Source organism: Saccoglossus kowalevskii, chromosome 15 (assembly GCF_978046115.1).
Source record: "Saccoglossus kowalevskii chromosome 15, keSacKowa6.1, whole genome shotgun sequence".
In the NCBI taxonomy this organism is placed as follows: domain Eukaryota; kingdom Metazoa; phylum Hemichordata; class Enteropneusta; family Harrimaniidae; genus Saccoglossus; species Saccoglossus kowalevskii.
The window spans coordinates 26,764,985-26,837,073 of record NC_140655.1 but is presented as its reverse complement, the minus strand read 5'-3'; the positions used below and the strand labels follow the sequence as shown (position 1 = coordinate 26,837,073).

General features: G+C 37.2%; 2 protein-coding genes across 3 annotated transcripts; one reads left to right on the top strand and one right to left on the bottom strand.

The window, feature by feature from the left end:
• Positions 1–22,328: 22,328 nt before the first annotated feature.
• LOC100372336 (bifunctional peptidase and arginyl-hydroxylase JMJD5-like) lies at positions 22,329–39,646 on the bottom strand. 2 transcript variants are annotated; one of them, XM_085490641.1, is made up of 9 exons: positions 39,494–39,646; positions 36,861–37,159; positions 35,575–35,782; positions 34,146–34,259; positions 32,860–33,014; positions 31,513–31,677; positions 28,843–28,915; positions 27,768–27,909; positions 22,329–25,195 (listed from the first exon to the last, which is right to left on the bottom strand). In XM_085490641.1, exons 2-9 carry the CDS (start codon positions 37,109–37,111, stop codon positions 24,960–24,962), a joined length of 1,344 nt encoding a protein of 447 aa, XP_085346767.1. In that variant the 5' UTR covers positions 37,112–37,159; positions 39,494–39,646; the 3' UTR covers positions 22,329–24,959. The 2 variants fall into 2 exon arrangements, with proteins under 2 accessions (XP_085346767.1, XP_085346768.1); XM_085490642.1 differs by having other exon boundaries at positions 39,518–39,646.
• Positions 39,647–39,672: 26 nt separating this feature from the next.
• LOC100372182 (ankyrin repeat domain-containing protein 49-like) lies at positions 39,673–43,212 on the top strand. The gene is made up of 2 exons (XM_085490643.1): positions 39,673–39,806; positions 41,562–43,212. The coding sequence occupies exon 2, from the start codon at positions 41,569–41,571 to the stop codon at positions 42,559–42,561; it is 993 nt and encodes a 330-aa protein (XP_085346769.1). The 5' UTR covers positions 39,673–39,806; positions 41,562–41,568; the 3' UTR covers positions 42,562–43,212.
• Positions 43,213–72,089: the final 28,877 nt, after the last annotated feature.

The window sequence follows — 72,089 nt, the reverse complement described above, 5'->3', positions numbered from 1 at the left end:
ATCACAGTGGAATACTGTGATATTAGGTATGTGTCAACACAGTGGAGTACTGTGATATAAAGTGTGTGTCAACACAGTGGAGTACTGTGATAGGAGGTATGTGTCAACACAGTGAAGTACTGTGATATGAGGAATATGTCAACACAGTGGAATACGGTCATATGAGGAATGTGTCAACACAGTGGAGTACGGTGATATGAGGTATGTGTCAACACAGTGAAGTACTGTGATATGAGGTATGTGTCAACACAGTGGAATACGGTCATGTGAGGTATGTGTCAACACTGGAGTACTGTGACATGAGGTATATGTCAACACAGCGGAGTACTGTGATATGAGGTATGTGTCAACACAGTGGAATACTGTAATATGAGGTATGTGTCATCACAGTGGAATACTGTGATATGAGGTATGTGTCAACACAGTGGAGTACTGTGATTTGAGGTATGTGTCATCGCAGTGGAATAGTGTGATATGAAGTATATGTCATCACAGTGAAGTACTGTGGTATAAGGTATGTGTCATCACAGTGGAGTACTGTGATATGAGGTATGTGTCAACACAGTGAAGTACTGTGATATGAGGTATGTGTCAACACAGTGGAATACTGTGATATGAGGTATGTATCAACACAGTGACGTACTGTGATATGAGGTATGTGTCAACACAGTGGAGTACTGTGATATGAGATATGTGTCATAACAGTAGAGTACTGTGATATGAGGTATGTGTCATCACAGTAGAGTACTGCGATAAGAGGTATGTGTCAACACAATGGAATACTGTGATATGATGTATGTGTCATCTCAGTGGAGTACTGCGATATGAAGTATGTGTCAACACAGTGACGTACTGTGACATGAGGTATGTGTCAACACAGTGGAGTACTGTGATATGAGGTATGTGTCATCACAGTGGAATACTGTGATATGAAGTATATGTCAGCACAGTGAAGTACTGTGATAGGAGGTATGTGTCAACACAGTGGAGTACTGTGATATAAGGTATGTGTCAACACAGTGGAGTACTGTTATATGAGGTATGTGTCAACACAGTCGAGTACTGTGATATGACGTATGTGTCATCACAATGGAGTACTGTGGTGTGAGGTATGTGTCAACACAATGAAGTACTGTGATATAAGGTATGTGTCATCACAGTGGAGTACTGTGATTTGAGGTATGTGTCAACACAGTGGAATACTGTGATATGAGGTATGTGTCATCACGGTGGAATACTGTGATATGGGGAATATGTCAACACAATGGAGTGCTGTGATACGAGGTATGTGTCAACACAATGGAGTACTGTGATATGGGGTATGTGTCAACACAGTGGCGTACTGTGATATTAGGTATATGTCAACACAGTGGAATACGGTCATATGAGGTATGTGTCAACACAGTGGAGCACTGTGATATGAGATATGTGTCAACACAGTGAAGTACTGTGATATGAGGTATGTGTCAACACAGCGGAATACTGTGATATGAGGTATGTGTCACCACAGTGGAGTACTGTGATATGAGGTATGTGTCAACACAGTGGAGTACTGTGATATGAGGTATGTGTTATAACAGTGAAGTACTGTGATATGAGGTATGTGTCAACACAGCGGAATACTGTGATATGAGGTATGTGTCACCACAGTGGAGTACTGTGATATGGGGTATGTGTCAACACAGTGGAGTACTGTGATATGAGATATGTGTCATAACAGTGGAGTGCTGTGATATGAGGTATGTGTCATCACAGTAGAGTACTGCGATAAGAGGTATGTGTCAACACAATGGAGTACTGTGATATGATGTATGTGTCATCTCAGTGGAGTACTGTGATATGAGGTATGTGTCAACACAGTGGAATACTTTGATATGAGGTATGTGTCAACACAGTGGAATACTGTGATATGAGGTATGTGTCAACACAGTGGAGTACTGTGATATGAGGTATATGTCAACACAGTGGAGCACTGTGATAGGAGGTATGTGTCAACACAGTGGAGTACTGTGATGTGAAGTATATGTTAACACAGTGGAGTACTGTGATATGAGGTATATGTCAACACAGTGGAGTTCTGTGATAGGAGGTATGTGTCAACACAGTGGATTACTGTGATATGAGGTATGTGTAAACACAGTGGAGTACTGTGATATGAGGTATGTGTCACCACAGTGGAATACTGTGATATGAGGTATGTGTCATCACAGTGGAATACTGTGATATGAGGTATGTGTCAACACAGTGGAGTACTGTGATTTGAGGTATGTGTCATCGCAGTGGAATAGTGTGATATGAAGTATATGTCATCACAGTGAAGTACTGTGATATAAGGTATGTGTCATCACAGTGGAGTACTGTGATATGAGGTATGTGTCAACACAGTGAAGTACTGTGATATGAGGTATGTGTCAACACAGTGGAATACTGTGATATGAGGTATGTATCAACACAGTGACGTACTGTGATATGAGGTATGTGTCAACACAGTGGAGTACTGTGATATGAGATATGTGTCATAACAGTAGAGTACTGTGATATGAGGTATGTGTCATCACAGTAGAGTACTGCGATAAGAGGTATGTGTCAACACAATGGAATACTGTGATATGATGTATGTGTTATCTCAGTGGAGTACTGCGATATGAAGTATGTGTCAACACAGTGACGTACTGTGACATGAGGTATGTGTCAACACAGTGGAGTACTGTGATATGAGGTATGTGTCATCACAGTGGAATACTGTGATATGAAGTATATGTCAGCACAGTGAAGTACTGTGATAGGAGGTATGTGTCAACACAGTGGAGTACTGTGATATAAGGTATGTGTCAACACAGTGGAGTACTGTTATATGAGGTATGTGTCAACACAGTCGAGTACTGTGATATGACGTATGTGTCATCACAATGGAGTACTGTGGTGTGAGGTATGTGTCAACACAATGAAGTACTGTGATATAAGGTATGTGTCATCACAGTGGAGTACTGTGATTTGAGGTATGTGTCAACACAGTGGAATACTGTGATATGAGGTATGTGTCATCACGGTGGAATACTGTGATATGGGGAATATGTCAACACAATGGAGTGCTGTGATACGAGGTATGTGTCAACACAATGGAGTACTGTGATATGGGGTATGTGTCAACACAGTGGCGTACTGTGATATTAGGTATATGTCAACCCAGTGGAATACGGTCATATGAGGTATGTGTCAACACAGTGGAGCACTGTGATATGAGATATGTGTCAACACAGTGAAGTACTGTGATATGAGGTATGTGTCAACACAGCGGAATACTGTGATATGAGGTATGTGTCACCACAGTGGAGTACTGTGATATGAGGTATGTGTCAACACAGTGGAGTACTGTGATATGAGGTATGTGTTATAACAGTGAAGTACTGTGATATGAGGTATGTGTCAACACAGCGGAATACTGTGATATGAGGTATGTGTCACCACAGTGGAGTACAGTGATATGAGGTATGTGTCAACACAGTGGAGTACTGTGATATGAGATATGTGTCATAACAGTGGAGTGCTGTGATATGAGGTATGTGTCATCACAGTAGAGTACTGCGATAAGAGGTATGTGTCAACACAATGGAGTACTGTGATATGATGTATGTGTCATCTCAGTGGAGTACTGTGATATGAGGTATGTGTCAACACAGTGGAATACTTTGATATGAGGTATGTGTCAACACAGTGGAATACTGTGATATGAGGTATGTGTCAACACAGTGGAGTACTGTGATATGAGGTATATGTCAACACAGTGGAGCACTGTGATAGGAGGTATGTGTCAACACAGTGGAGTACTGTGATGTGAAGTATATGTTAACACAGTGGAGTACTGTGATATGAGGTATATGTCAACACAGTGGAGTTCTGTGATAGGAGGTATGTGTCAACACAGTGGATTACTGTGATATGAGGTATGTGTAAACACAGTGGAGTACTGTGATATAAAGTATGTGTCAACACAGTGGAGTACCGTGATAGGAGCTATGTGTCAACACAGTGGAGTACTGTGATATGAGGTATATGTCAACACAGTGGAATACGGTCATATGAGGTATGTGTCAACACATTGGAGTACTGTGATATGAGGTATATGTCAACACAGCGGAGTACTGTGATAGGAGGTATGTGTCAACACAGTGGAGTACTGTGGTGTGAGGTATGTGTCAATACAGTGAAGTACTGTGATATAAGGTATGTGTCATCACAGTGGAGTACTGTAATATGAGGTATGTGTCAACACAGTGAAGTACTGTGATATAAGGTATGTATAGTCACAGTGGAGTACTGTGATATGAGGTATGTGTCATCACAGTGGAGTACTGTGATATGAAGTATGTGTCAACACAGTGGAGTACTGTGATATGATGTATGTGTCATCACAGTGGAATACTGTGATATGAGCTATATGTCAACACAGTGGAATACTGTGATATGAGGTATATGTCAACACAGTGAAGTACTGTGATAGGAGGTATGTGTCAACACAGTGGAGAACTGTGATATAAGGTATGTGTCAACACAGTGGAGTACTGTGATATGAGGTATGTGTCAACACAGTGGAGTACTGTGATATGTGGTATATGTCAACACAGTGGAGCACTGTGATAGGAGGTATATGTCAACACAGTGGGGTACTGTGATATGAGGTAGGTGTCAACACAGTGAAGTACTGTGATATGAGGAATATGTCAACACAGTGGAATACGGTCATATGATGTATGTGTCAACACAGTGGAGTACTGTGATTTAATGTATGTGTCAACACAGTGAAGTACTGTGATATGAGGTATGTGTCAACACAGTGGAGTACTGTGATATGATGTATGTGTCATCACAGTGGAATACTGCGATATGAGCTATATGTCAACACAGTGGAATACTGTGATATGAAGTATATGTCAACACAGTGAAGTACTGTGATAGGAGGTATGTGTCAACACAGTGGAGAACTGTGATATAAGGTATGAGTCAACACAGTGGAGTACTGTGATATGAGGTATGTGTCAACACAGTGGAATACTGTGATATGAGGTATGTGTCAACACAGTGGAGTACTGTGATATGATGTATGTGTCATCACAGTGGAATACTGTGATATGAGCTATATGTCAACACAGTGGAATACTGTGATATGAGGTATATGTCAACACAGTGAAGTACTGTGATAGGAGGTATGTGTCAACACAGTGGAGAACTGTGATATAAGGTATGAGTCAACACAGTGGAGTACTGTGATATGAGGTATGTGTCAACACAGTGGAGTACTGTGATATGAGGTATATGTCAACACAGTGGAGCACTGTAATAGGAGGTATATGTCAACACAGTGGGGTACTGTGATATAAGGTATGTGTCACCACAGTGGAATACTGTGATATGAGGTATGTGTCAACACAGTGGAATACTGTGATATGAGGTATGTGTCATCAAAGTGGAATACTGTGATATTAGGTATGTGTCAACACAGTGGAGTACTGTGATATAAAGTGTGTGTCAAAACAGTGGAGTACTGTGATAGGAGGTATGTGTCAACACAGTGAAGTACTGTGATATGAGGAATATGTCAACACAGTGGAATACGGTCATATGAGGAATGTGTCAACACAGTGGAGTACTGTGACATGAGGTATATGTCAACACAGCGGAGTACTGTGATATGAGGTATGTGTCAACACAGTGGAATACTGTGATATGAGGTATGTGTCATCACAGTGGAATACTGTGATATGTGGTATGTGTCAACACAGTGAAGTACTGTGATTTGAGGTATGTGTCATCGCAGTGGAATACTGTGATATGAAGTATATGTCATCACAGTGAAGTACTGTGATATAAGGTATGTGTCATCACAGTGGAGTACTGTGATATGAGGTATGTGTCAACACAGTGAAGTTCTGTGATATAAGGTATGTGTAGTCATAGTGGAGTACAGTGATATGTGGTATGTGTCATCACAGTGGAGTACTGTGATATGAGGTATGTGTGAACACAGTGGAATACTGTGATATGAGGTATGTGTCAACACAGTGGAATACTGTGATATGAGGTATGTGTCAACACAGTGGAGTACTGTGATATGATGTATGTGTCATCACAGTGGAATACTGTGATATGAGCTATATGTCAACACAGTGGAATACTGTGATATGAGGTATATGTCAACACAGTGAAGTACTGTGATAGGAGGTATGTGTCAACACAGGGGAAAACTGTGATATAAGGTATGAGTCAACACAGTGGAGTACTGTGTTATGAGGTATATGTCAACACAGTGGAGTACTGTGATATAAAGTATGTATCAACACAGTGGAGTACTGTGATAGGAGGTATGTGTCAACACAGTGGAGTACTGTGATATGAGGTATATGTCAACACAGTGGAATACGGTCATATGAGGTATGTGTCAACACAGTGGAGTACTGTGATATGAGGTATATGTCAACACAGCGGAGTACTGTGATATGAGGTATGTGTCATCACAGTGGAATATTGTGATATGAGGTATGTGTCAACACAGTGAAGTACTGTGATATGAGGTATATGTCAACACAGTGGAGTACTGTGATATGAGGTATGTGTCAACACAATGAAGTACTGTGATATGAGGTATATGTCAACACAGTGGAGTACTGTGATCTGAGGTATGTGTCAACACAGTGGAGTACTGTGATATGAGGTATGTGTCATCACAGTGGAATACTGTGATATGAGGTATGTGTCAACACAGTGGAGTACTGTGATATGATGTATGTGTCATCACAGTGGAATACTGTGATATGAGGTATATGTCAACACAGTGGAATAATGTGATATGAGGTATATGTCAACACAGTGAAGTACTGTGATAGGAGGTATGTGTCAACACAGTGGAGTACTGTGATATAAGGTATGTGTCAACACAGTGGAGTACTGTGATATGAGGTATGTGTCAACACAGTGATGTACTGTGATATGGGGTATATGTCAACACAGTGGAGTACTGTGATATGTGGTATATGTCAACACAGTGGAGTACTGTGATATGAGGTATGTGTCATCACAGTGGAATACTGTGATATAAGGTATGTGTCAACACAGTGAAGTACTGTGATATGAGGTATATGTCAACACAGCGGAGTACTGTGATATGAGGTATGTGTCAACACAGTGGAGTACTGTGATATGAGGTATATGTCAACACAGTGGAGCACTGTAATAGGAGGTATATGTCAACACAGTGGGGTACTGTGATATGAGGTATGTGTCATCACAGTGGAATACTGTGATATTAGGTATGTGTCAACACAGTGGAGTACTGTGATATAAAGTGTGTGTCAACACAGTGGAGTACTGTGATAGGAGGTATGTGTCAACACAGTGAAGTACTGTGATATGAGGAATATGTCAACACAGTGGAATATGGTCATATGAGGAATGTGTCAACACAGTGGAGTACTGTGATATGAGGTATGTGTCAACACAGTGGAATACGGTCATGTGAGGTATGTGTCAACACTGGAGTACTGTGACATGAGGTATATGTCAAAACAGCGGAGTACTGTGATACGAGGTATGTGTCAACACAGTGGAATACTGTGATATGAGGTATGTGTCATCGCAGTGGAATAGTGTGATATGAAGTATATGTCATCACAGTGAAGTACTGTGATATAAGGTATGTGTCATCACAGTGGAGTACTGTGATATGAGGTATGTGTCAACACAGTGAAGTACTGTGATATGAGGTATGTGTCAACACAGTGGAATACTGTGATATGAGGTATGTATCAACACAGTGACGTACTATGATATGAGGTACGTGTCAACACAGTGGAGTACTGTGATATGAGATATGTGTCATAACAGTAGAGTACTGTGATATGAGGTATGTGTCATCACAGTAGAGTACTGCGATAAGAGGTATGTGTCAACACAATGGAATACTGTGATATGATGTATGTGTCATCTCAGTGGAGTACTGCGATATGAAGTATGTGTCAACACAGTGACGTACTGTGACATGAGGTATGTGTCAACACAGTGGAGTACTGTGATATGAGGTATGTGTCATCACAGTGGAATACTGTGATATGAAGTATATGTCAGCACAGTGAAGTACTGTGATAGGAGGTATGTGTCAACACAGTGGAGTACTGTGATATAAGGTATGTGTCAACACAGTGGAGTACTGTTATATGAGGTATGTGTCAACACAGTCGAGTACTGTGATATGACGTATGTGTCATCACAATGGAGTACTGTGGTGTGAGGTATGTGTCAACACAATGAAGTACTGTGATATAAGGTATGTGTCATCACAGTGGAATACTGTGATTTGAGGTATGTGTCAACACAGTGGAATACTGTGATATGAGGTATGTGTCATCACGGTGGAATACTGTGATATGGGGAATATGTCAACACAATGGAGTGCTGTGATACGAGGTATGTGTCAACACAGTGGAGTACTGTGATATGAGGTATATGTCAACACAGTGGAGCACTGTAATAGGAGGTATATGTCAACACAGTGGGGTACTGTGATATGAGGTATGTGTCATCACAGTGGAATACTGTGATATTAGGTATGTGTCAACACAGTGGAGTACTGTGATATAAAGTGTGTGTCAACACAGTGGAGTACTGTGATAGGAGGTATGTGTCAACACAGTGAAGTACTGTGATATGAGGAATATGTCAACACAGTGGAATATGGTCATATGAGGAATGTGTCAACACAGTGGAGTACTGTGATATGAGGTATGTGTCAACACAGTGGAATACGGTCATGTGAGGTATGTGTCAACACTGGAGTACTGTGACATGAGGTATATGTCAAAACAGCGGAGTACTGTGATACGAGGTATGTGTCAACACAGTGGAATACTGTGATATGAGGTATGTGTCATCACAGTGGAATACTGTGATATGAGGTATGTGTCAACACAGTGGAGTACTGTGATTTGAGGTATGTGTCATCGCAGTGGAATAGTGTGATATGAAGTATATGTCATCACAGTGAAGTACTGTGATATAAGGTATGTGTCATCACAGTGGAGTACTGTGATATGAGGTATGTGTCAACACAGTGAAGTACTGTGATATGAGGTATGTGTCAACACAGTGGAATACTGTGATATGAGGTATGTATCAACACAGTGACGTACTGTGATATGAGGTACGTGTCAACACAGTGGAGTACTGTGATATGAGATATGTGTCATAACAGTAGAGTACTGTGATATGAGGTATGTGTCATCACAGTAGAGTACTGCGATAAGAGGTATGTGTCAACACAATGGAATACTGTGATATGATGTATGTGTCATCTCAGTGGAGTACTGCGATATGAAGTATGTGTCAACACAGTGACGTACTGTGACATGAGGTATGTGTCAACACAGTGGAGTACTGTGATATGAGGTATGTGTCATCACAGTGGAATACTGTGATATGAAGTATATGTCAGCACAGTGAAGTACTGTGATAGGAGGTATGTGTCAACACAGTGGAGTACTGTGATATAAGGTATGTGTCAACACAGTGGAGTACTGTTATATGAGGTATGTGTCAACACAGTCGAGTACTGTGATATGACGTATGTGTCATCACAATGGAGTACTGTGGTGTGAGGTATGTGTCAACACAATGAAGTACTGTGATATAAGGTATGTGTCATCACAGTGGAATACTGTGATTTGAGGTATGTGTCAACACAGTGGAATACTGTGATATGAGGTATGTGTCATCACGGTGGAATACTGTGATATGGGGAATATGTCAACACAATGGAGTGCTGTGATACGAGGTATGTGTCAACACAATGGAGTACTGTGATATGGGGTATGTGTCAACACAGTGGCGTACTGTGATATTAGGTATATGTCAACACAGTGGAATACGGTCATATGAGGTATGTGTCAACACAGTGGAGCACTGTGATATGAGATATGTGTCAACACAGTGAAGTACTGTGATATGAGGTATGTGTCAACACAGCGGAATACTGTGATATGAGGTATGTGTCACCACAGTGGAGTACTGTGATATGAGGTATGTGTCAACACAGTGGAGTACTGTGATATGAGGTATGTGTTATAACAGTGAAGTACTGTGATATGAGGTATGTGTCAACACAGCGGAATACTGTGATATGAGGTATGTGTCACCACAGTGGAGTACTGTGATATGAGGTATGTGTCAACACAGTGGAGTACTGTGATATGAGATATGTGTCATAACAGTGGAGTGCTGTGATATGAGGTATGTGTCATCACAGTAGAGTACTGCGATAAGAGGTATGTGTCAACACAATGGAGTACTGTGATATGATGTATGTGTCATCTCAGTGGAGTACTGTGATATGAGGTATGTGTCAACACAGTGAAGTACTGTGATATGAGGTATGTGTCAACACAGTCGAGAACTGTGATATAAGGTATGTGTCAACACAGTGGAATACTGTCATATGAGGTATGTGTCAACACAGTGAAGTACTGTGATATAAGGTATGTGTAGTCACAGTGGAGCACTGTGATATGAGGTATGTGTCATCACAGTGGAGTACTGTGACATGTGGTATGTGTCAACACAGTGGAATACTTTGATATGAGGTATGTGTCAACACAGTGGAATACTGTGATATGAGGTATGTGTCAACACAGTGGAGTACTGTGATATGAGGTATATGTCAACACAGTGGAGCACTGTGATAGGAGGTATGTGTCAACACAGTGGAGTACTGTGATGTGAAGTATATGTTAACACAGTGGAGTACTGTGATATGAGGTATATGTCAACACAGTGGAGTTCTGTGATAGGAGGTATGTGTCAACACAGTGGATTACTGTGATATTTGTTATGTGTAAACACAGTGGAGTACTGTGATATAAAGTATGTGTCAACACAGTGGAGTACCGTGATAGGAGGTATGTGTCAACACAGTGGAGTACTGTGATATGAGGTATATGTCAACACAGTGGAGTTCTGTGATAGGAGGTATGTGTCAACACAGTGGATTACTGTGATATGAGGTATGTGTCAACACATTGGAGTACTGTGATATGAGGTATATGTCAACACAGCGGAGTACTGTGATAGGAGGTATGTGTCAACACAGTGGAGTACTGTGGTGTGAGGTATGTGTCAATACAGTGAAGTACTGTGATATAAGGTATGTGTCATCACAGTGGAGTACTGTAATATGAGGTATGTGTCAACACAGTGAAGTACTGTGATATAAGGTATGTATAGTCACAGTGGAGTACTGTGATATGAGGTATGTGTCATCACAGTGGAGTACTGTGATATGAAGTATGTGTCAACACAGTGAAGTACTGTGATATGATGTATGTGTCATCACAGTGGAATACTGTGATATGAGCTATATGTCAACACAGTGGAATACTGTGATATGAGGTATATGTCAACACAGTGAAGTACTGTGATATGAGGTATGTGTCAACACAGTGGAGAACTGTGATATAAGGTATGTGTCAACACAGTGGAGTACTGTGATATGAGGTATGTGTCAACACAGTGGAGTACTGTGATATGTGGTATATGTCAACACAGTGGAGCACTGTGATAGGAGGTATATGTCAACACAGTGGGGTACTGTGATATGAGGTAGGTGTCAACACAGTGAAGTACTGTGATATGAGGAATATGTCAACACAGTGGAATACGGTCATATGATGCATGTGTCAACACAGTGGAGTACTGTGATTTAATGTATGTTTCAACACAGTGAAGTACTGTGATATGAGGTATGTGTCAACACAGTGGAGTACTGTGATATGATGTATGTGTCATCACAGTGGAATACTCCGATATGAGCTATATGTCAACACAGTGGAATACTGTGATATGAGGTATATGTCAACACAGTGAAGTACTGTGATAGGAGGTATGTGTCAACACAGTGGAGAACTGTGATATAAGGTATGAGTCAACACAGTGGAGTACTGTGATATGAGGTATGTGTCAACACAGTGGAATACTGTGATATGAGGTATGTGTCAACACAGTGGAGTACTGTGATATGATGTATGTGTCATCACAGTGGAATACTGTGATATGAGCTATATGTCAACACAGTGGAATACTGTGATATGAGGTATATGTCAACACAGTGAAGTACTGTGATAGGAGGTATGTGTCAACACAGTGGAGAACTGTGATATAAGGTTTGAGTCAACACAGTGGAGTACTGTGATATGAGGTATGTGTCAACACAGTGGAGTACTGTGATATGAGGTATATGTCAACACAGTGGAGCACTGTAATAGGAGGTATATGTCAACACAGTGGGGTACTGTGATATAAGGTATTTGTCACCACAGTGGAATACTGTGATATGAGGTATGTGTCAACACAGTGGAATACTGTGATATGAGGTATGTGTCATCAAAGTGGAATACTGTGATATTAGGTATGTGTCAACACAGTGGAGTACTGTGATATAAAGTGTGTGTCAACACAGTGGAGTACTGTGATAGGAGGTATGTGTCAACACAGTGAAGTACTGTGATATGAGGAATATGTCAACACAGTGGAATACGGTCATATGAGGAATGTGTCAACACAGTGGAGTACTGTGACATGAGGTATATGTCAACACAGCGGAGTACTGTGATATGAGGTATGTGTCAACACAGTGGAATACTGTGATATGAGGTATGTGTCATCACAGTGGAATACTGTGATATGTGGTATGTGTCAACACAGTGAAGTACTGTGATTTGAGGTATGTGTCATCGCAGTGGAATACTGTGATATGAAGTATATGTCATCACAGTGAAGTACTGTGATATAAGGTATGTGTCATCACAGTGGAGTACTGTGATATGAGGTATGTGTCAACACAGTGAAGTACTGTGATATAAGGTATGTGTAGTCATAGTGGAGTACAGTGATATGAGGTATGTGTCATCACAGTGGAGTACTGTGATATGAGGTATGTGTGAACACAGTGGAATACTGTGATATGAGTTATGTGTCAACACAGTGGAATACTGTGATATGAGGTATGTGTCAACACAGTGGAGTACTGTGATATGATGTATGTGTCATCACAGTGGAATACTGTGATATGAGCTATATGTCAACACAGTGGAATACTGTGATATGAGGTATATGTCAACACAGTGAAGTACTGTGATAGGAGGTATGTGTCAACACAGGGGAAAACTGTGATATAAGGTATGAGTCAACACAGTGGAGTACTGTGTTATGAGGTATATGTCAACACAGTGGAGTACTGTGATATAAAGTATGTGTCAACACAGTGGAGTACTGTGATAGGAGGTATGTGTCAACACAGTGGAGTACTGTGATCTGAGGTATGTGTCAACACAGTGGAGTACTGTGATATGAGGTATGTGTCATCACAGTGGAATACTGTGATATGAGGTATGTGTCAACACAGTGGAGTACTGTGATATGATGTATGTGTCATCACAGTGGAATACTGTGATATGAGGTATATGTCAACACAGTGGAATAATGTGATATGAGGTATATGTCAACACAGTGAAGTACTGTGATAGGAGGTATGTGTCAACACAGTGGAGTACTGTGATATAAGGTATGTGTCAACACAGTGGAGTACTGTGATATGAGGTATGTGTCAACACAGTGATGTACTGTGATATGGGGTATATGTCAACACAGTGGAGTACTGTGATATGTGGTATATGTCAACACAGTGGAGTACTGTGATATGAGGTATGTGTCATCACAGTGGAATACTGTGATATAAGGTATGTGTCAACACAGTGAAGTACTGTGATATGAGGTATATGTCAACACAGCGGAGTACTGTTATATGAGGTATGTGTCAACACAGTGGAGTACTGTGATATGAGGTATATGTCAACACAGTGGAGCACTGCTATAGGAGGTATGTGTCAACACAGTTGAGTACTGTGATATGAGGTGTATGTCAACACAGTGGAGTACTGTGATATGAGGTATATGTCAACACAGCGGAATACTGTGATATGAGGTATGTGTCACCACAGTGGAGTACTGTGATATGAGGCATGTGTCAACACAGTGGAGTACTGTGATATGAGGTATGTGTCAACACAGTGGAGTACTGTGATATGAGGTATGTGTCAACACAGTGTAGTACTGTGATATGAGTTATGTGTCAACACAGTGGAATACTGTGATATGAGGTATGTGTCATCACAGTGGAATACTGTGATATGAGGTATGTGTCAACACAGTGGAGTACTGTGATATGAGGTATGTGTCATCACAGTGGAATACTGTGATATGAAGTATATGTCAACACAGTGAAGTTCTGTGATAGGAGGTATGTGTCATCACAGTGGAATACTGTGATATGAAGTATGTGTCATCACTGTGGAGTACTGTGATATGAGGTATGTGTCAACACAGTGAAGTACTGTGATATGAGGTATGTGGCAACACAGTGGAGTACTGTGATATGAGGTATGTGTCAACAAAGTGGAGTACTGTGATATGAGGTCTATGTCAACATAGTGGAATACGGTCATATGAGGTATGTGTCAACACAGTGGAGTATGTGTCACTATATTTAAATACACGACAGTGACAAGGATATAGAGGTCAGGGTGTGGAAGATGACTTGACGACGAAAGGAAGTCGTAGTGATTTTTTTGGTGATGTAGATTTTTGTTGTGGACTAAGATGAGTGAACTTAGTATAGTGAGTTCTAGCTTATCAGATTTTTATAAATGCATAAACTCTTCACTTATTTTTGTTAAAGGTAAAACAGTAGCATGCGACTTATTTACCACTTCCGTGTCACTGAGAATGTTCTAGAACCGTACTGTGTCTGGGTGGAATATTCTAGATTTTTTTTAGAAACTGGTTGAATAGGTAATAGGACACTGTAGAAGGCAATAGAAGGTAATGGAACATTCTAGAAATTTGTAGTAAGTGCCAGATTCATTATGTATGCTGATGTAATGGTCTATTTATAGACAGTGTGGGTATATATAGGGGAGTTGTTCAGCACTGAGTTCAGATCGGAGATCTCGTTGTATTGTATTGGAGTTTAAGTATCTAGTTATTGGAGTAGTGGAGTTTTACAGCGTTATTGTACTTGATGTTTGCAGAGTAAAATAATACCAGTACCAGTTGAAACCTCATCTGTTGGCTCCGTGTTTGTATTTTATCATCGCCGCCAGGGAAGTCTTTCTGTTACTGTTGCCATTTTGGTATTTGAACCATCACACCTGTACTATACCATTTACGGTAATATTACGTTGCGTGTGACATCGCCTTTTAGTCAGAGTCTTGTCGATTACTTTTTCGTCGTGCAATACGTGTTGATCAACATAATTCATTTCAAAATTGAGAATAGGAAATATTATTACCACTTTCCGCTTGAATTTTATATTAAATTCAAAATTCCCATTAGCGTTGAATACATTAAACTTACGTGTGGATACTCTTGGGACTACGATCTATTTGTTGATAGATAACGATATGCAAATTTGTGCAGAGGAATTTAATCAATCCGTAAATTTAGCGGTCTCGACTCGGAAATTAAACCTATTATTCCGAAAATTGGCCAAAATATATTCCAATTCTATCAAGAGACATATTCCTGTAAATAATTGGTTTGACTAAAAGTGTAGATGGTATCGTGGAAATGTGAACACTTTACTGAATTCTCACCGTAAAACAAAACAAAACAAAACAGCAAGCTCTCAATAATCACAAAACCGGAAAATTAGCATGTAAACACATTCTGTTAAAACAAACTAAATTCAGAGTACAACCGAACGCCAGGGAATCTCAACAATTTCCGGATTATGTCAAGGCTTTTCTAATGCAAAATTTCAATAATGTTTGGTTCTCTATTTTAGTTCTCGATTCAACCCGCCTAAGAGAAACAACGTCAGTATATAATTAAGGAAGCCATTTCAAGCGCGGTGGTCGTCGTGCAGCGCGTGGTCGAATATCATGTAAATAAACAATGTACTTTACACGCGCTGTGTGCGTCGCGACGCGACGACCATCGCCCTTTAAACTTCACAATTCACACACGTTAATGGCCCTGAGTGACTATAAAAATATAAATTACGTTTGATTTTGTGATTAGACAGCACTACCTCAAGAGTCGGATTGCTTCCGTGTTCCAATATTTTAGAATTTGCCAAACCAACTGATTTTATAAATTGTATAAATTGGGACTACAGTACAATAAACAACGGGAAGTGTTCAGCATGTATTACATAGTGGGAGTTCCACCTTACCGAAAGCACAGTATCATAAGGGTTTTTAAACTCTGAACAAATGCTGTGTTTCTTATTGTCAACATATATTGATGATTACACACATACTACTGCGACCTCCCCACGCAGATTATTCTAACCTTTCTTGTGATGCTTTCACCAACATTGGCGACCCCTTGTTAGCCTTGTACTTTCTGTGCACTTCGTTCCTGACTCAGTTTTGGTGCACTGCCGAATAAATCACATTTACAACTGGCGCTAAATTGTTAATACATGTAACGAAAATAATATAAACAGATTATTTGATAAAAATGCAATCATTCTTCTCTAAATTGCTCATTCCTGCGGCAATTTCAATTATTAATTCCCTCCCTCCGAAGTGTTCGTGATTGTTCAAGTAATCGTCAGCTATCCATTCATTTCAATTGCAGTGTCAAATGTCGTCACCGACAAAATGAATTTATGTTAGCATTGCATGTCACTCCTGGGGACACTGTTACCTTTGATAGGGAAGATATTTCACACGCGTAGATATAATAAAGGGAAACAGCCTTATAAATACGACTCTCTTATCGGAACACATTTTCCGGCTGATGTCGGCGAGGCGGCTTTTAGAGTATTCTATTATCGCTAATTGAATACATACGAGGTGCAGGTGATACTAGTTGTTTCCATGACAACCTAATCCAAATGTACGCCAGTGAATCGGGTGGGGGTTGAGATGTAACCACTGTTTTTATTCGCTTTGGTGTAAGTGAGCACGTTCTAAATACAAACACAAAGAAAGCCGTTGAACGTGACGCCGTTAAAATAGTGATAAATTACATGTTTGACGTACCAGATGTATAGTAAATGATGTCACGTTACATGATCTGGGGCGAGGTCACCCCGCGATCATCGTTCTGGTAATCATCAACTAATCCTATACTAGCGGGGATAGCTGGTCTAATTTGACGGAAATGAATCTGTCATTTTCATAATTTCGAAAACGGTGGACGAGGAAACAATAATACACGACGGTTTGATTGAGATAGAAATAGCAGTCAAATAATTTTGTAATTTCCTTTGTGTCACATTAAAAAAGAAAATATTTTTTTTTTCTCATAAAAATGTAATGTTAAAATTTGTACACACCGTTGTGTTATTGGTTTCTAAATACTGAAAATGTCTTCGCTGGAAGCGAAGAATTGACATGAGGGATAAGACCTTTAGCTGTTTTCTTTTGAAAATGTCAACCCCATTTACACAACACAATTTCGCGAATTCTGCTGAAACAAAGAGATTCATGCACCATACATGTATTGACATGACTAAGTGTGGTTGGTTGATAAGCAGATTTATGCAAGTACGCTACTTCTGATTGGTTGATGGGTAGATATATAAAAATATGTATTGCCGTTGCTAAGCCTGGTTGGATAGGTAGAAGTATATGCAAATAAATATTGTACGAATACGTAATGACGTGACTAAGTCTGTTTGGTTGGTTGATAGTAGGTATATACTAATATGTATTGACGTGGCTACGTCTGGCTGGTTGATAGTAGGTATATACTAATATGTATTGACGTGGCTACGTCTGGCTGGTTGATAATAAGTATATACGAATACGTATTGATGTGACTAAGTCTGTTTGGTTGGTTGATAGTCGGCCTATACGAATACGTATTGACGTAGCTAAGTCTGGTTGGTAGTAGTTATATACGAATACGTATTGACGTGGCTAAGTCTGGCTGGTTGATAGTAGGTATATACGAATACGTATTGACGTGAATAAGTCTGGTTGGTAGTAGTTATATACGAATACGTATTGACGTGGCTAAGTCTGGTTGGTTGATAGTAGGTATATACGAATACGTATTGACGTAGCTAAGTCTGGTTGATAGTAGGCATATACGAATACGTATTGACGTGACCAAGTCTGGTTGGTTGATAGTAAGCATATACGAATACGTATTGACGTGACTAATTCTGGTTGTTTGATAGTAGGTATATACAAATACGTATTGACGTGGATAAGTCTGGTTGGTTGATAGTAGGTATATACGAATACGTATTGACGTAGCTAAGTCTGGTTGATAGTAGGTATATACGAATACGTATTGACGTGGCTAAGTCTGGATGGATGGATGGATGGTTGGTTGATAGTAGGTATATACGAATATGTATTGACGTAGCTAAGTCTGGTTGATAGTAGGCATATACGAATACGTATTGACGTGGCTAAGTCTGGTTGGTTGATAGTAGGTATATACGAATACGTATTGACGTAGCTAAGTCTGGTTGGTTGATAGTAGGTATATACGAATACGTATTGACGTAGCTAAGTCTGGTTGTTTGTTTGATAGTAGGCATATACAAATACGTATTGACGTAGCTAAGTCTGGTTGTTTGTTTGATAGTAGGCATATGAGAATACGTATTGACGTAGCTAAGTCTGGTTGGTTGATAGTAGGTATATACGAATGCGTATTGACGTAGCTAAGTCTGGTTGTTTGTTTGATAGTAGACATATGCGAATACGTATTGACGTGAATAAGTCCGGTTGGCTGATAGTAGGTATATACGAATACGTATTGACGTGACCAAGTCTGGTTGGTTGATAGTAGGTATATACGTATACGTATTGACGTAGCTAAGTCTGGTTGATAGTAGGCATATACGAATACGTATTGACGTAGCTAAGTCTGGTTGATAGTAGGTATATACGAATACGTATTTACGTAGCTAAGTCTGGTTGGTTGATAGTAGGCATATACGAATACGTATCGACGTGACTAAGTCTGGTTGGTTGATAGTAGGTATATACGAATACGTATTGACGTGACTAAGTCTGGTTGGTTTATAGTAGGTATATACGAATACGTATTGACGTGACCAAGTCTGGTTGGTTTATAGTAGGTATATATGAATACGTATTGACTGGCCAAGTCTGGTTAGTTACTACCTTATACTAAAATACGTTTGGATAATTAGATTACCAACAAAATCTCACTTCCGGTCTGGTTAGAGGTAAAATACACCACGAATATTCACTTTTGAGATAATTTTTTTGTATGTGTTGGTTCTTGGATATTTATGCTTTGTCGTCCTGTACTTCGTTTAGTAATTCGAACTTCCCAGTTTGCGTAAAAAGGGCGAGTTTTGCGATTTCGACATCGAAAATTCCTTTGCTTCATTATTTGCTGAGAGACGGCCGCTTTGGTATGTGCTCTGTAACTTGCAGCACATGGACCTAAAAACCTTAGGTAATCAAACAAAAATGACGTTGTAAAATGTCAAAAAAGTACGTTCAATGTCTGCATTTTTTTGTAGCATTAAAACGATTTACTCCCTTGCTTATTGTGACACCCTCAAATCAACTGATTTCCATTCCCCTCAAGAGTCAAAATGGTATGTGCCTCCATTTTACACAACGACTTGATGACAGCCAAAAACTGATTTTTGAATACTTTTGCCCCAAATCTGTTGAGAGACTGTGAATGAAGGCAGCATTTACAGTTCATTCAAAGTTGCTTAGGATTATGTTGATACAGTGTAACAACGCCGGCGTCGGTGATCTCTTACCAGTGCGCAACCACAGTCAGCCGGCGCACACGTGATAATAAAATAAATACGATATTTACTATATGGGGGCCGCCATCTTTAATGCAGCGAAAACTAAATAAGAGACAAGTTGTGAAACGCGTTTTTCAGATTCCTACAAATCAGGACAAAAATACCAATCTTTCACAAAAATACGGTCCGTTGGGGTTATATTAAGCCAACCGATAACAAAATTCGGCCTAATTCGTCGTTTTTGCGTGGAAAAATCCCTTGCATACGAACACCTAATTACGCGAAGAACATAGAACACTAAGCCGGGGTATTTGAAACTAAAAATTTGCATTCCAGCTCAGCAGCCAATCAGCGACGGCCTAACGCTTAGATGACAATTTCGGTTTCAAATACCCCGGCTTAGTATTTTTGTGAAAGATTGGTATTTTTGTCCTGATTTGTAGGAATCTGAAAAACGCGTTTCACAACTTGTCTCTTATTTAGTTTTCGCTGCATTCAAGATGGCGGCCCCCATATAGTAAATATCGTATTTATTTTATTATCACGTGTGCGCCAGCTGACTGTGTGCGCAACGTAGCCAAAATAAAAAGCATGATCATCTAAGCCAAAATAAAAAAGCATGATCATCTGAACACTGCTATTACAAAACTGGTAGGAGGTAATACATTTGGGGCGAAAGTATTCAAAAATCAGTTTTTGGCTGTTGCAATGGCAGTGGTGAGCCAGGAATTAGTGACGGTACGACCTACCTGTGAAGTATGAACAAAATCAGCCGAGCCAAAAAAATCACAGAGGAGTTAAAAGCCGTTGCTGGTGAAAAGTTACCCCAACTTTGGGGTCGAATTTCTTGGTAATGAAAAAAGATATCAAAAATTCAAATAGTAACTTTTTATCCACACTTAAGCTGAGTAGAATAAGCTATGTCTGAGGTGTTTTATCCCAAATTTGTAGAAGGAGATACATTTGGCACGAAGCTATAAAAAAAACACAGTTTTTGACTTCCCGTGTGCGAAGCACACAATGGGAGTCTTTGCAGTTAGTGTGTCTGTGTGTGTGTGTCCGTCTGTTCCACTGATATCTCAAGAAACATACATTGATTTTTAATGAAACTTGGTGCATAGATGCTCTGGGCCAATGCGCAGATTTAATTAGGTTTTGGTTAAAATCCATCCATATTAATTACCCAGTTTGCATGATAATTAGCTGATTTTTAGCTACTCCATGACTGTTCCACCGATATCTAAAGAACCACTCATTGGATTTCGATGAAACTTGGCACATGGATGCTCCAAACAAATGTGCAGATTTGATTAGTTTTGGGTAAAAGTCTGTGCAATATTAATAACCTAATTTGCATAATGATTAATCAATTTTCGGCTTTTTCACTGATATCTCAAGTACTAATCATCACATTTCAATAAAACTTGGTACATAGATGTCATAGGATACTGCACAAACCTGATAGTTTTTAGGGTAATATCAGTACATATTAATTACCTAATTTGCATAATTAATTAATTTTCAGCTTTTGATATTTCAAGTAGTAATCATCACATTTCAATAAAACTTGGTACATAGATGCCATAGAACATTCACAGACCTGATAGTTTTTAGGGTAATATCATTAGATATTAATTACCTAATTTGCATAATTAATTAATTTTCAGCTTTTGATATATCAAGTAGTAATCATCACATTTCAATGAAATTTGGTACATAGTTACTGTGCAGACCCCTGATTAGTTTTTGGATAAATATTTGTGCATATTCATTAGTTAATTTTCAGCAGTACGGATTGCCAATAATTAATATTTCATTTTTGTTAGTGTATCTTTAATTTTATTTGTTAAAATATGTACACATTATATCTAATTGGGGTGGAAATTGCCAAGCTAATTTATAAAATTATAAACAAATAGTTTCGTTCATAACACTGACCGTGGAATACGCCCTTAATTTAATTAGTTGTATTGCAATGCATTAGTAATAATGTAAATATATATATACAATTTTTTATTACATTGTTGAGACTGAGTTATATATTTGTTACGTACTATTTATCTATATTGGAAAACGGTTATGGGGATTATTAATTTTAATAAACAATATTCAACTATACTTTGCAACATCAATAAGATCATAATGATAATGTTTCTTGGGTTTTGAAACTATGGGCATTATCAGAGCATGGGTCTTATTTTGGAACTCCTGCCAGAGCAACTGCACAAATCATAAGGGCAAATCAATAGCTTCTAAGGATGGTATTCCCAGAATAGTGCAAGTTGTTAAAGAAACATAAAACTTTAATTCTCAACAACGATGAAAGGACCAGTTACTGCGACAAAGCCCTACTCCCCGCGAGACCCACTCAATACGAAATCCACTTACCGCGAAAGCCACTTACCATGAAGCTACTAGTTGATAGATAGAATATGCAAATATATATTGAGGTGGCTGAGTCATCCAACAGACGCAAGGTGACGAAACAGAGCAAAACATGCTACAATTAAAACGACAACGGCACAAGTGTGTAAGGTTGTTTTATTTCAAGGCTGAGTTTGACACAATGACGATTCTGACAATAAATAAATGCTTTGAACACGTTTAAAGCGCGATGGTCGTCGCGCACCGCATGTTCGAATTTCATGTAAATAAACAATGTATTTGACATGCGTTGTATACGTCGCTACGAGTACCATATCGAACAGGACGCGGCACGACGACTGCTGCCCTTTAAATTCCCGTACATTGAACAATGAGAACATCTTCATCTATTGACATCATAGTACACAGCACAGTCCCTGGAGGGACTGTGTACAGTTACTCAGCATAATCTAACTCATGGGTTTATTTTATACGTCACAGAAAATGTGATGTATATCATTTCATAGCAAGAGTTTCTTGACCTTAGACTCAATTGCTGGTCTGTATCTCACCTCGCCCGTTGTTCAGAATTGCATTTTGTGTATGCCGCCATCAACGGTATTTGTTTGAAATGTCAGCGGGATACGAACTGGACTCGAACGCTCTGGATAGGTGTGTGACGATCGATCCCGGCTGTACAATTTAATTAGCTCTAATACTTACGTAAAAACCCGCGTCATATAACAGTTAGCTCAATAATGTCAATAAACACAGTTTCAAAACATAATTTTCTTCAATACGTTCATAAAATCTTATTATCATAATTATTGTTTAACTGAAATCCGTGCATAATATTTACATAATTTTCAGCTTTACTATGGATATCCCAAAACCACTCAACAGATTTCAATGAACCTTGGTTCATTAATATATTTGGATCTGATAGGTTAAGATTGAAATTCATACATATTAAAGCGGGAGGGTCGTCATCTGCGCACGCACGGGAATTGAGTCCCAAGCGACGATAAAAACACATGCTAAAAACGCAAAGGCCCATGGGTAGGCGCTTGTTTGTAAACAATGACGGTGCTATCTGACGCATGCGCAGGTGACGACTCCCTCGCTTTAATTACCTAATTTAAATAATAATTAGCTGTTTTCCAACTTACAAAAGTGTGGTTTACAATTTCCACATAAATACAAAAGTGTGGTTTACAATTTCCACATGAATACAAATGTACAAATGTGTGGTTTACAATTTCCACATGAATACAAGTGTGTAGTTTACAATTTCCATATGAATACAAATGTGTGGTTTACAGTCTCCATATGAATACAAGTGTAGTTTACAATTTCCATATGAACACAAATGTGTGATTTACAAATTCCATATGAATACAAGTGTGGTTTAAAATTTCCATATGAATACAAGTGTGCTGTTTACAGTTTCCATATGAACGCAAATTTGTGATTTACAATTTCCATATGAATACAAATGTGTGATTTACAATTTCCATATGAACACAAATGTGTGGTTTACAATTTCCACACGAATACAAATGTGTGGTTAACAATTTCCACATGAAAGCAAAAGTGTGGTTTACAATTTCCACATGAATATAAATGTGTGCTTTACAATTTCCATATGAACACAAATGTGGCAACTATAAATTTATCATCCCAAGAATAATCATATAGCTAAAACAATGGCTGCATGATGCAAGTACTGCAACATGACAATATGCCAAGACAGTTTTGTAGTGTTAAGGTACAGCACACAGCTATTCCATATTTTAAATAGGGGCAAACAGTTTATCATAATTAGTTTTTTTTCAAAAGTGTTGCATAATTATATATTTTGACAACATGTCATCAACTTTCCGGATTTTATTCCAAGTACAAAATATTAGTTTGGAAAGAAACTAAAAAATGCAAAAATATATACGTTTTGGAACAACCCACATTCGAAAGTCTAATAGTAATCATAACAAGGATGTGGAAACTTTCTACCTGAACAAATGACCTGTAGTTTGCGTGAAAAGGAGTTTATTTGGGTTTTACAAACAACATCAAATAAAACTATAACGTAAACATTAAAAAGTCTGATCATTTGTTTTAATCGTAGGCAATGTAAACTCAATAGAAGTGTAAGACTGGTCTCCATCGGAACTGGCCCATCGGATCTGATTAAAAAAATGTCTATGTAATCTGCTCTGGATGACACAGGGCATCATAAAAAGTATCAGAAATGAATGCTTTTAAGTTAAAAATAAATATAATAATTTAGTTTCACTTTATACGTTGATAACAATACAAACATAATCAAAAATTGCAAATAGCTCCTCTTCAACTGTTACCTGTCTGATAGTAATTTTGGCCCCAAGGAAGCCATAGAATGCTCCATTGTAACTTAGAATTATCAAAAACTCCACACCCTGGTAGGGAGAACCCTATCTCCCCTACTTGGTGGCATGGCTGAATTGCAGTGCTCCCTCTTGCAGTTTTTTTTATAGAAAAAACCCTGATGTGCACAGTGGCACCAGTGATACATGTATAAGCATCAGAGCTCTCAAATATCAGTTACATGTAATGTAATGTGATGTAATGTAATGTGATGTAATGTAATGTAATGTAATGTAATGTATTATATTACTGTCACATTTTTTATTCAGTTTCTTATAAAATTATGCACTGTACAAAAATAAAGTTATAAATATTTTCTTGAGTCTCCATAGATGCTTGTCGCTATGGAAACTGATCACTATGGATGCTGGCTGATGATATGGTCAGTTACAGCTCATCACGTGATGAAAGGACTGGAATTTTTTTCTCCAGAAATGTTGTTATTTCTTGTGGTAATAGACCTTTCTTGACTGACAGGAATTCTTTGATATCCTCTTTCGTCTTGTGTTCTCTGAGGAGGAACTCTTCCACATCAGGTGGTTGCCGACGACTACCCAGAGATGCCAAAAGTTCTTCAACATCAACTTGCTTCACTCTGGATTGTCCGAAAATGTTAATTGCTCCTGAGAATTGTAAGAAGAAAAATAATTATTTAAAATAAAAAACAAGCAGCCTCTCGGCTGAGATATATGTAGCTCCGCTGTTAGCAATGCACATTTCAATTAAGAACTGAAGATATCATTAGAAAATGAGCAATATGTATAGTATCAAAGCAAGAAGTCGAAAATATCACTTTTTACCAAAAATGACAAAAATATTCATCAAAATTAGAGAATTGAAGATATCATCACGAAATGAACAAATCTGAGAGAGGACCACATGTAGTACCTATATATGTAATATCAAAGCAATTGGACTTGCGGTTTCTAACAAGAAGTCAAAAATATCACTTTTTACCAAAAATATTCACCAAAATTAGAGAATTGAAGATGTACCCAAGGTACATACACACCAAGTATCAAAGCATTCAGGCTTGTAGTTTTCAAGAAGAAGTCGAAAAAGTAAAACATTGACACGGACGACGATGGACAACGATGACGGGCAATCACTCATATGATAAGCTCTGCTCGACAAAGTCGACAGCGGAGCTAAAAATATATAAAATTACAGTGGCTTAGCCAGTCTATTCTATCACCAAAACTGCATGATGACAAAAAAGTGTTTATATAAATAATATATACCCGTATCATAGCATGAACAATTTTTAAAAACATAGAAATAAAATTCATATCAAATTTCTGAAAAGATTAACATCTAGCAGCTGAAATGAGCTCAAGACTTATTTCTTCAATTACAATTGTCAGGGGTGAATCTAGACATATACCCACTTATAAACACTCATGCGGTTGTCAAATTCATCAGAATGTACCAAAAATGGTAGGAATTCTCCAGAATTCTAATGGCGTGACAAATATATCTTGGATGTTAATAGATGAGAAGAGAGTTCCCCATTCTTCTTCCCGTTTTCCATGATAGCTTTGATTTATTTACTTATAAAACATTCCTGTAATGCGATTACGTGAAGAAGTAGTCTATTGTTTTCTTGTGCTGGAAAACAACTAAAAAGTATTTCATTTCCAGTGGCAGAACTCGTCAATGACCTATGATGTCATATGAGCCATTCTGCCCATGTTACTGTCGCCTCTTTTCTCATACACATAACAAGTTGTAGTTTTTTCAAATGTTATTTTGTTATTTTGAAAAGAAACAAGCAGCCTGGCGGCTGAGATAGCTCCGCTGTTAGCAATGCACATGGCAATTAAAGAACAGAAGATATCATTAGAAAATGAACAAATCTGAGAGAGGTCCACATGTAGTACCTATATATGTAATATCAAAGCAATTGCACTTGCGGTTTTCAACAAGAAGTCGAAAATATCACTTTTTACCAAAAATGACAAAAATATTCACCAAAATTAGAGAATTAAAGATATCATTACAAAATGAACAAATCTGAGAGAGGTTCACATGGAGTATCTATATATGTAAATATAAAAGCAATTGGACTTGCGGTTTTCAACAAGAAGTCAAAAAAATCACTTTTTACCAAAAATTATTCACTAAAATTAGAGAATAAAAGATATCATTACAAAATGAACAAATCTAAGAGAGGTCCACATGTAGTACCTATATATGTAATATCAAAGCAATTGGACTTGCGGTTTTTAAGAAGAAGTCAAAAATATCACTTTTTACCAAAAATTACAAAAATATTCACCGAAATTAGAGAATTAAAGATATCATTACAAAATGAACAAATCTGAGAGAGGTCCACATGTAGTACCTATATATGTAATATCAAAGCAATTGGACTTGCGGTTTTCAACAAGAAGTCGAAAATATCACTTTTTACCAAAAATGACAAAAATATTCACCAAAATTAGAGAATTAAAGATATCATTACAAAATGAACAAATCTGAGAGAGGTCCACATGTAGTACCTATATAAGTAATATCAAAGCAATTGCACTTGCTGATTTCAACAAGAAGTCGAAAATATCACTTTTTACTAAAAATGACAAAAATATTCACCAAAATTAGAGAATTGAAGATATCATCATGAAATGAACAAATCTGAGAGAGGTCTACCCAAGGTACATATACACCAAGTATCAAAGCATTCAGGCTTGTAGTTTTCAAGAAGAAGTCGAAAAAGTAAAACATTGACACGGACGACGACGACGGACGACGACGACGGACAATCACTCATATGATAAGCTCCGCTCGACAAAGTCGACAGCGGAGCTAAAAATAGACAATGATGATAAGGCTTAAAACAAAAGAAACAACCCATGCATGGCACAGTCCCTGCTAGTTACCAAATTTAAGATATATACTATAATAGTAATATAGTTGGAAAATAAAAATGTCAGAGATATGAATCCAGAAATTAACCCTTAATTATGATTACAGGGATAAAAGATATAAATCTGATTAAAACTCATGCTCTCTCGTCTCTTATGAGTGATACTCAGTGTCAAACTTTGAGTCGTTCCCGATCACCACAGGGAATGCAATGTCAAGAAAGTGTATTTCCACATGATGTGTTTATGTAACCTCAAGAAGACTCATTACTCAATATATCACACATGACACATTGACTGAATGCAATATAACTAAAACAGTAAAACTCACCGGGTTCAAAATCTTCAAATTCTTCATGAAAGACTTCTGCAGGTAACACCTTCAAATCATCAACTGTAATCCAACCATCTTTGTTGACATCAAATTTAGAAAATATCCTTTCATCTACCATTGTTATTCCTTTATGTTCTGACTGTAATGTGACACATTAAAATGTACAGATTTACCTGAACTTTTAAACACCATGGTCAACTATTGTTAACTATCATAAAATAAAATCTCACAACTTTTTTCAATAATATGCAAATCAACATGCACATTTCTTTCATATTCAATAATATGCAAATTATCTAATTAACATGCACATTTCTTTCATATTCAATAATATGCAAATTATCTAATTAATATTTTTTTTAACTCTGAGAAACTGCCAAGAAAAACTCAAAATCTTTACAGAAAGTAACACAAATTTACCAACATACACTGGATTTCAAAATTGAATTAAACATAATAATATTTTACTTAAAACTCATGTAAGCAACAGCAGAGTTACACAATAAATAGCAAAAGTGACAGCACATCGTTTTCAGCAAAGGAAATACCACAAAATGTTCCCCTTAATTAATATACCTTTCTCTTCCATCTTTGGTGTTACGGGCAAGGTAAAAATGAACCAAAATGAAAGGGAAACATGTTCAACAACATACCAAAAATATATACTTGTTTTTTATCAACAAAATCAATTTTTAAATGTTCTATTACAAGAAGCTAATTGTTTTTCCTTCTTTTGACAAATACAACATTCAAGGTCGTGGCATTGTCCCAACAAGTTCATTTGTTATACATGTACCTGCATTCAGTAGAAAGGGTGTTGTGATGTGATCATCGTAAATAAGTCTTTATCTCGTGTAGAATTAAGTTATCAGAAGTACTGCTGCTTGAATTAGTAGAATAATGGTTTTGAGAAACGTTTGCATCGATTGATTTCCGCCCTAATCTATATTGACATTTTATCACAATTCAAGCAACACCATTTCAAACATTAAACTAACCAACACGTTCTGCACAAACTACACTGTCAAGGTCAAAGTCAAGGTCAACAAGCAATATATGAACTTGAACTTACCACCAACAGGTTCTGTATTTGTTCCAAGTTCACTTGACCAGAATTATTTTCGACAAGTTTAATCATCATAAATCTGAATAATTGGAAAAAATACAAATAACGACATTACTCAATAACAGATAATGACTCACACAGATCCCATGCAGCGTAAATAAAGAATAAATGCAAGATTGGGCATATAAAGAGTACGAACATCATTTATTTATTCCTTAACACTAAGGAACACTAGTATATATACATGTAGGCCTAGTATATACACCGGTACCTACAATTTAGGTATACAAAATAATGAAAGTATACATGTATACTGTAAAAACATTTATTTTTACTATTTTGAGCATATTCATTGTGCTTTAATTTCACAAATTTGTCAAGGAAACAACAAGTTTTATTGTGGATAGTGAAATTAAAACCCAGTGCATAATTAATGCATTTACAGTACTGTAGTTTCTCTATTGAGTTTATATGTGTTTGTCAATAATTAGTTGATAGCATCAACCTATTTGCATCAAAATTCGTGTGGTTCAGAATGGTTCTCCAAACTTTTAAAAAAAAACCTAAGTCAGTGTGTGTGCTACTCGGTCGGAGGCTGAATCTGATATGACATGAATGACAATTTGGTCCATTTTTCGGTTTATTATCAACAATATATTTTAAACACATTATAATCTATTATTCTTTTCAATGAAACAACTTTCCCGCCAACATTTTTCTATTCTTATGTATTTTTCTGAAAAAAATTTAGATAATTTTGGACCAAATGAAAATAATTGGAAGTATTTTCAGGTCTTGATCAAAATTTGGGAAAAATTACCAGATTTTTATTTTGTGAATAGTGATCAAATTTGGCTTTGGTGCTCAAAGAGTCAAAGGTTAACTACCCCAGACCATTCGTCCCGGTGTTATCGCTATCGCCACACGAGACTCCAGCTTGTCTCCTATACAATTTTCCTTCCGCCCACTTAATTTTAATATTCATATGACCTTTGCACTGACATCGATAGCCAATCGCATTCGACCGCGGACGTCACTCTAAATAAACAACTGAATAAATTAATATACCATATTTGGAAGATAGCGGGTAAATTCAACGTTGTTGGTGTGTTCCTTCGGGTTCCGAAGTCGCACGAAACGAGTTCATGTTCCGTTATCTTTCGCAAGTAAAACAGGTCGATATGTATTAAACATGGCATTTGTTTTCTTGTTTTAACCCCCTTATTACGCAAGCTTCCGTCGAAGTGGTGTTTTTTTCGACGATTTGTGGCATGTTGCAAAACGAACGAAACATTGCGGCATTCTTAGCGGTGGATAAGGGATCGACTATGTCGTCACATTTATGTCTCGTTTGAAAGAGAATAAACAACCGCTCAGAAAAATATGTTGCTAATATTTAAGTGCGGTGCCTTGAAATCGCCTGCCCGACGTCCAAATTTCAAAAGGATGTTCGATTTGCAATGACGACCGTTCATATGTACTAGGTGACGTTACTAATTACTACTAGGGTCGGTGTTTGCATTAAGAATTATAGAACAAAAGATCAGCAAAGCGGTGCTTTTGTCGGCGATTTTGTCAAAGGGAATATTGATAAAATGTTGCAAAACAGAATCGCGAGTTGGGTGAAAAATTGCGCCGGCGGCATTCTCAGCGATGGCGACACCCGAGAAACACCGTGTCACGGTGCATTCGTTCATCAGTACACCGAATAAATACATACATATTGTTGCGGACGACTATTGTAGACTGTGTTCGTGTAGTCTTCGAGTTTGTGGACAGTTAAAGTCGTGTGTGAATTTATTCAAGCCAGGAAAAGCAGGAGGGATAACTTATGGAAATCGTCTTTCCAATTTGATCCAGTGCGACGTTGTGAAAGGAGCGATTCTGTCGTCTCATCTATGTCTAGTTTGTAAGAGAAAGATTGATAGCGCAGAAAAATCCGCCAATAATGTAAAACAGTGGCGTGAAATTGTCAGTCATTCTAATATCTCCCAACCTGTGAACGAAAGGGTTAAGCGTGCTGCCTTGAAATCGCCTGCCAAAACGAAAATGGCGCGTGTCACGTGACTTTGTTTACTAAAGATAGCGTGGGCGTTTGATTGACACTCAACTCATTAGTATTCCACCAATCACAGCTACATCTACTTTCTGGATGTGCGCAGTCAAATTGTATAGGAGACAAGCTGGAGTCTCGTGTGGCGATAGCGATAACACCGGGACGAATGGTCTGGGGTAAAGGTTAACCATTCTGAATCCAAAACAAAGAACTGTAGTAGCCAAGTTCTGAACAAACAGCCATACTACCCAAAACAATTTTAAAAAATAGTTGTGTCAAATGGCGGACATGAATCCTCACTTAAGAAATAGTAGATGAACTACACACTCATGGAATGCCCCAAATATCTATCATTTTGAAAATATTCAACCACGGTGATGTTAACCATTGAAATACAAAACAATCTCCAAAAATTCATTTGTTGAAAAGCACAGATAAAAATATTAACAAATCATGAGGGGAATTTATAAATAATACCTCCTCAGAAGGAAATAAAAAAAAAACAGTAAATGGAATCTTATGCAATTTTATTTCATTGTTTTTTTTTATTGCTACATACTGATAGAAAAAACACATTAAAGTTATTATTATTAAGGTCAAAAGGCTAATTTATACATTACCTGAACTGTTCAGCTGGTGTGAAATTGAAGTGACTGAGAGAAGCTGCACCCAAACTACCAGAATCTACTGCAGCCTGGCAGTCGCTTATATTAAACTGTTCAATTGGAGTCCACCAAATGTTGACAGCAATGTTTCGAGATATTGACGTTACTTGATGACTCCATCTATAGGAACAAATACCAAACTATTTCACATTAACTGTAACACAAATATCAATTCAACATGAAAATAGACAAGCATCCTCTCGGCTGAGATAGATCGGCTGTCAGCAATGCACATTGCAATTAAAGAATTAAAGATATCATCACAAAATGAACAAATCTGAGAGAGGACCACATGTAGTACCTATATATGTAATATCAAAGCAATTGGACTTGCGGTTTTTAACAAGAAGTCAAAAATATCACTTTTTACCAAAAATGACAAAAATATTCACCAAAATTAGAGAATTAAAGATATCATTACAAAATGAACAAATCTGAGAGAGGTTCACATGGAGTATCTATATATGTAAATATAAAAGCAATTGGACTTGCGGTTTTCAACAAGAAGTCGAAAAAATCACTTTTTACCAAAAATTATTCACTAAAATTAGAGAATAAAAGATATCATTACAAAATGAACAAATCTGAGAGAGGTCCACATGTAGTACCTATATATGTAATATCAAAGCAATTGGACTTGCGGTTTTTAACAAGAAGTCGAAAATATCACATTTTACCAAAAATGACAAAAATATTCACCAAAATTAGAGAACTAAAGATATCATTACAAAATGAACAAATCTGAGAGAGGTCTACCCAAGGTACATATACACCAAGTATCAAAGCATTCAGGCTTGTAGTTTTCAAGAAGAAGTTGAAAAAGTAAAACATTTACACGGTCGACAAACGCCGGACGAGACAGACAATCACTCATATGATAAGCTCTGCTCGACAAAGTCGACAGCAGAGCTAAAAAAGGTAGACACACAGAACCAAAAACTACAGTAAAAGACAGAATAAGCCAACACTTTCTATTGACTTGTCAGAAGTATGATACAGAATGAAAAATATTCTTTAATAAAATCAAAATTTAATTAGTGAAATGCTGCAAGGTAGACCTAATTTCCTCATACACAGTCACATCTTTATGCAAAAAAAATGATGACATTTTCCATCAAAAGATATCAACTGTTATAACTGGGAAATCACACACAGCATTGAGTTTATAGAAACTTTCAGTACCACGAGCACACAGTGTCTGTTAAAATCAGCAATGACCAAGTGATTTAAGAACTTCCAAGGTTAACATGATTGGTGTTAGTTGTTTGAATATTGAGTGTATTATGTGTAGCATAGACTTACCCGTAAGGTACATACATACAGTCCCCCGGTGCAAGATCTGCAGACCACCATGGAACGTCTTGAAGACCAGGATAGCGATACATATCAACTTTATCAACATCAACCGCACAGTAATCACCTTCTTTGTGATCAAAATCGACATGATCGATATATTTCTATGAACAGAAAATCAAATCCCAGTCTGGTTATAGTGCAAGCACATTACCATGTGTACCAGATCTGGCCAGTGAATCACCAGCAAGATCTGACCAGTGAATCACCAGCCAGATCTGGCCAGTGAATCGTCAGAATGACCATTTGACCTTGATCTGACCAGTAAGAGTGCTGGTCAGTGATGGCAACCAATAGCCATTTCTTTTAGATCTGACTATTACAGAAACAACTCTGAATCAATGGTGTCAAATTATTAACTACATTTTTTTTTATTTTAATTTTTTTTTTTCAATGAAATTACAAAACAAGGCAATTATTACAAAAATATATTTTAATATACATTTAATCCCAGCAAAAACACACCACCACAAATTTGGAACAAGACAGACCAAAAGCAAATGATATTACTTAGTCAAAGTCATCAAATATACTCAAATATGTTGATCATGCCATGCCACGTTGAATAATCAATACTCAATGGAAACAAATTAAGACATTCACATCCACTAAGTTAGGACATATCGCATCCAAACTGAGCACTTATGACGACTATGAAATTAAAATCTTGTGTAGCTGTAGGCTTCAATTTTTTTTTCAATTTCCATTTTTAATTTAATGTTATTTTTGTTTATTTATGACTATTTCTTATAGTTTTACTTGCTGTTATCAATCTTTAAAAATATCAATGACAATTGAATCCAACCATCCAATCAATGAGCACAGTATGCAATGACCTCATTTGCAAACGTTCTTAACGTTATTCAATTGGCCAATTAAACTGTTTGTTTCAGTTTGAATAGTGACTATAAGTACAAATATTTATAAAGATGAAGAAAATGCCTTTGTTGCAATGAGAGTATTGTCAAATTTGCATACTGTAAAATACTTTATTATCGCTTGGAAACAATTTTCGCTACTTTCGATGAAGGAATGATTCAGTGAAAATAAAATCCAGTGAATATATCTGTTTTCCTATATTTTACATTCAACTTGTCAAAAATCAGTGAAAATATTTTCCATACAAAACACCAAAAAGTCATTTCAGCGAAAATTAATTCCAGCTAAAATTAAGTAATTTTACAGTAATATGATAAAATACATGTGTCTTGCGAGTAAAAGAATGAAATACTTACAATATCAACATAGAACCATTTTTTATGTCCACTAATCATACAAATAATATTGTCCACTGTGTCCATGTGTAGAAAAGATTTAGTTCCACCATTGCTGAACCACAACACAGCATCCTAAACAAAGTACCACAAAATTGACTGTCACTGCATTTATATATCAAGAATTATGTCAGCATATCAAGCACTCACAAGAATGAGATGTACCGGTATTCCTATTTACACTAGCTGATTGGTAATGTAGATGGTACTCAGATGCAAATAGGTCAGTATGAAAATGTTTTCATAAAATATGACTTCTACCTTAGCTACTAGAGTGCCATCCACTCTAACCTAAGCTTTACCAGTGTCACCCACTTTCACCTAAGCTTCCCTAGTGTCACCCACTCCCACCTAAGTATCCCCAGTGTCACCCACTCCACCTTAAGCTTCCCTGGTGTCACCCACGTACTCACACCTAGAATCCCCAGTGTCACCCACTCCAACCTGAGCTTCCCTAGTGTCAAACACTCCCACCTAAGAATATCCAGTGTCACCCACTCCAACCTAAGTTTCCTAAGTGTCCCCAATTCCAACCTAAGCTTCCCCAGTGTCACCCATTCCAACCTAATCCTCCCCAGTATCGCCCACTCCAACCTAAGGTCCCTTAGTGTACCTACTTCCACCTAAGCTTCTCCAGTGTCACCCATTCCAACCTAAACATCCCCAGTGTCACCCATTCCAACCTAAGCTTCCGCAGTGACAACAATTCCAACCTAAGCTTCCCCAGTGCCCCAATTCCAACCTAAGCTACCCCAGTGTTACTCATTCCAACTTAAGCCTCCCAGTGTCACCCATTCCAACCTAAGCTTCCCCAGTGCCCCAATTCCAGCCTAAGTTTCCCCTAGTGTATCCCATTCCAATCTAAGCTTCCCAGTGTCACCCATTCCAATCTAAGCTTCCCCAGTGTCCCCGATTTCAACCTAAGCTTCCCAGTGTCACCCATTCCAATCTAAGCTTCCCAGTGTCACCCATTCCAACCTAAGCTTCCCAGTGTCACCCATTCCAACCTAAACTTCCCCCAGTGTCACCCATTCCTACCTAAACTTCCCCAGTGTCACCCATTCCTACCTAAACTTCCCCAGTGTCACCCATTCCAACCTAAACTTCCCCAGTGTCACCCATTCCTACCTAAACTTCCCCAGTGTCACCCATTCCAACCTAAACTTCCCCAGTGTCACCCATTCCTACCTAAACTTCCCCAGTGTCACCCATTCCAACCTAAACTTCCCCAGTGTCACCCATTCCAACCTAAACTTCCCCAGTGTCACCCATTCCTACCTAAACTTCCCCAGTGTCACCCATTCCAACCTAAACTTCCCCAGTGTCACCCATTCCTACCTAAACTTCCCCAGTGTCACCCATTCTAACCTAAGCTTCCCCACTTCCTTACCTGTAATCTTTTAGTGAATCCCCCACATATAATGCAAGGCAATAACATAAACTCTTTCCACATTGGTTCTGGTAATGTATCCACCAAATATCGATCAGATGATTTGTAAATGTCCAAAAATTCAGCTAATGGCATAGGGTCTGCTGAGTGTGCTCGGTTTTCTTTCTTGCCAAAATCAACCCTTACAATGTTGTCACCATACTCTGTCCTATGAATATCAAAATCAAAAAAAGCTTAGAAAAGCTTTGGAGACACATTAAAAATTAATTAAAAATTACATGTACTTGAGATCTTGATGGAAAAGCTGAAAACTAATTATGCAAATCAGGTAATTAATATGAACAAATTTGAGTGTAAAACTAACAAGGTCTGCGCAATGTAACAGACCATCTATGTACCAAGTTTCATTGAAATGTGATTAAAATTATGAATTATTATGCTAATTAAAGAACTTCAACCCAAAACTAATCAGTTTTGTACATTGTCCTAGTTCATCTATGTACCAAGTTGCATTGAAATGGAATAATCAATACTTTAGATATCAGTGTGAAGGCTAAAAATTGAATAATTATGCAAATTAGGTAATTAATATATACAGATGTTAACCCAAAACTAATCAGGTCTGTCTATTGTCCTAGAGCATATATGTACCAAGTTTCATTGAAATGAAATATCAGTGTGAAAGCTGAAAATTGGTTAATGATGCAAATTAGGGGAGTAATATGCATGAATAATTATTCCAAAACTAGTCAGGTCTCTGCATATCCTAGAGGATCTATGTACCAAATTTCATTGAATTCTGATGATTAGTACTTGAGATATCAGTGGAAAAGCTGAAAAATAATTAATTATGCAAATTAGGTGATTAATATGCACTAATATTACCCCCGAAACAATCAGGTCTCTTCATAGTCCTTGAGTATCTATAACAAGTTTCATTGAAATGTAACGGTTACTACTTGAAATATCAAAAGCTGAAAATTAATTAATTATGCAAATTAAGTAATCAATATGTACTGATATTAACCTAAAAACTATCAGGTCTGTGCAGTGTCCAATGACATCTATGTATCCAGTTTCATAGAAATGTGATGATTAGTATTTGAGATATCAGTTCAGAGTTAGTTCTTGAGATATTAGTTCAGAGCAACTATGTACCAAGTTATCATTAAAATCCTATGAGTGGGTCTTTATATGTCTTTTGTATAAAGTTTATTTTCACTGATTTTTTATGAGTTGAATGTAAAATGCAGAAAAAAAGGTATTTTACTTAAACAGTAAGGTACCTGAGATAATCATCATTCCAGAGAGAAAATCCAGGCAATGCTTTAGCTGCATCTTTAAATATAACAGGTTTGCTTCTTTTGATATATTTATTATAAAATACATCAGGAGGTGGTATAACGTCTATCTTCTCAATGTCCCCCTCTGGTGGCTGGTGTGAACCAAGCGGCTGTAAATGACCTCTAGGATGCTCCGTGCTATGGCAGAATTGGACGGCTAGAAGCACCACAGTAATAATAAATAAAAACTTCATCTTTTGGTCAAAATATTGCTACATACAAGATACTTGGTAGTAGAAACACTAAATAAATAAAATGAAATAAAAAATATTTAAAAAATAAATACAAATTTGTTCCACTGTTTCAAAAAACTTATATTCAAGGGTGAATATATTATAAAATTTTGATTAAAGATAAATTATGGAAATTAAACAGATTAACTATATGCCAAATGCTGAATTTATTGATAAGAGACTGAACAAACAAAAAATTGTAACAGTGATATATGGTAGACTGGAATTTCATGAAAAATAGTGACTTTTAAACCAGTCTGGCTGAAAAATTGTACAACGTAGAGAGGTAATCTCCAACTTACGTCACCAATGATAAGAGAAAACTTCTCTTCTTACAGAGTACTATGCGGCACTTATTTTTTGCTGCTAGAAATTTTCATTATTTGCTTTCTGGTTAAAATATGGTCTTTTGTGACAGCATGTATTTTTTAAATTTGATTTCTTTTGTACTAGTTTGTTATTATGTTGTAATTTTTGTTATCATTGTTTACTGTAAATCACTTGATTTTAGCTGGAATTAATTTTTGCTGAAAAGACTTTTTGCATGTTTTGCAGGGACTTTTTTGTCACTCATTTTTGATGAGTTGAATTTAAAATATAGAAAAAAAGGTATATTCACTGAATTTTATTTTCACTGAATCAGTACTTCAGCAAAAACAGTGAAAATAAATTTCAAGAAAAAATAAAGTACTTATATTTTTTTTGCATTATTTTAATTATGTGGACTTTCGCGATTACCAAAACTTAAAAAACTGTTAGCAAATAAATAATATAAAATATATGAACAATAAATAAGAAATTACATATTTAAAAAGAAACTCTGACTGATCATTAAAAAGGTTCACAGACTCAACGGGAAGGCTCAATCCATTGGCCGGGATTCATGATTCAATTTCAGGGAAAATATATGTCAGCACTGGCACCAATCTGATTAGTATGCAATATACCGTAGCTATAGGCAACAATTTCTTTTTTTTTTCTTTTTTTTAATTTATATATATATTTTTTCATTGATATTTTTGTTTATTCGTGACTATTGTTTTGTTTACTATGAGCTTATCGACAAAAATAATGGAATTTACCTCCAAGTGCATTGTACTGCGAATGTAATGTCCAAGACACAGTATTATTATACATCTGTCATCATAACACTGTAATTTTGTGGTATTGCAATGGGTATTTGCATCCTACCATATTAGGAAATGTGAATTTCAAATATGGAATGATTATGCAAAATAACAAATATGGCAGCCCCATTGACTGGACCAAACACAAAGAAGTTTGCTAAATCTGTTCGAAACTTTTTGGATTTCAGTCTTCCAGTGATGTATCCTTGGGAAGAAAAGATGTATAATAATAAAGTTATTACGAGGAGACAGCAAAGTATGCACTAATACAGTATGTGGTCACATTGACCTCCGCTGTATGTCGGTCGATACTCCTGCTGTACTGTCTTCATGCATACTTAGCGATACCCTCATAATAACCTTATATTATTACCTATATTATTGTGGCATTACACTAAAATACATTTAGAATGATGCACACATGAAATCATGAGATCCTCATCGCTGATCACTGTACATATTTATTAAAGTTTCATACTATAAAACCATTTATCTTCAATGGGTTTTAAATTCACAAACTTGGTGGAGAAACAATGTTCACATGGATTGAATTGCGCAGAATTTACTTATTAGCGAGAATAGCGAAACTGGCGAATAATTAAAGCATTTACAGTTGCCTTAAATCATGTAAATCAAGTTGAACCATCTAGGAAAGAAAGTTGATAGTTACTACCCCGTTCCCAAATGTTAATTCAAAACATTTAAAAACAAAACCCCTAACTAAAGAACACTCAGTTCTTACTCCGAGATGAACAGCGCCATCACCGATCAAACAACTTTTTGTTTTCCTTCTCATTTACAACTCGAATAAACGTCAAGCATGAATTGCTAAAATTGTATTACATGTAAACACATGAGTTTCGAACAACTAGCACTTTCATGACTGGTAGAATTTTTCTTGACTTGACCTTGGTATGCACAAGAACATTGCGTAGGTCCACGACCAGTACTGAATTTGAAATAGATATGACATGAACCCGGAAGCAAATTCTATTTCCATTTTTAGTTCAGTTTAAATTACTGCAAGACTTGATCGTTCATTGTTTTTGGGCATAAATTATGACATGTGGCCCGGGTATGTTGACATAATTTGACATACGTATACGTTGCTATGGGTTTATATCGAGCAAGGCGCGGCGTGACGACAAACGCCCTTCAAACACATCTCGACACTGGAGAGTTTTGAAACTTCACGCCGTGTCCTGCATTTACCTACCCTGCTAGCATTGGAAATGCATACCGATTGTCAGTCCAGTAATAGTCAAGTCAAGGAAAATATCCGAAAAAACAAAAATACCCGCTATGACAAGAGTGGCACCAAGACGCTATGTCGTGAATCTTCCAACTTGTAAACACAACTAAGATCTGACGTCACGAACCATTTTATATGTCGACCAATCACACGACCTGTACTAAAATGTTTTGATTGACGTTGGTAATCAGCTGTTTCCGTGACGAACCATCGTTGTGCGATTTGGCCAGTGTTTTAGATGATGAATTGGCGCTCCAATTTATAACCCCTGGAAATTGTGAGTACGGTTTTTGAATTGTTTGCACTCGATAACAATGTATTATCATGAAATGACGTTCAGATAGCCAAGATAATGTACTGTCAATCTACAACGAGACTCGGCAAATATGCATAGAAATAATCGCCAAGTCCGATATTTGTATTATTAGTGCTTTAGAATAGAATAGAATAGAATAGAATAGAATAGAATAGAATAGAATAGAATAGAATAGGAAGATCAACTCGAATAATGACATGTTAATTTATGATGTAATGTGGTTGCCACACCTAAGCCACTGTCACTCAATATCAGATAGATTTACCAAATAAATTATTGATGGGGAGCTGTACAATTTTTTTCCAACATTTAGATTTGCGCTTTTTTTCTCTTCAGGATGATGTTAGTGCATGTAAACAATTTGTTTGGCTTTCCATATTTAAGCAGTGCTTCCTGAAAAGCAGTTTCCGATATTTCTGCTTTATAAACATAAATATTGGCATAGTCTTTTCCACGAAACGAAATGAAACAAAATAAAACGAAACGAAACAAAACAAAACCCTAACCCTAACCCTAACCTTAGATTTTGAACGACCTCAAACATCGTCACGTTCGTATTTCACAGTGTGAAATTTTCTCAGATATTATTGGGCCAATGAAAAAAAAAATGCGGGTTAGGGTTTGGGTTTGGGTTTCGTTTCGTTTCGTTTCGTTTCGTTTCGTGGAAAAGACTAAGCCATAAATATTTATAAATTTGAAAACTGCCATTGACCAATCAGAATGATATCTCTAACAAAAACGTCATATTAGTGTTTTTGTTAGAGATAAGACTGACAAATAAACTGATGAGTATTCAAAAAAAATGATAAACATACGTTTTAGTAGTGCAAATTTTGAATGAGTCATCCAAAACTAATAGGGTCAGATTTATACAACTTTGAGACTCAAACCCTGTTAAGAGATGAATGAGAGGGCTTATGCTAATTACTGTACCATCGCCCAGAGAGTGAAATATTACTGCGTATTATTTGCATAAACTGGGTGGTTCATTTCAATGCATTTCATGTGACCATCACTCATCCAATCAGTTTGTTTTTATCGCTACATAAAAGATGACAATAATGAATATTTTCACAAGTTCTTACATTCTTGCGTGACGATATAGATCCACACATTAAAACAAACTGTGCAGCTTTGAGGATCATCAAAAATCTAGATCAAAAGTGAATGAAAATATATTAAAGCCAGGGAGTCGTCATCTGCGCATGTGTCAGATGGCCATAGCGTGTCATTGTTTACAAACAAGTGCCTATATACCCATGAGCCATTGCATTTTTAGCGTGTGTTGTTATTATCGCTTGGGACTCAATTCCCGTGCGTGAGCTTGTGACTACCCTCCTGCTTTTAAATAGCCATGACAGTGAAGTTACGTGTATTCTTTCATATGAATGTCAAAAATACACATAAGAGGCATTGTGCTACAATGGATATATTGAATTTTTGTTTGTTTGTAAAACTCTTGAATTTTGTTCTGTTTGTTGCATTTGCTGGTCTACATTTTCACTGTTTACCTATGCTGTATTTTCAAGTGTGCAGAATTCTCATGATATTATTATTTTTAGACAACTTTTTCTGCTTGCATTTATTTAATTTGAGACTAGAAATAGCAGAAAAATAATTTTACACAAATTGTGCCACTATGCAGAAACAAAACAAAATGTATGATGTTTTGTTTGTGACACAGTAATTTACATTTTTTTTACATATTTTTTTCAGTTTTGCAATGGAATCCAGTGAAGGGGATATTGAAAAGCCTGAAGAAACCAGCAATTACGTAAAATTAAAAACAGCAGAAACGACTAAGCATGATGAAAGAGAAAATGTGGCGAGTGAGAATGTGAAAGTAAGCAACAAAATAAAACGTTTCCTCCCCAGGACGTTGAGCCAAGAGAAGTATGGTATCGGTTCGACTTTGAGGCTGGAAGAGGAGGAGGATGACAATGGGGAGGGTGTGAAAGATAATGAAGCTGTTAATAGAGAACAGGAAGAAAGAGAAGAAAGGAAAGAGGCTGATCATGTCTACGGTGAATCGGTGGAAAACGCTGTAGCTGAATTGTGCAATGAGTTTGATGGATGTTCACAAGATAGAATTACCGAAAATACTGAATTACTTATACACGTAATGGAAGAATCAAAACGAAAGAGACGAAGTAGTTGGAAAAGTGCTTGGGATGATGACGATGATCAATTCAATGAAAATGCCGAAATGAATGATGGTGAAAAACTTCTGTGGGCAGCGGAAAACAATCATATTGATATTATTGAGGAACTGTATGAGCAAAATCCAAATCTCATAAATGTAAGTGATAATGATGGTTATACTCCACTCCATCGTGCATCGTATAACGACCATACGCAAGCCATTGAAATGCTATTAAAACTTGGTGCCAATGTCAAAGCCAAGACTGCTGATGGTTGGCAGCCGATCCATTCAGCGTGTAAATGGAACAATGCGCAAGTAGCCTCTTTGCTGCTTCAGAACGGTGCTGATATTAATAGCCAAACTAATGGTGGGCAAACGCCCTTGCATCTGGCGTCGACAAACTCTGATGGCAAGGAGACTTTGGAACTGCTACTCACGAATCGTTTCATTAACGTTGAGTTGAAGAACGCTGCGCAGGAGACCGCATTTGAAATAGCCAAACGTAGTGGAAGATATGGGTACTTGTTTGATATTCATGCGCAGCAACTGAATGATTTCACTAAGTATGATTGAAACGTCATCAATTTTATGTAAAATGATAATTGGTCTACACGAAAATCATTGTTTTAATACCATAGATGTTATACCACATTGTGTTCGATATGTGTTCCATGTGAAGTACACAATGCATGTACCGAGGTAAAATGCATTGTTTTTTTTACACAATTGAATGTATGATTCATGGCGGCCATTGCTTCCATGCATTTTTATGCTGTGATTATTGTCAAAAAAGCATCGTTTCTCACTTACATCTCAGATTCACACAAAACTAATTCAGTAATTGTTATGTCCGCTGACGTCAAACTGACAGTAAATATCTTAAAATTATATTATTTTACATGTATTCAGGTTGAAATGATGAACCGTTGAATATGGAATTATCGTAAAAATTGTATATCTATGTGCAATTATTATGCGGTTTGTTTATGTACGTAAATGTCTTCTATTGTTCGTGTTATGTTCTCAAGAATTTTCAAAAATATTAACAGACTTTTTTGAACGATTTTCAACGTAAACCTGTGAGCTTGTCAGTATGTACAGTGACCCCCTAAGTCGCATCTAAGTTGCGATTTCGACTATATCGTGGGTAGTTGGCCAGCACCCAACAAATTCTGATGCGTTTTGCCAGCAGTTTTGAAATAAAAGAACTAATGTTTTGTTGTATCTAGTATGTAATTGGTCGTTAAAGGGCTGGAGGAGAAAACTTAACACTTTCTGTTCGTCAATTACTGAGACACATAGGGTGACAGCCATCTGTCTAAAGGTGTTGACAGGGTTTCAAGTCGCGACATTACAAACTTCTTGGCCGGTCTGCCTTTTATTATAGCTCTATAAAACTCACTACAATGAGTTGAATCCATGCGGACATGCAAGCTCTGGTGTTTTTCAATAGAGAAAACTTACTACAAACCCATGTGTGTATATGTGCTTTTATCTGTTTTCAACGCATGAACCCCCCTTTACGAGGCCCCTCAGTAAGTTGCTATCGCCGATAAATCATGGTTTTTGTTTGGATTTGGACACCCATTATTTAGTGAAGGGTCACTATGCCATGTGTGTTGTCAAGCTCCAATTAGCTTCTTGGTAGTGCATACACTATGAAGACCTTTGAAGTATGTAACACCAACAGTGATATTTTTTTTTATCTGTTCTGTATGATGTGGTGGCATTGTGATATTCTTGTATACAAAGCTATCAAAATTATCACTGTTTTGTTTTTTTGGAAACAATTTCATTCCAATTCAGAAATGAATTTTAAACTTTCTTTAAAATAAATTATACCTTGCAAAATGATGTGTGCTGTCTGATACACTATTGTTAATGAATTCACTAACTAAAGAGAAAAATATGGTACATACCAGTATGTCTATTTAGCTATTTTTGACTTCTGTGTGTGCAATTTTGAAATAAAAGGTATTGTTGTGGCAGGTATTGTTTTGGTCTGTCTGTCTGTCTGTCTGTCTGGGTGGGTGCTTGTGTATCTCAAATCATGTTCCACCAATATCTCACTGGCTGGATACTCCATGATAAACTCCAGAGCTGGTTTTTTTTTGGTACAAATTCATGCATGTTAATTAGGTAATTTGCATAATAATTGAATAATGTTAGCGTGTACCTTATTCACACAAATGCAATGATACATAGTTCATACACAGTTTGTTTATACAAATTATCTGATGAGATTTGCTTATTGCTTATTATTAAAATACCATCAAGCAATGTGATTGGTCACCTACTACATTAAGTATTTTCACAACATTTCTTCAGGAGCAGCAGAGTATTGTCTTTGCTGTGGCAATGTAGCACTTGGTGTCTAAGCACCTACAAGGAGCCTTGAAAGGGAGACATGTTTTTCATCTTATGTGAGTGTAAGTTCGTGGCAGGGTGTGTGTGTGTCTGTCACCACCCTCAGACCCTCATAAAAAACACTTTCCCTCACCCATTACTAGATGTGTCAACTGATTGGGATCAACATTCTTGCGTCTGAAGAATCATGAGTGAGTGGTTGTAAAGAACCACTCATTCACAACTTAACTATAAGTAGAATAACCACATTTTGTTTAGTGAACTGTTGAATATAGTTTAGTTCAGAATCAAACTAAAACGTAGGGTCCCAGGGGGGAACTAGTAGATTCCATAAAGGAAAGAAGTTACAACCATTCTTGTCAGATATCTGGGTTATAGGTTGCTCTTTATCTGTGCATTGATTAAACAGAGTGTTTGGCTACACCTGGAGACTGACTGTCCAAGACCATTGCTGTGTTTAGCTCTTTTCGAAACAAGTGAGATTTCAATATGTGTTGAGATAATATTTCAAAATTAAGATAACAGAATTCTACACAAGTCTAACTACGAAGGTCAGGAAGTTTCAAATATAAAGACTGTTTTGGTCTTCGCATGACCAAGCACATAACAGCACTTCAATACATTCATGGGTGACTCATAATGTATAAATGAGTGTTACAAAAGATTGTTACATTGATCAGTTCATACAAAGATGCAAGGGATGGGTTCAATCTTTTTTCAATGAATCAGCATTGTGATTTGCTACCTTAGGAAAACCTGCATAGCATAGCATATACGCTACCATGTAGGTACTATCCAAAGATACACCTATTTTTATACGTGTCCATGTTTAATCAGGTTGTGTGCATGTTTAATCAGGTTGTGTGCCAAGCGTGTCGCAAGGTGAATTCTTTTCGTAGGTTTAATGAGAATTCCATCCATGCATTTTTCATATAAGTCTTAGGTTTTATATTGTTGAATTTTGTCCAGCATCAAATCTGTACATCTTAAAGTCTGTTTAGTATTCCTAAAACCTTCTTAACAAAGACCCCTGCAGCAAAAGCAGCTAGGTTTGCTGCTCAATCACACTCAATAGGTAGGTGCTAATTAGTGTGTATTAGCATAACCACGTACTACCAACGCAAGCACCATATGGGCAGTGATTAGATTGTCAATACTTACAAGACTAATTCACACTCCTAATGAACTTGGAGCCATTGAAATATACCTGCAGTAATTCAGTAAAATTCTGATTAACGACATTGTGGAAATGTTATAGCAACAAAATCATTGAATATACCCCATTGCAAGTTCTAGCACATTTGCAATTGGACTATAAAATAATACTAAGAGGCAAACATGGTTGTTCGACTATGTTGGCAACTAGAGGGCACATATGAACTACATGTGTGCCAAGTTTCATGCTTGTGCATGACACAAGAGGGCGAAAATAAGGTTAAGGTCGTTGGGTACATGTACCACGTCATACTGAAATTAAGGTTCCAGATACAGTGTCTCCTCATGGGCAGATGTAGATGGATGGATTGTAGTGACACATATCAGGATTGCTTTGTCTCCTTTTTCTGTGGGATTTTCGGAAACTGAGTACACTATATAGTATTCATTGCAGTTAATATACTCGATTATAATTAGATTACATATAACATATGTCCATGGGAGACTTCTTAGAGGGGTTTGATTATTGGTAATTGGCGAACTTAACATCAAAGTCATACCTGATGATGGTGTAGTCTACTTTATAGAAATGTTTTGTCTAACAGTGTTTGCAGCCACCAAGAAAATGAGTACAGTTGGTAGACAGGTTAGTTAGCAGTTACATTGTAAGACATTTGCAGACTGTTTTTGAAATATGTTGCGATTGAAGTTTTTTCTCATGTTGATAAATGCCAGACTTGATCATGAAGGAAACCTCTTTGGTACAGATCTACAGCTGATGTACAAAGGTGGAAGAAAGATTATACACCTATCTTGAGAAAGGGGAAGGTTTGTAGCACTTTCATCAATAAATTGAGTTGCAAGAGCAACTGGTAATAGAATATACTTAGCTTAATATAACAGCTTCAAAGTAAACAGCAGCACATACTTGAAGTAAACTCTGGTACCAAGCTGGCCACTAAAGCTATGTACCTTAATATCCTGATTCATGTTGAAGAAGTGTAGGTAAGGGTTCCTTCACAAGGCTTGAACTCATGGATGTATTCCCTCCAGTTGCACCTGGAGCCTTGCTGCTTCACCTGAAAGATTATTGGTTTTTCTTTCTAGCTAACGAAAATAATCCTTGATTTTCCAGTTTCCAAGAATAAAGCATAGCCCATTCATTTTATTAAAATTATATGACTTTATACTATCAACCTTCTTTTTCTTTAAGATTATCCACCTAGTAAACCATAATACTGTCAGCAATTGTATTCAGTACAGCTTCTCACTTTAGAAGGTCCTGCAAACAATTGGGTCTGAGTAAAACAAATGTGATAATAAAAATCTCCTCTATTCTGAACTTTATATATCTTCACCAAATGAATAACAAACTTTGATTGTCCATGGAGCACATTTGTGATCATAGAGCACATTTAGGTAACTTCTCGTGGCTTCATCTTGATGTGAGTCTGTTGTGTCGTGAAATACTTGAATATCATTCTTTTCAATTTTCCATGCTGTAGTAAGGAGGGATGCAAATTATGTCCTCTCATCTGTGGCTTCTCGAGATGAGAGTTGTGTGACATCATGATTAGATTTTGATTTGAGGATCTGGATGGCCCGAGCGAGAATGTGAATAACTGTAAGTAAGTACTTAATGCCTCTGTTAGCTGCTAAATAGTCTAGCATGTTTACCAATTCTGTCTGTCATCTCTTTAAAGGGCGATAGTCGTCGCGCCACGCATGCGCGCGATATATGGGCCTAATATAAACAAAAATAGGACTTTACCAAGCTTTAATTAGGTATTTTTAGGGGATTGGAAGGTATCGAAGGAGTCACCGGAGATAAATAGTGCAAGTCGCGCCAAGGTGAAACCTCATACTTGTGATTTCCATTAGAAGAGCGCATTGGATTATGGTTTATCAACACAAATGTCACACATGCTCAGCGCGATGACCACCGCCTTTTAAAGCAAACGAGATAGATTAATAAACGAACCTGAATGATGGTTCAATTGCTAGCAAGTTCACCTTGATTGTTGGTTTGATTCCAGAAGCTGACTGCTATGGCTAGTGTTTCTACCAGGTTTGGGGTACTCAGCAATCAACGATTAGTCTCATATGTTGGTAGGCTATATGTTTGTTTGTGAATTGTTACCACGTGGTATTGACGTAGACAATGAAGAGATACAGTAACACTTATTCTTACTCGCCAGAACGCCCAATCCACAACTATCAATCAATAACAATCTATAATCTAATCACTATAAAAGAGTTCATGATGATGACTTAAAGCGTAAGGGTCGTCACCTGCACACGCGCAGGAATTGAGTATCAAGCGACGATAACAACACACGCTAAAAACGCAAAAGCTCATGGGTAGACGCTTGTCAGTAAACAACGACACGCTATGGCCATCTGACGCATGCGCAGATGACGACTCTCCCGCTTTAGACATAATGGAGCTGGTGTTATTATCTACTCACTTGTTGTTGCTTTGATGTTCTTTTCTACTCGTAAACAGTTTTTACTTTTTATAAACACAAGCCAACACACTGCGTAGTTTCTAATCTAGGCACTTTGTCTTGGATAGGGCATAATTCAAACTTATTGTCAGTTCAAGTAATGTTTTGATTGAGCAGTCAATAGCAGGCGGCATATATACATGTTTGCGTATATCTAAGGCCAATCCTGTTGTCCCACAGGAGCATTTTCCGCTGGAAGTGTGTTCCTAGAACAAAGCCAAACGTTACACAAGTACAAGATAATGTCATATTTTTATTGCTACAAAGTACATTATTAATATATTAAAATACAATAATAACATTATATATATATTACACACTATACAGTCAATAGTGGTGATGCAATTCAGATAAATAGATAATATATAGTTAATGCACTAAGAGGAAATGGATACTAAATAAATACATAAATTAATTAATTGAAAATAATGAATTGGAAATAATAAAATAAAATAAATAAATAAATTAGCTAAAATGTTGGTTCAGTTTCATTTTAAACAATTATTGTTCGTAATGAGTTGGCAGATCATTGCAAAGTCCGTAGACCAAGATTAGTAGTTTTTGGGTGCTCTATGATATGATAGGTTTGACTTCTTATTGCTATACTAGTCAGAAGTGAAAATAATGGAGGTACAGACCTAATTTGTAGATAAACGTGATATTAAAGTATGTGGATTTCGGAGTTTATACATGATGGGACGTCATTAGGAAAGCAGTAAAACACTACCCGTTCAATTCGAAAAAAACAACAACACAAAACATTTGTTTAGACCCGTAATGAAACAATGTGTTTGAAACTACATTATGAAAATAAAAATAAAAATGGGTATTCAAACATATTTGTAAAAATACTGCAGTTTAACTAATTTGCCCAATGTTAACATATGGGCGATAGAGTGCGTTCACACGAGAAAACTTCACCACGGTCGGGAAACTGTCATTCTTCTCCGTAGAAACTATGGGTATTTTATCACTAAGCTAGGTAGTCGCCAGGGAACGTCCTGTGACTTCCTAGATCAGGTCATAAGCTGAATTGAGCAACGTTAATTTAAAGTCATAATGGGGTTTCCAAGTAAGAGTGCAATCCATGATTAAACAAAGTTATGATGTTGTTATTTACTTCATTTAAGTTTGTTTCATACATATGTAACACAGGTTTATTATTTTTTGTATATACTGAAGAAACACACATATAATTAGATGTATTAGCATTAATTGTGAGTTTGTTTGCCCCATACCATGAATTGACGTGAATATTAGTAGTAATGATTAATTTGAATGAAAAGGATTTGATTCATCAGCAACTACCATAGATGTTTTATTGACGACAGTACACATATTATTATTTGACAGGTCAAGAGTATCAAACATTAATATCGATATTAGCAGCTTGTCACATTGCAAGCTATTATCCATGATACACATATTAGCATTGGCCCATCCCATCCAGCGCATGGCATAAACATATTCTACATTTATTTATTTGAAATCAAACAACATATGTATTATGTAGTATCTAGTCTGCCATGTTAAATTTACCATAGCAACGAAGGTAATGTAAAAAAAATGTGTACGGTTGTGAGAGTACATTTTATTGAAAAGTGACATTTTACTGAAACCACACCAACATACATTTTTTATCTAAAACTCATACGTATGCTAGACTGCAGTCATTCTTTTACAACGTTATATGCATATATTATACATATAATTAGTGTAAAGATAAGATTTCCTTAAAAATTATCTCGGTTTAACTTGTGTGTTGATATCAATTGCAAAATAATAGGAAAGCCAAATTCTCGTGTACACATGCAAATAAATATACACACCATAGACAAATTGTCATTGACCGTGAAACATTCGCTATTGACCATACACAAATTGCCACTGACCGTGAAACATTCGCTTTTGACCATACACAAATTGTCATTGACCGTGAAACATTCGCTATTGACCATACACAAAATGTACACTTTGGTCACTGGTAGATTAGACGTTGTCGTTTCAGACTCATGATCAGCAGACCCAAGTTCAAATCCTACCTTAGGCTGAACATCAAGGGTCCACCCCTACCCTGGGTGAGTGTGCCAAAGACTCAATGGGAAGGCCAATTCTACTGGCCGAGATTCATTCACTAACGAATGCGACTTTAGGGGAACCTTGGTTAAGGTCCGCAGGTGCTTGTGTTCGGCCGAGCCTGGTTGACACCAGGATAGCGCATTAAAATTGCCATTTGACAGAGAGATGGCCACACAGCCCTGTCATGTAGTCCCAAACATGAATATGACTTCTGTGGCAAAAATGCACTATGTGTCAGCACTAACACTTGCAATTTGCACATACAAAAAAGAAAAAGTCAGGAGAGACAACAGTGACACTCAATGTCCAGAACTGTCGCCTGGCACAAAAACATTAAAAAAAAATGTACACATTGCTACTTACCGTGCAACATTTGCTATTGACCATACACAATTTGCCACTGAACGTGCAACATTCGCTATTGGCAATGTACAAATTGTCACTAACTGTGCAACATTTGCATTTGACCATACACACTTTGCCACTGACCGTGCAACATTTGCATTTGACCATACACAATTTGCCACTGACCGTGCAACTTTTGCTTTTGACCATACACAATTTGCCACTGACCGTGCAACATTTGCATTTGACCATACACAATTTGCTAATGACCATGCAACATTTGCATTTGACCATACACAATTTGCCACTGACCTAGCAACATTTGCATTTGACAATACACAATTTGCCACCGACCGTGCAACATTTGCATTTGACCATATACAATTTGCCACTGGCCGTGCAACTTTCGCTTTTGACACAATTACACAATTTGCCACTATCCGTGCAACATTAGCATTTGACCATACACAATTTGCCACTGACCGTGCAACATTTGCATTTGACCATATACAATTTGCCACTGGCCGTGCAACTTTCGCTTTTGACACAATTACACAATTTGCCACTATCCGTGCAACATTAGCATTTGACCATACACAATTTGCCACTGACCTAGCAACATTTGCATTTGACAATACACAATTTGCCACTGACCGTGCAACATTTGCATTTGACCATATACAATTTGCCACTGGCCGTGCAACTTTCGCTTTTGACACAATTACACAATTTGCCACTGACCTAGCAACATTTGCATTTGACAATACACAATTTGCCACTGACCGTGCAACATTTGCATTTGACCATATGCAATTTGCCACTGGCCGTGCAACATTTGCATTTGACCATATACAATTTGCCACTGACCGTGCAACACTCGCATTTGACCATACACAATTTGCTAATGACCATGCAACATTTGCATTTGACCATACACAATTTGCCACTAACCGTGCAACACTCGCATTTGACCATAGACAATTTGCTAATGACCATGCAACATTTGCATTTGACCATACACAATTTGCCACTAACCGTGCAACACTCGCATTTGACCATAGACAATTTGCTAATGACCATGCAACATTTGCATTTGACCATACACAATTTGCCACTAACCGTGCAACTTTCGCTTTTCACCATATACAATTTGCCACTGACCATGCAACATTCGCTATTGACTGTGCAACAGTCACTATTTACCGTACAACATTCGCCATTGACCGTACAACAGTTGCCATTGACCGTACAACATTCGCTATTGACCGTACAACATTCACTATTGACCGTACATTAACCAATGACCGTACAATATTCGCCATTGATCGTACAACATTCGCCCTTGACTGTACAACATTCGCTATTGACCGTACAACATTAGCAAATGACCTGTAATATTCGCTATTTGACCATGTTCGTACAATTTGCCACTGTTCGTGCTCGATTTGCTTTTGACTATGCTCTTTGAAATTGGTTACCATGTTTTTAATTCTAAAATTAATGATAAATAGTTTTTCAAACTGAGCATTTCACTATCACTACACATTGATACGATCTCCAAGGCAACACTTATACACCTTTTTAAATGATGCCTCAACCAAACGTCGCACATGAGTGTTACCGTATCCGATGATGTAAGGGCACGCAGCAGTTGCTAGGTAACCAAGAGTCAGTGAGAAATGATAAAGTAATTTTAGACGCTTCGTGTAGCCGTTAAAGCTTGTGACTGTGATGATGGCAACCCATGGCAACCAAGAGAGCAGACACAAAACAATCGCTAAAACACAAAAACGTGTTAGAAGTAACTCTCGTCGGAATCGTGCAGATGTCACGGAATTGCAGAGACTGGAAGAAGTTGACCGTGAGCGTCTATTTTCCAATTTGGCGCAACTACCCGGGGTCATCTCCACATCTGCGGTGTTATCGCGGCTACTCGCGCTGACACTTGATGAAGAAAACAATTGAAATGTTGCCTTTGATTCGTTGCTCGTATTTTCCATTTCTTTGTTAAACCCAGTCCCATTAGTTGATCCCCCTTCTGCTGATAATGTGTAATTTTGGTAATTAATATCATTTGTGTCGTCATATCCTGTAGGACTACTAATGTCAAAGTCGTTCATCTTGAAATGAAAACACGAGGGCGTTCGCATACGGTATTGGCGCAAACTTCGACCAACAACATCTCCACTGGTGCCACTGAATTGTTTGCTACTATCCACGTCTGGGTCGTGCATTTTTAATCTTACGCACATAGGTGTATTTGTAGATGTATCACCTTGCGATTCACCGCAGACAAAGCTGGCATTGGTACATCCTCCCAATTCCACATTTTCGGTTCTGGAACTGATTGGGCTTGACACGTCATTGTCCCGCATCTGGAAGTGGTAGCATACCGGTGTAGGGAAGTTGCATCGACAATAAATCGATGCACGATTCGGTGGGCTGTTTGAATCACCCGAAACGTGCGTAGACCCAATACTTGGATTTGAAGTCGTCTGTATTAATTTGCTTTTTGTCGAATTCAATCTTATATTATCTGTATCGTTGCTAAGCATGTGATTAAAACAGACGGGAACTTTGCTATCCTCTGCCACAGTTGTATTATCAGAAACTGTTTTATCAGAGAAGCAGCACTCCCGAACATTGCTGTGGTCGTTCATATGTAAGTTCAGACATGTCCCTGTGACTGTACCTGTTTTTCTTTTACTATCCAACGCAGCCAGCTGCTCGCCCTTGAGACTATCCACGTCCCCCTCGTTCATTTTGACATTGAAACACGCTGGTGTATTACTGAAACGCTCCACTTTATCGAACCCTCCCCTGTCTACCAAAGATTGCGATGAACCGATTGAATCTTCGCGGTTGAAAACGCTACCAGTGGAGGTACTCCACGATCCCCATGCCGTTATGTTGCGCATGCGGTGTTTGACTATGGCGCCGTCGCTACCCACCCTACATATCACACTCAGTCTGCTCAAATGGCATTCCGGCTGATGGTTACTAACACTTCCACATATAGACAGGTTTAATGATATTGAGTCATCGGTAAATAGCGAACCAAATGATTCACTTGTATATCGTCGTTTATCTTCCATGTCGCTGATAATTGAAGTTGCCGACAAATCTTTCTGGAGCTTCATCGCTTCGCGGCGTTCGGGGGGAACAACATCCATTGCAGACGGCGCAACCGTTAATTCTCCGCTATTAGACGAGTTCTCTGTATTGGCGGTCGTGTTGGTAGACATCACTGATTCGCTGTCGGCGATTGACGCTAAAGTCAATGATTTAGTCAAATAATGTCGTGTAAGTCGTCGTTTTGAATCGGTTTGTTGACTTGATTGCGTGGAGCGGATGGATCCCGTACCCACCACCAAAGACGCGTCAGAAAAATCGGAATCGTCAGGCTGATGTATTGACGATATTCGCCCCTGTCTTGAGAGGTATTTTCTTTTATTACAACGCGAAAAGCTTCTGTTCTGACACACGTCACTAGCATTGCTATCATCACTGTCAGAATCGTCGGATATTGAGGATAATGCGATGGAAGCTAGCGACATGTTGGACCTTTTTCTTTGTAGATTTCTATTGCGTTTCCCCCTGAGAACCTTACCACCCCTTTCATCGCCCACCACAACTCCGGTCAAAGTGTTTTCATCTACATAGTCAATCGAAGAAGAACTATCAGCGAAAGTCCGAGAGAGACGCCGGGACAGGCGACGAATTCTTTCTCGTCTGTGGCATTCTTCATCCGCGATTGACGATAGAGAACTGGTCGGCATAGAAACGCGCGAGTGTCGTCGACCACCAATCAGGTTGTTCGATGACCGTCTTCGAAAAAAATGACGTCGATTTACGCTAAAGGAACTTTTTCGTTTGCTTCGTTGATGTTTCACAAGTTTTCCAATTGTGTCTCGGTCAACTAAATTGGACGTTGGGGAAACAGAGAATTCCGATGACGTGAATGTCTCTCCTAAATTACTCAATGGCGAAGACACTGCCACATTCGTTATAAATGAATTACTGGTCGATTTCGGCAATGTGTTCTCCTCCATAATAGTAGTTTCATTTTTTTCAACATCATTGACCTGGTTACTTAAAGATGACAGGCGTACCGGGATCTGCACCAAACAGTAGATACAAACAATACTTGCACACGCATAATAGCAGCACAGTAAAACAGTCTTAACTGGGCTAAGGTACAAAGACTCCGATTTGGAATAATTGCAAAGTTCGACAGCTACAATGGAAAACGATGACAAGGCTGACATTACGGATAACAAGAAGGAAAACATCCACATGGATGCAATAACAAGAGCATGACGTTTTCGCTGTAATGTTCGATTCTTGTTAAATAAATCGTTCTTTCTTTCACTCGTCAATACACCGAAGTTGGAAAACAACGACATTATTAACCAAATGAAAAGTACTTCGCCAGCTTCGCATAGCGGATTGAGACTATCGGGCACATACAGCGCCGCAGCGCTGACCGGTGCACACAGACCGCATATTAAGCCGCTGCTGAGAACCAAAGACACTACAGGTATATTGGATACGTTACGAAGAACTCGTTGTTTAGACGGCCAAAGGCACGCAACGACAAATGCGCTTCCGCTGACACCAAATATAAAAATGAGCATGTGACACAGAGCAAGTATGGCTTTTCCCATGTCTTGAATGACGAGGGCAACGTCATTGTCTTCCACACATATCGTGCTATTTGTGGCTGAGTAGTTAGTGCAGGTACACATCGTTTCCATTTTGGAAAGTCTGTCATCTCTGAAATGCATACAAACAGTGCACATCTTAAAACCCCGGTTATGGTAAACAGAAAAAGTATGATGCAAATGATTCCACACCCGTATATAAACATCTGCACGATAATAAATTTTCAATTAGAAATGAATAAATACATTAAATTAATGACCATAAATACAACACTGATATGCTGACAAAGCAGTGTTTTTTTTATTTAATGAGGTGTTTTCTTTCTGAAAAGATGCGTGATGACAATGATATGGAAACTACTACTTACATACGTTCCAATTAATATGGCGGCAAGACAGACTTCATCCCATAACACGTCTACGTAGGTTCTTATCAGATCACAATATCAGCTTCACATATGATCTCTCTCCGTAATCTGTATCTGTACTGCTCTAAGTGGAGTTTGTCACATGCGATTGCGAACAACGACATCGCAGTGGTCCCATGCGTCATGCCTTGTTAGTACGCTCATTAACAATGCATCATTCACTTCGTGTTCACCCCAACGAATATCCAATATCATTTGTTTCCTAGCAACCAGCGATGTCTTCTCAGCAAGTCCAGATTCATAACTGATAGCATAGTTCTTTCAATTACCCACGCTTAACAACGGGGGACATGTCATCCCGTGAACAAACGCCATGTAACTGTTATGCTGCTCTATGCATTTTAGATTATAATCATCGTTACCAAGAAACATTTTAAATAGTTCTTTCGATGCTGAATATTGATATACAGCTGCTATGGAATGATGATTTGTTTTAAACGATGAATACATATATTCCATACTAAACTAAGCCAATCATGACGTCATTCCACTAAGATTTAACAGTATCTATACTATGCGCTTTGGCAAAAGACAATATCGAACACATACAGAGTTACCTCATAATGTTTCACTTGAATATAGTATGTCCATCAAATCACCCTAAGTATGTAAGATGCATCTTGATGGCGCCATTGTCATGCGCAATTGACCTTTGTTCGTGATTCGAGTTAGCAAATACAGAATCTCTGTTTCAAGTGTAAAACATCACGTACTGCATAGCATGACAATGAGTGATTACACTCTAGGGCTGTAATTGAAAATAGAGTAAATTGTAGATACTAAATAAACACAAATCTGTCAAGATTTTACCCGTTATTGTCGCCTTGATTACAGTGTATGTAGTGAGTTGTATTTTACTGTCCCCACTACTATATATCTACATTATTGATTGTATTTATTAACAGTTTGTATTTTATTTTTCCTGTAGCTATGATTTGATAACAGGGTGTTATCTACCCGACACGATACGTAATAACATTCGCTAATTAGACGTTGTAGCAATCTGTACTCTATATGAGTTATCAACTACACAAGGCTCTGTCTACATCTTTAAAGCGGGGGAGTCGTCACCTGCGCATGCGTCAGATAGCCATAGCATGTCATTGTTTACAAACAAGCGTCTACACATGAGCGTTTTTTGCGTGTGTTGTTATCGTCGCTTGGGAGTCAATTCCCGCGCGTGCGCAGGTGACGACTCTCCCGCTTTAACACACAGTCGACGTGTAGCTGTCACCCACTTCACTTTTTTTGTCACAATGTAGTAATCAGGAAAATATACATCTCAAATAAAGTCACTCTCTGTCAGTTACAGTAATGTAACGAACGACAATGTATGTACTGAAACATCGAATACCAGAGAAGACAGTAAATGCGTGTATCGATGACAATGCATATATATTCTGAAAGCTTGGACACAGAAGAACACAGTCACGCTGTTATTTACTGTACAAGTTACTATGACAATGTATGCTTATTGTGAATATATGTTTCCGTAGTGGAGAACATGTATTATTCTCCAATTAATTTCTCTTTCACATTTTGTACACACATCCGTAATACCCGGCAAGTAGCATGTGTATTTCTTCTTGCATTAATAACTCGGATTGACTATGCTAATTTTATATTATTAAACAAATAATAATATGTGTTGTGTAACTTTCGTCGTAAGACTGAAAAAAATTCTTAACGAGCGATCAAAATGACCCAAAACTCAAAAATGAAGCGTAACCGTAATTTTGTTCCAAATTCATGATAATTAGAACCTTATATAAATTAAACGTGCTTTCCCCAACTGTAAAAATATTATACTGGACATCACACCGATTAAAAAAAAATGAGATTATGACAATAATTTACATTATCAATATTGTTATTCATTGTAATAACTGCCACTTATGCCTCATCAGTACGTAAATAAACAGAGTGATACACACTAAAGAGCAGTGTAAGATTCCCTTGCGGAGCTTGTTAGCATTGCTATGGAAACAAACACGGATAATTACGCTGATTCACTATAGTCCATTCTGTGGTTTTGTTTTTCATCTGATTTAATGACCATCCACGATAATAATCGTAATGCAAGATTAATATGAAAATAGGGATATAACTTTTGTTGCTTGTTCCTGACTACACTAGCGTATCAATCATTGCATATCAATTATTTTTTGTACTATTTTTGTCTCTGTGTAGTCTCCTTATATGACGCCGCGTCCTGTTCGATATGGGACTCATAGCGACGTATACAACGCGTGTAAAATACATTGTTTGTTTACATGAAATTCGAACACGCGCTGTGCGACGACCACCGCGCTTTAAATGACAATTATGTCGTTCTTGTAAGAGGGTTCACATCAGTGTATTGCCATGGAAAAACTGGGACGATGACGATTTTTTCGCAAGATTAAAAATGAAATTGGAGAATACTGAACACGTTAAATAATCCGAGAATGGAAAACGGGTACCCACAAAATAACCACAGGCTAGTCTTATATTCAATCTATTTACTGGAACACCGCGACGCTGTCACCGTTATCATGATGGAACGCGAGAGCAGCGGTTGTGTCTGAGAAACATAATGTTTTATTCACTTGGAAGAACCGGGTAATCCTTTTCAAGACATTTGGTCTAACGCAGATACAAACAATAAAACCTTGCCTCGCGTTGGTGGGAACAACGAACCTCGGCGTTGGCACGACACGACAGATGTCCCGGTAGGAGAGCAGTAATGCTGTGAAGTCATGGAAACAGCAAACGACCACGACAGAAAAAAATCATCTGTGTGGTAGCCTCTTATTGTGTTGTTCGACATGTTTGCAATTAAAACAGTGATTGACAAATTGTCCCCTGCTTTCTACATGGGTAATTACAGATCTAATAAAACGGGAACACCTCAAGGGAACCCACGGATTCAGAGATGGTGTCACGCATCGTAATGTAGCAATTAACAATTGTAATATGACGATACACACTGCAGTACTGCAAATACGGAGTTGTATCCGGAAGTAGTGCAAATACGGAGTTGTATCCGGAAGTAGTGCAAAATACGGAGTTGTATCAGGAAGTAGCCTAAATACGGAGTTGTATCAGGGAGTAGTGTAAATACATAATTGCATACAGAAATAATAATAATTTAATACGGAATTGCATCAGAGAATACTAAGTTTTTGTTTTTATATACTTTTTATTAGGCGCTTCATTGATACATAACATTGTTATGAAATTACATTGGATTGTTCTATTCCTGTAGTCTATTATACATATATAGTAGTACCTCTTTTTTATCTTACATATGGTAACAAAGAAGACCACTTTTTTTAGAATACTAAGTTATATCAGAGAATATTGTAAATATAAAGTTGTGTCAGTGAATAGTCTAAATACGGAGTTGTATCAGGAAGTGGTGTAAATACATAGTTGCATACAGAAATAAAAATAGTTTAATACGGAATTGCATCAGAGAATTATACTAATTTATATCAGAGAATATTGTAAATATAAAGTTGTGCCAGTGAATAGTCTAAATACGGAATTGTATCAGGAAGTAGTGTAAAACATAATTGCATACAGAAATAATAATGCTTTAACTGAGATACCAGTGATCCTGTGCAACCAAATTTATATATGTTGTACGTACCGGCAGGGGATGTCTTGTTACACTGTTCGGGAAAGTCTGAACAACTATCCCAAAGTATAGGTTTCTGAGTTTTAGCCTTAGTTTTCTCCGATGATGCCGGTTACCAGGCGGTGAAATTGCCCGGATGTCCGCTTCCGAAAATAATACAAAATGTCTGAAAAACTAATTTATGGTCACCATGGCTTTAAATTTATAACTTACATTTTGTCAAAAGATATTTTGGGGCCCTCGGTGTTTTTACGTCATAATCCTTGTACATCATAATGTCATTTAGACAAATTCTGTATGTTTGCAATCACGAGGAAGCTCATAATTTGAAACATTCTGGAGACTCTCATTATCGCTGTGGTGTATAGGCAACATATTTCACCAGCGTTGTATACATCGTACTGTAGACACCATTAACACACGACGCGTGCGATGACTGAGTTGATTTAAACTTCAATGCTTCCAAGAAAAAAACGGCCCCCTTATCGTCACATGGATAAACAGATTTAAATAAAAACAGATGATAATAGTAAGATTTGTATTGCAGAGGTAATTACAGCAAAAGTGTGGCGCACATGGAAGACGGCGGCAAGGATCTAATTGGGATACTTCTCAATAACATTTCTATCCGTAACAGGAGTACTTTTCTTACATAATAGCTCGAAATATTCCAGTTCCTGGAATAATCCAAATTGATTTGTCTGCAAACTATTCAAACATTTTTTGTATTTAAAGATCGCACCGCAAATAAGCACGATGCATAAGCGAAAACTCCAATTACCATTGTCGAGACGTAACCACCACAGTCATTCAGGAAGGAATTCATAGGGTATGGCACCCAGCGATCATTATGGTAACTTTACATGTACGTATAAGCTTTAGAAATCATTGACCTTTAGATGGCGTACATTTACCGGTGATTAAATACGTAACAGCAGTGTAGCAGATTGTGTCATTGTTGTTATCTAATATAGTAACATCAGATTTTCCAACGCCGTCATCCCTACTTGACATATCCGTACGTCAGATACAACTATACCCGAAGACATAAGTGTATACAATGTACACGCACTTCCAGATGATGTCTAACACGAATTACAATAAATAAAAATTGAACACCAAATATAAAATCACTCCATTATAAATTTCATGATGTCATTTTAATAAATATATAAATCGCTGCCACTGGTTGATGAAGTGGGATACCAAAAAATAATTTCAATCACGACGATACTTTTAGATGACTTTTAATCGGCGAACATTTCACCTAATTCGTGATACATACATAGCTCATTACACGTCTAAAATATCAATATCAAATTACCCATTCATAACAATGATGTTTGATATTGCTTATTGTATGAAGATGCAACGAGTTAGGATACACAAACTTAACATACTAGCAAACGGGGATTGTTTATGATTTTAGTTGAGCCTCGAGCTTGTCACGATGTACGCGTAAAAAATGTATTTTTCTTTTAAAAAATACACCCGACATCGTCTCCAGATCTCCAGCTATTGATAAATCCAGCTATTGTTAAATCAAATGTGGAAAAAGATGTTTTTAATACATAAGGTACTTCAATGTAGCACAATCGTGTTAGCGACAAGCATGTGATGTGTGTGTAGCTGTTTGGGCGCTGCTAGAAAATCAAAATCGAAAAAGGAAATAAACAAGACGCTATCGTCTAGCCGACAGCGTTAGGAACGCCCTAGGCAATTTACAGATCATTTGCGGAACTGAATATCCCATATAGAAAAAAAGGCCCAAGAGCAAAGTTGCCCGTCAGCTAATCCGGTAATAAAATACACTACCGTGTTGGCCTATGTCTAAGCTTTCAGAAGATGTATAGGTTAGTACCATTCTTAGTAACTTTTAGAGAATGTCTGAATTACATATCAATTATGGTTTTTTCCCCGCTTGCTACCGTAATAACTCGCTGAATGTCTTCTACGCGATCGAGAATAACGCGAGATTCGCCAACAATCCATATTTATACAAGGTTTCGGTGAGAACTTTTATCGTTTAATTGTATTCACCAGAAACATGAAGCCATCAAAATTTGCATTATAAACAATTATTTTATTCATAATGGGGTAAGCAGGATAGGGGTGCTCATTATATATGTTTATTAGTTCGACTACTAAGTTTCCTTTTCACAGTGATATACACAAATGCTACAGGCAATGTCAGACTTGACTTTCTTATCCATAGTGTGGCATTCAGAAATACGTGTTGTGACATGTGGCAAATGTCCCGTCCCCTTGACTGATAAGATCGGGTGAATTTTCACCAAAAACAAGCAAACCCTTATACATGTATGTATGTATGAGACCAGTGAATTTGAATCCAACACAGTCCCAGGGACTGTGATTTCAGCAAAGGAAACTGCATACACAGGAAATGTGTTCTTAGAATCTTTAAAGGGTGGTGATCGTCGCGCCGCGTCCTGTTCGATATGGGACTCGTAGCGACGTATACAACGGGGTGTATGGAAAACGAAGACCCTGGAAAACGAAGACCGAAGACCTAAGACCCTGGAAAACGAAGACCCTGGAAAACGAAGACTCCGGAAAACGAAGACCATGGAAAACGAAGACCCTGGAAAACGAAGACCCTGGAAAACGAAGACCTTGGAAAACGAAGACCCTGGAATGTTCCTATGACGCAAATGATACACGAATTCGCCCAATATCGGGCATTTACTTTCATTGTGAACTAACTGCCCGTACGAAATTCTTCATAATAAATTAAGCTAACTACTTTTAATTGTGAAATTACAACGTGAAGTACTTATTTTCGTTGTGAACTCACAACGTGCGTATATTGAATGCGAAATAATACGTATAAAATTATGTATAATTGCATTACTTAATGTACTTAATTTAATTCCGAAGACAATAGCAATACCTTCCCGGTTCCAATACGTATACTGGTATTTGGTGCTTATTAGAAGTACTTGCACTTTGAATATATTCGCATGTATTGTTACAAAGTTTAATCACGCACTTTATTTATAGATTACAATTTCATACAGACAACCAAAGACATTTAAGGATAAGATGCAGTTTTTTTTCTCATTTTTGACCGTTTTTGCTTTTTTGGCTTTCCTGTACGATGGGTTTCATATCTATATTTTGTTAAAAATAATTTAAAAATAATTATTAAAACCAACTTTAAGGTAGAGATGCAGTTTATTTGTGAATTTCAATCAAAAATATTTTTTTTCGTTTTTTATATAGATTTTTATCTAAAGAACATTCTGTGAAAATTTGACCAATGAATTCTTATTAGAACACCGTTAAAATTGCTGGTTATTTTCTGATTAAAAATAAAAAACACTCACACGTGGCAATGTTTATGTCCAATTGCCTAATTTGCATGAGTAATCAAATAACAGGACCTTTGATTGACAATATGCAAATCGAGATTGTACGGGTCATAGTTCATTCAATTCACGCGCATGTGCAATTATTCTCAAATCAGTTATCGCTCGCTAGCAAACCAAACATTATATTTCCTCAGCGTTTTTTCCTAATTTTTATCATTACATTATGCGTGGTGTGAAAAGAAAGAGAGGTAGAAAGAAGATTCAGATGATTTCTATGTCGGAAGAGGCAAAAGCTACACTGAAGGCATCAGCCCGCCGAACGAAAAACAAAATCGATGTGAGCGTCCAAACGTGACTTTCCCTGAAGGCGTGAATCCGAGTTTCTGATTGACTGAGAGATTTTATTTTTAAATAATTGTTCTCAAAAAATAAACTGAGCATGTGAAGAATAATTTAACATTGTTTACAGTGATAACAGCTCATTGTCGAAACGAAGCTTACCCATTCACGCTAGTCATAATAAACATCATACTCTTGAATAGGCGTCAATGACTACGGTAAAACTTAGACTCTATTTTAGACATCAGGAATGATTGAAATGTCCGAAAATGACGCCAAAATACACCTTAAAAGTCCTATTTTATTTTTTTCTAAATCCCATCCCGAATTTACGGCAGAATCTGGTCCCTAAAATAAGGGACACGTGAGCTTTGATTCTAACCGGATATATTGCACTGGGTCGGGAAGATACAAACTTTCCGATCATTCGCAAGTTTTGCTAGGTGGTGCGAGACAACTTTGTTTGCAACCGGACGAACTCCGTTTAATTCAATGAAGCAAACAACTGACAATGCTAAATTAAATTGAAGAGGTACGCTAAAATTAATTGAAAACAAGCAAATAATTTCAATGAAAAATAAATCACAGAGAGAGGTAACTTGATACATTAACAACTCTTTTGACGCGCTGACCGCTTCTCCGCGTCTGATGTTTTGTTTTCCTTGTCAGAATACTTACTGATTGATGATTTTTTAGCCTGCAACTCGGCCACGACCTTTGCTTTTTCCGTGAAAAATGGGGAAGTTTACGTCAATTTGACGGACATTCCATTTTTTTTAAACTAACGAACACACTGTTTAGCACTCCTATTTTTTTCATTTGCTGATTTCTATTCAGAAAAATTCGACCGCTCGAAAATGCACCTTAATTTTGCACTCTTAAAACATGTCAAATTTCCAACACAAATTATTTAAAACTGGTCGAAATTTTAAAACTTTTACGTTAGGAGCTGGAGCTCTCTTCTTGCAGGCGACCGTCGCCGGTAGTACAAAAGCATGTTTTGTACGTACATCCGTGCGCTGATTGTATGCGACTTAGAAAATCCCTGAATAAGGCGTTACCAAAATGGAAAAAATAAAAAAATTGCCTTCTTAAAAAACGAACAGAATTCAAATATTTCTTTTAACAAATATGTTGCAGTGGGAAAAATGGGATTGGAGACGCTGAACAAAACTTCTGTGCCTCGCGTTTCGATTCTAGGATTACGCGATTATTCATTATTGTGCGTTCGCTTCCTGGAGTTGGTTCTCAATACTACATAAAAATCATCGAGGATAAATAATTTAATATCCCACTTTGTACTCTTCACGGTAAACCACAGGCTCTGAAATACTCGTAGATTTTTTATTGAAAATACATCGAAGAAAAGCCATGATGTTTTGATCGTGATAAAAGGTCACCTTCCTAGGACCGCCCCCTGTTTAATAATTCATGAGATGACGTAATGTTTACTGGGCATTGACACGTGTTTTTACCGACCCCACCAAAACACTGGTATGAATGACGTGTTTCTGATTTATATCTTCAAGAGCAGTTGTTTTGGTCCAACGATTTTACATAAAATGTCTATGTCTATACATTAACTTTCAATTTCAATAGTCTAGAAAGTATGACAAAGTATGACAAAGCAGTAATTCCCGGTTTAACGCGCAAATATGCAAATTAGCCTTTTTCTCGTCTTCTATTTTTGGTGAATTCTTGGGTTTTAATTTAAAATAGCTGATAGACGCTTTGGCCAATTGCCTCGAAAATTTCACACATTATTGACAAGGTGTTCCCCCTTCAAAATGCGTCCGGACAGTTTACTACGGCGAGTGGAACAAAAATAACAAGTCCGCAATTAACATGGATATATAAATTATGCAAAAATAGAAAAGAGTGAACTTTGAGGTCATGCTGTGCGACTTTGAAAGCCGTTAGAGAGATGAGTGGACGCATTTGAATTAGTAGTATACCAAGGTATCCAGTGATGTAATTTTACCCACAACCGGACTTGAAGTTTTTAAGCTAATTTTTTTTAAACCACTTTTGTCCAAAAAAGCATATTTTTGACCCAAAATCAAAAACGCATTCTGGATATTTAAAATAAAGACAAGTTTTACAAAGTTTGTATAATAAGCTTTCAGAAAATATATAACATGTTGGATATATAATACCATCTTCATTGTCTAATTACTCAATTAAAAAGCAAGCCAAATAAACTGCATCTCTCACAGTTAAACTATTATTATGAAGCGCTGTTTACGTTTTGTTTATGTTTATGTTTGAGGGATGATTTGCATATTCACGCCACTTAGCGGTTCCTGATTGACAGATGATATGTAAATTAAATAAGAGTCAAAAGTTTCATAACAGTACTATTTCCGGTGGTAGGGGTCGCGTGTTGTAATTTTGTGCACAGTTTACCGCGGTTTTGTAACACTAGTTGTAATATAAATAACCCAATACATTTTCCGATTTGGAGCAGTGTCTTCGATATTATGGATGAGAATGTAAATGCGTTGTACCCTGGCTTCGAGGTCACTTTCGCACAACATATAATTTATAATGTATGCAAGTACCGCCCCCTTTTTGTTCATGCATTGATTACGTCAATATAACGGGTACATTCAGAGTGCCGCTGAATGATACTTCTCGGAACGCACTTTCAAGTGCGACTATTCTCATATTATCCGTACATTTGTCTAATTTGTCAGTTATCCTTCATAATGTCATAGTTATCATGTGAGCTGGTAAATATTGTAACAGCGACTGTGAAAGTGACCGCAATTTGGCATGTTCCCACAACGACGTGCCGATTATGCAAACCGGCCATTATCTCCGTTTCTTTTGAAGCACTTTTTTGAAACTTCAATTTGAAATAGCGTCTGAACCGCATGTGGGATAGTTCTAAAATTTCACACAGTGTTGTTAGTACTTTGAACATCAAAACGGGGTCGGTTCGTTCAGACACCGCTATGTATTAAACGAAACCAAGATGAAATTAGGCATACTACTGGGTTTTACATTGATTATATCCGCAAATGTGCATGAAAACAATTTATTATGAAGAATTCGCAATGAAATTCGTACGGGAAGTTAGTTAACGAGTTCACAATGAAAGTAAATGCCCGATATTGGGCGAATTCGTGTATCATTGGCGTCATAGGAACATTCCGGGGTCTTCGTTTTCCATGGTCTTCGTTTTCCAGGGTCTTCGTTTTCCATGGTCTTCGTTTTCCAGGGTCTTCGTTTTCCAGGGTCTTCGTTTTCCAGGGTCTTCGTTTTCCAGAGTCTTCGTTTTCCAGGGTCTTCGTTTTCCATACGTTGTAATTTCACAATTAAAAGTAGTTAGTTTAATTTATTATGAGGAATTTCGTACGGGAAGTTAGTTCACAATGAAAGTAAATGCCCGATATTGGGCGAATTCGTGTATCATTGACGTCATAGGAACATTCCAGGGTCTTTGTTTTCCAGGGTCTTCGTTTTCCAGGGTCTTCGTTTTCCATGGTCTTCGTTTTCCAGAGTCTTCGTTTTCCAGGGTCTTCGTTTTCCAGGGTCTTAGGTCTTCGGTCTTTGTTTTCAAGGGTCTTCGTTTTCCATACACCCGTATACAACGCGTGTAAAATACAATGTTTGTTTACATGACATTCGAACACGCGCCGCGCCACCGCACATTAAATGTGGCAAGGAGGTGGATGATGTGAAGAGGGACTGAATAGTTTGCGACAAGCTGAAGACTAACACCAAAAACCCACAAGCACACTAATACAGTCATTATTGTCGGAGATTCATAATATATATTTGTATTCGTTTTTATATTGCTATTATTATTCTTATTTCATGTCATTTCGCTATAGTTAATTCGTTTACCTTTCGCATGAAGGATTCCTCTGATTAATTCTCGACCAATAAGATTCATTTAATTTCAGCCAATCATTTTATTCTGTATTGTATCTTTTTCTCCCGCGTACTTACATTTTGTATTTCCCGCTTACGTGTTTTCTCTCACGTTCGATACGCAGCTATATAAAGGGCTAGTTTCTGAGTTTCGGGGCTCCTTATTCATGTGTTACATGTTTCTATGCCAGTTTATCCAGCAATAAACCATACCGTGTTTTGCATCCTCATTGACTGTTTATTCTGCCACCAAGTTCAACTGAAGCGTATTATTATACCCCACAATTATGCAAAACAAGGAATATGCACAAACCATTGGAAATGTCTTTGCAGAAGACCCTGCAAATACCCACACAACATATAAATATAACTTGCTAGCATCTTTATTTTCTCCAAGTAATCTAGAACGACATAAATCAACGCTACAGTCCGCCATCTATTTTTTTCTAATTTGGTCATAACTTGGGGGGGAGTTAACCCTCCCCCGATTTTAAAAACGCATGTACAGTACATGTCTTAATTACAGGGTAAAACTTGAATTTAGATTTCTACGAGGCCGAGGCAATTAAAACAGCTTGCTTCATTATAAATATCCCATCCCAATCAAATTAGTGGTCCATGCTTATTTAAATCCCAATTCTATCACGCCTTGCTAGTTTCAAACTCCCATACAAATTGATGATTCCCCAACGAATGCTAAAAAGCTCTGTAGCCAAGCATTTAATTCCTCGCTTATTTAAAGTTGATATACTCAGACGATGTCGAAAAACGATGTGTAGGTTAATGTACGAGTTGGAGTGCATTCGATGATACATTCAGGATATTGAGCGACCCGGAGGCCGCGTCTGAACCACTGCACTCCCAGTCGTACATTATCCAGCTTACGAGAGGTGAAGTAGGCCGAGTGATGAACGTTCGGAATCCATACCTACAGGATGTTGGTAATAGATTAATGAGCAGCTGGTGGACTGATTACTGATCGATCGATACATATAGTGTGGCATTATACTTGTTTTTCTATATCCAATATACGCGAATCTCAACAAAAGTAAACATTGCAGAAAGATGATATTGATCAAATGACTCATTCCATGTAAACGAGGATCCCAAGCAGATTTTCACTGAGAAAGAGAGAACCACGAAGATATGTTTACCATTGAAACTTGCACCTGGAAATGTTCGACTTCCTAGTAAAACTTCATAGAAAAGTTAACCAAATTAAATATGAACATTATTCTTTGTTGAATATTTGACAGCAACATTAGAATTATACTTCTGAGTTACAGGTGGCTGTTTGTACAATCGGTGCGGTTCTCAGCTGATAGTATTTGTTCGCTGCGAAATACTGCACAGACAAGTCTGTCCTATAAATGTAATGAATTTTGATGAGTTATTATGTTACATGTTTAGTCCGTTTTTGTTTACTGGGTGGATTGGCCCCAACATTCCAGCAACTGAAGCATTTTTGGCGTACAACTCTAACCCATCAACTGTTGGTTGAATTCTTGAATTCATAATTTTCGCTATTTTGATACTGAGAATCTAAATATAAATTAATATTTGTCTGCGTTATTGTGCTGATGTCGTGAATGTTTTCGTTATGTATGTAGGTACATTTTAACCAAGAAATTACACTTTCAAATTTCAAATATTTACCGGTATTTCAAACATATATTATAGATTCTCTGAGTCATTACACCAAATTTATTGCCGAACAAATATTTGCTTGTTTAAAGAAATTAAATTACAATTATATTTTGTTCGATTTCTTGACTTTTATTCAGTACAAGTATTGCAATTATTCAACTACCAGAAAATATTTATAAGTTCCTTGGTGGCGTTGTTCTAATCGAGTAGGGATGGGGTACGCCACAAGATGGCGCTATTTACCAACGCATCTCCAATATATTAATACTAGTACTCTACTCATGCAGATGTTTTACTATAGCAGTTTCAGATTTTACATATCATGATAAAATTATGACTTGTTTCGAACCTTTTTCAAATTTGTGATAGTTTATGCGCAAAGAACGTAAAGGAAACACAAGACTACATTGCATAACAACCTTCTGGTTCCCCTTCCTAGTGGTGCTATCTAATTCGACTTTTCAAAAGTGTCAAAGCTGATATATGTGTGATATACAATTATATATAATATGAATACATAAATACATAAATTTGAATACTCTAGTACAACTATTAAGTTCCTCTAAAAGCCAAATCATTAACTCTTTGGCTCTATTTATTTATAAGTGTTTTTTAATCAAAGATCAAATGAGAATAACCTAATAAGCTTGTATGTATATATATATATTAATATCCCCATCACATTATTATATAGGGCTTATATTATGTATTGACACACTCTTCATCTATATTTTCATACATATTTTGTAATGTAAATTTATTTCTTGTCAATAATTAATTTGCATGATTGTAATGGGCCGGAGGCCATTATACAATTAATAACATTATTATTATAATACACTTTTGAAAGTCGGTATGTGGCCTAGTACTGAAAAAATAGAGCTGGTCGAACTATTTAAGCCGACTATCACTTGGTCCTTTAGCAGAGCCTACTTGACGAAGACACCACTCCACTGATTTTTATTCCATGCACCCGTTCCTTTGACATGCCAAACAGAGCGTCCGTCTAAAGCATGGATCGGTCTATTGAAATCGAAATATTGAAATCATTATTTTTACTATTAAAATATTACTAGTTAAAATCTTACTAATGGCCCCAATTCATAGATGTGTTTCTTTAATGTACTATACCAAGAGATAGCGGAAAACAGATTAATGAACCCTCAATTTTAGAAAATACAGTTATGTTCGTTAGACAGCTATAACGAGCAATTTGACTGGACATTGAAGTATATATCTCTAGTATTGCCAGGGAGAGCGCACTTGAAAATAAGTCTACTTTATAGAATCTCCAGGGTGTACTAGTCAAGCGATGGCCAAATAAACGAACATTGGCTGATGAAGATGGAAATGACTATGTGAATACAACTTTAAAAAAATCAGTCTATTTGGTTTAATTAAAAAAAAAAAAACTGTTGCTAACATAAAACAATTGATTTCTGTTTTTTTATTTTAATGATACTATGGGTACTCATATAATTTATACTTATTAACAACAAATGAAACATATTTATTATTTGGCATATTTATATAATTTTGTTTGAACATGCATGTTCAGATAATAATTTTGTTAAAGGGCGGTAAACATAATTTACCATTAACTCATTTCAAAATTTACACACATGTAAACTTACTAAAGGAAATACATATTAGTGCACAGCTCCTTAGCACGGGCTAAGAGGTCAAATTCTTTAGCCCATGCTAAGAAAACTTAGCTTGGCACGGTATATTTGTCAATTTAATGTGTATTTTTCTAATTGTGAAATAATCGAGATAGAAACAATTGTTCATGTTGCTTACGTGTATTCTTACATGAATGTAAAATCATTTTCTTGCCGTTGTTCTGCTGCGGTTCAGCCTCGGGTGTAATTACAGCTGTCGCATTAAAAACTGGCGGATTAAGTTAGGAATAATAACAGAATGATAAACTGTCATTGTATTTATATGTGAAAAATGTTATCAAGTTATCGATCAGACCATCGTGCTCCGTGATTGAGTGTACATTTTTTTTCTCATTTATTGTTGTGGAAGTGTTGTCATTTATTGAAAGCCAAACTGTACAGTTATTGACACATTTACATTAATTGTTCAGTGGGTAATGTCAACAGTCAATCGAAAATAAATGTGTGAACTGAACAAAGACAGACAAGTCGCATTTGGGCGATTACTTAAAATTCGGAACTTATAGTGGAAATAGCTGAAATTAATTAATTTGCTTCGATTTACAGTCGTAAATATAATTATCAAAATCTGTCTGAAATTATTTCTTAGCACGAAGGTTTCAATCTATCTCAATAACCCGCATACATTCTATATGGAATTTAACAATATACATTTTAAGCAGGCAGATAGTATTAAAATTAATGCATTTGTATATTCCTTTCACGTTTTTTCGAGCTAGATTCTTTTCAGGATTATATTTTCGGAAATTGTGTTTGCTTTACTCTATTTTGTTACTGCAGATGTTCTCCAGAATTTACCCCCACAGAGTTACTAATGCTTACCCCCAATTGCTGTTTTCAGAACCTGAAGAGACAGCGCCGCGACCGCCAAACCTATAACACATTTTTGCCGTTGGTGGCGATAACATGCAAGGCATCGTTTTAATTCATACACTTTGTGTTGCAGCCAATCACAACAATAACCTCACGAGTATAAATTAGTGTGATTACCTCCTCCCAAATGATGCTCATTATTGATAATATTTGTAGCTACTATTGTGCAATGAATAAATCCATATTGTACCAAAGTACGATTTTATATTCAATGTGTATATATCAGATTTATATCAAATAAATGATTAATATAAGCATCATACAGAAAAATAATTGACAGTACACTGTATAAAATAACAGAACGCGATATTTGTTATTAATCATCAAATGTCTTAAACTGATAAACTATTATTGATATTTCTACCTATATTAAACAAAAAGTGCTAGCCATAATGAACTAAAAACCTAAATATTGGACTTATACGATGGGCACGTCTCCAGTATGGTAGTTTGTACGTTATTACCCTGGAATACTTGCATGGGGGGGGGGTAGTTTAATTCCAACATGTGCATGTATTTCATTAAGATTTCATTTGTAGTCTGCTCGCAACATTAAAAATGTTGTATTATTTGTAGTAGTTCTTTTTGTAGTTAACTTTTCGTCAGGTATTCCACACGGTGTAACCATGGAGGTAACTTAAAGCTCCATGGTGTAACCTGAACGGCGGTGGTCGTCACACTGCGTCCTGCTCGATATGGGACTCATGGCGACGTATACAACGCGTGTAAAATACATTGTTTGTTTAGTACATTAAATTCGAACATAAACAAACGATAAACGCGCAAACGCCATCAATTCGGGAATTGTGAATTGCCTGCAATATCCACTGATGGCCATCGAAAGATCTTGCGGTAAACATAATAACGCCAACTGTGAATATTGTCATGTATATCAAATGACTTGGCCGGCTAATTCACTAGTTAATTGATGTCGTTAGTGCGACGCTTACTGTTCCACAGTTTAAACTAAATCCGCAAAGCACAACAATGTAAAAGAACTACGTTTTTTTCACGTATTGTACGCGTTACATGAAGCAAAAAATACACACACTTACAAACAATGTCTGATGGTAGATTAGCGAACACCAGATGTATTTTCAATGCTGATTTACGGGTATCGTAATTTACATCTGTTACACTAACAGCTGGTGAAAAAAAGTTAGAAAAAAATAAAAGAACTGT

Bases quoted from the DNA above. Each gene is read 5' to 3' on its own strand.
- LOC100372336 (XM_085490641.1), bottom strand. From the start codon at position 37,111: ATGAAGTTTTTATTTATTATTACTGTGGTGCTTCTAGCCGTCCAATTC. The intron at 35,783-36,860 runs GTACCTTACTGT...TGATATTCATAG, and splicing joins TGGAATGATGATTATCTCAG to GACAGAGTATGGTGACAACA. The intron at 25,196-27,767 runs GTGAGTTTTACT...TACAATTCTCAG, and splicing joins ATTTGAAGATTTTGAACCCG to GAGCAATTAACATTTTCGGA.
- LOC100372182 (XM_085490643.1), top strand. From the start codon at position 41,569: ATGGAATCCAGTGAAGGGGATATTGAAAAGCCTGAAGAAACCAGCAAT.